We start from the raw sequence: 68,758 nt of genomic DNA on the forward strand, positions 1-68,758 counted from the left end.
CAGATTTCTCTGTTCTTTGTTTTGTATATTTGTCTTCTGCCTCTGTAGATTTCCTTTTCTTTTTTTCTTCAAGCTCTGCTATGCATTTAAAAGAATGTTTATATTTTTGGTGTTTTGTATTTGGAAGATTGTCCTATTACCTGGTTCTTATATTGCCTGAATTAGAACTCCCAGGGAGGTAAAAATGCACAAATAAACACACGATTTCTAGTGTTTGCAGCCCCACAGAAGACTTCATTCCTGCGCTCCAAAAGATGAGTTAATCAGACAATGGAATTCCTATTGCTGGTAGATGTTAGATGTATGACTTCACCATCTAATGTAGAATATTCACCCAACCAGAAAGCAGCACCCTTAAGAGGGTTTTGAAAAAGTGAAGTCAGAGTGGCTCTGTCAGTTAAGTGTCTGCCTTCAGCTTAGGTCAAGATCTCGGGGCCCTGAGATCCAGCCCCACATTGAACCTCACTCACATCGGGCTCCCTGATCAGCAGGGAGCCTGCTTCTCCCTCTCCTTCTGCCACTCCCTCTGCTTGCGCTCTCTGTCAAATAAATAAATTTTTTTTTTAAAGTGAAAATCAGGGGCGCCTGGGTGGCTCAGTGGGTTAGGGCCTCTGCCTTCGGCTCAGGTCATGATCCCAGGATTGTGGGATCGAGCCCCGCATCGGGCTCTCTGCTCGGCAGGGAGCCTGCTTCCTCCTCTCTCTCTGCCTGCTTCTCTGCCTGCTTGTGATCTCTGTCTGTCAAATAAATAAATAAAATCTTTAAAAAAAAAAAAAAATAAATAAAGTGAAAATCAGTGCTAAATCTTTTGAGTAGTCAGGAGGGGTGCTGTTAGAGACAAAGGCTGGTCTTTCTGAGACCTTGAAATCAATTCCCTTCCACCTCACTCTCCTATGTGGAGCTCTGGAGGAAGGCATGGGAAGCATAGTACCCGACATACAGTAAGTGCCTAATAAATACTTGCTGGCTAATGTTGAATGTATAACTGAGTCATTGGGTCACAAGACAACTCCTTGATTTTCTGCAGTAAATTTCTCTATTAATTGGACCAGTTCCAGGCCAGTGTTGGAGAATGAGTTTATTAAAACACTTACACAGAGAAATAAAGCACATTGGGGTGGTTTATAAGAGATAGCCATTTCCAATTAATCAAAATACAGAGTGTCCTTGGGGTTGAATGACCGGAAAAAAAAAAAAAAAAGATGGGCGTATGAATTGTGAAGTATTACTGAATAGGTATGAAACACCCATTATATACCATTATTATTCAGAGTTCTCCCCATGTATCAATTTGTTTAATCCTTCTAACCACCTCGGGAGCTGAGTGTTGATACAATCCTATTTTATAGGTGAGGAACTGAGACACAGAGAATTTAAGTAACTTGCTAGTGAAAGATGGAGCTGGAATGGCAACCCAGGCAGTTCATGTGCTAACCCATAAGGCCATAGTGCCTCAGCTGGGAGTTGCTTTAGACAGAGCTGTATATACTACTCCATAGTGCACGTCCTGTGAAGCCTCTGGGCCTTGCCTGTGCTCTTCTCAATGCTTGAAATGACATGTTCTTATTTACCCCAAAGATACAAATGTAGTGATCTGAAGGGGCACATGCTCCCCAATGTTTATAGCAGCAATGTCCACAATAGCCAAACTATGGAAAGAGCCCAGATGTTCATTGACAGATGAATGGATAAAGAAGATATGGATATATGCCATGGAATATTACTCAGCTAGCAAAAAGGAGAAATCTTGCCATTTGCAACAATGTGGGTAAAACTAGAGGGTATTATGCTAAGGGAAATAAGTCAATCAGAGAAAGACCATTATATGATTTCACTCACATGTGGAATTTAAGAAACAAAACAGGGGAGCATAGGGGAAGGGAAGGAAAAATAAAACAAGACGAAATCAGAGAGGGAGACACACCATAAGAAACTCTTAATCATAGGAAACAAACTGAGGGTTGCTGGAGGGGAGAGGGGTGACGGGGTGATGGACATTAAGGAAGGCACATGATGTAATCAGCCCTGGGTGTTATGAAAGACTGATGAATCACTGAACTCTACCTCTGAAACGAATAATACACTGTATGTTAATTAATTGAATTTAAATTGAAAAAATAAAAGGAAAATAAAAAAGAAAGAAATAACCTATTCTTTCTTTATCTGGGGAAACTTTATTCATCTTTTCAGACTCAGCTGAGATTTTTGGTGCCTCTAGGAATTGACTCTACTTTGAACAAGGGCAACAAGGACAAAGGGAAAGGGAGGGATCTATATTCCATGACTAAGAAAACAAAAACCAATAGATTTCAATTAAATGAAGCCAAGATGGAGAAGTCCACGTTGCCTCCTGGCCTGCGGCTCTGGGGGGCTGGGCTGAAACCTTGTGTGTGTGGGGGGGGGGGCAGGTAAAGATGGGAGAAGCCATTAAGTCATTTTTCTTTTTCTTTTTTCTTTCTTTTCAAGATTTTATTTATTTATTTGACACAGAGAGAGCACAAGCAGGGGGAGAGGCAGAGGGAGAGGGAGAAGCAGGCTCCCCACAAAGCAGGGGAAGCCAGATATGAAACTCCATCCCAGGATTCCAGGATCATGACCTGAGCCAAAGGCAGTGTCTTAACCAACTGAGCCACCCAGACATCCCCTATTAGGTCATGTTTTAAGAGTTTTAGGAGACGCGCTTTTTTTTTTTTTTTAAGATTTTATTTATTTATTTGACAGAAATCACAAGTAGGCAGAGAGGCAGTCAGAGAGAGAGAGAGAGAGGAAGGGAAGCAGGCTCCCCGCTGAGCAGAGAGCCCGACGCGGGGCTCGATCCCAGGACCCTGGAACCATGACCTGAGCCGAAGGCAGCGGCTTTAACCCACTGAGCCACGCAGGCGCCCCAGGAGACGCTCTTTGTATCCAACTTGCCTTTCGGTAGGGCTGCTTTATCCAGAAAGGAAACTGAAATTGTTGGTAGGAAGCTTCCTGTCCTCTGTTCTGTGTGATTTGGGTGGTGATGCCAAACCCCTCTGCCCAAATGTATTTTCCTTTTTGGATGAAATCCATACCCTTTGGGGTACAGTATTGCGCCCTGAAAGGCACATTTTACAACCAGCTATTGAGTTGGGACTATGAGCCAGCAGGAAACTAAGCAATCTTCACAACAATCCTAAGAAACAGGTACAATAATAATTATTATACATCTTACGTATGAGGAAGCTGGCTTCTGAGAAACAACCCTCACCGAGGGTAACCCAGATCGCCAGATGGGGACTCAAACCCAAGTTCGGAATCCACGTTAACTCTCCTTCGCGTGGCCTCTCATTGATGCCTCCTGTGTATATACCCCTTCCCCGGGTTTCCTGAGTGGAAGAGGCCACGGGGAACCAATTCTTTCCTCCTGGATGCGGGGTTCCTTTACTGGGAAGTTCTGAATGGGGAACGTGCCCCTCTTTTTGATGCAAGGGCCTGGATGATACTAAGTTTGGCCCAGGAGGGAAGGGAAATCTCAGCGAGGCCCTCCGACTTGTTGGGGTCAAGGAGTGCCTTCTCTGGCTGGACCGCAAGGTGGGGGGGCGATGACCCGAGGGGCCCAGGACCACTGCCTCCTCCCCACCCCCGCAGCCCAGCTCCCCTCCAGGCTGGAACTCGCTCTCCCCGCCCATCGGTCCGTCGGTCGGTCTGCCCCCCACAGCACCGCCGAGGGGAGTGCCCAGCGCGGAGGAGCGGGCAAGTCCCTGCGGGCGGCTCCCAGCCCCGAGCTGACCCCGAGCGGGGCTCCCCCGAGAGGCTGACTCAGCCGGAAGGCGCTTGTGCTCGCCTTTCCCCTGGAACAGACAGACGCACAGACGTGGCAGGGAGAGGCGGTGGACCCCAGGGCCCAGAGCCTCTGCTCCCCTCCAGCGAGGCCGGCAGGCGGATTTGGAGGTGCTTCGGGGTACCAAGGACTCCCAGTCACCTCGGATGCCACTGCTTCTTAGCGGGGGTGGGGGGGGGTGGGTTGGGGGGGGTCCGCCAGCGCTTGTCCTGGATTGTCCTAGATGGTTCCAGAACTCAGTGAGGCGGCTGCTCCGCCTTCTTGAGCATAGCCGCACAGCAACCTGAGGAGAAGCCCTAGCGAGCCCTTAGGACCTGGGCCAGAATTGTACCTCCCCTTCCCCAATGCCCCGCAGGGTGTCAGGGTCTAGCCCCCTCCCCCAACCAGAGGAGTCAGTGTCTGTGTGACAGGTGTCCGCTGGCACTCTGTGGGGATCTAGCCTCGACAGGGAAGTGAGTGGGCAGGAAGGAGGTGAAAGGTCCCTGTTCAACTAAGCCTCCACCTGAACCCATGAGGTCAGCAAACCTGGGTTAGGCAGGGAGGGTCAGAGTGAATGAGTCTTTCCCAAAAGCTGGGAAGGGCATAGGTCTCGCCCTAGTCACAAGCAGGTCAAGGGCTGAGCCTTTAGCAGGAAGCCAGTGCCTTCTGAGCAGCAGTGTTTCCTCAGGGGCATTTTCTATCCTGACTGCTTTTGCTTCTATTAATTTTTTTTTTTTTTTTTTTAATGTGGTGAGGTTGGCGTTTTAGGTATGAGGTAACTCAGAGTCCCAGGGTGAGGATGGGATGGGCATCAGGACTGGCCCGGGATGTCATGCCCAGAAGGCACTCTGTGGACATCAGATAGCAAATAAGTTGAGACTGGCTGACCTAGCACCACCCAGCCCAACCTCCTGTCTTGCCCAACCTGGAAGCTCCAATGGTTTAAATAGAATAAATGAAATCATCTCCTCAGCTCTGGTCAAAGTCCTGGTGTTCAGTCTTCAGCTAAAAAGTAAATATTATCTTTGCCACCTTTCCCAATGCTGACGTTTCTGATGGAGCAATAAGATGTCTCCAGGCCCCTCAGACTCAGGATGGGTGCTGTACCACCTTGCTGTGTCACCTCACTTCTGTCGCATGGCCTCTGGAGGTTGAAGGGTTAACATTAGCCCTGCTTAACTCTGGAACTTTCTCATTAGGGCTGCTAGGACCCAGGGCATGACCATAGCTAAGACACAGGAGAACCAAACCTCCAGTCAGGACTGCCATCTCGGTAGGACACTAGCCTGGGATCACAAGACTCTTAAGGAGTGAGTGTCTGGATGTGGCAAGAGAGTAAAGAAGAATGTGGCGCTCACACTGTAGTGTAGTGAGGGTCCCCTCAGCCACACAGACCCTGCGTCAGCAAAGAATCCTTCCACGTGGCAGGAGCTCAGTAAATAGTTGTTAAATGAAAAATTTTGGGCAAGTTTTAGACTCAAAAAGACCCCAAAGTGGTCATAACCATGTCCCAACCCTCTGCACAATTGTGAGGTGCACCTGAGTTTGTTCTCCCCATTTTTGCAGATGAGGAAACTGAGGCTCATGGACATTTTGTGTTGTGCCAAAGAGCACAGAAACAATTTGTGGTCTTGATAGTAATGTTTAGTTTAGGTCTGCTCTATCATTTCCAGGTTGACTCCTAAGTAAATGTTTGGCCTCTAGGACAGGACACAGAAGTAAAGCCCTGATGGAGCCCGGTTAAGAAGAAAGGTTAAACCATTAAGACTCTGGGGTCAGACTGACTAAATTCAAATCCTACCTCTTCACATCTACTGTGTGACCTTGGCATTTGCGTGGAGACCTCAGTGCATCGGTGCTTTTTTAAAATGCCAGAAATTTCCCTTTATTAAATAGTCAGGTCCAAACAACTTGTAAATATTTATATCCTAACAATACAGACATTTGAAAAAATAATAACATAAATTAAAAGAAAAATATTTCCTTTTTAAAGATTTTATTTATTTGTCAGAGAAAGGGAGAGCACAAGCAGGGGAAGTGGTAGGCAGAGGGAGAAGCAGGCTTGCCACTGAGCAAGAAACCAGATGCAGGACTCGATCCTAGGACCCTGAGATCATGACCTCAGCTGAAGGCAGACACTTACCTGACCCAGCCACCTAGGCGTCCCCCAAGAAAAAAATATTTTAATTGATTCTTAGATTGCCACAAGTACTAATGGAAACTGTGACTTTTGGGTGTTGCTTTGCTTCTCTAACTTTGGAATCAGATTGAACACGACTACACTCAATTTATGTTTCACACGGTCTTCAGGTAGAAATGTTTGGCTTTGCCAAAATAAGTCACTGAAAGGAATGTAGTGCCACCTACTGTAGAAAGAGTGAACTGCCTTGACCTAGTAGCTCACATGAATGTTGCCAGACGTCGAGGATTAACTGGTCCTGAAAAATTTTTTTTTCCTTTTCTTTATTTATTTGAGAGAGAGAGAGAGCACGAGGGGGTGGGAGGGGCAGAGGAAGTTGGAGAAGCAGACATTTCTCTGAGCAGGGAGCCTTGCTGAGCAGGGATCACAACCTGAGCCAAAGGCAGTCAGTCACCCAACCCATTGAGCCATCCAAGTGCCTTCCCTCTCCCATTCCTGAAAATTTTCAGATATTCTGCAGAACCTTCCTGTGGCAATTTGCAGAACATTGGTACACGGTCTGTGAATGGTGGTATTAGACAGTATCCGGGATCAACTGGGCAACTTACTTTTCTGTGCCTTGTTTTCTTCACCTGCAACCTGGGGAATAACACCTAGCTGATGGGTTTGTGATGAGGTTTGCATGAGGTGTGTGTAAAGTCCTTACGCTCTACATTTGAATCACATGGGCAAGTTAATAAAAATTAGGGATGCCTGGAACCCTACCCACAGATTCCAATGTAACTGAGTGGGGGTAGGGGGAGCGCAGGCATAAGAGTGACTTTTTTAAAGTAACCCATGAGATTTTAATGTGTGGCCTGAACTGAGATTCACTGACCTAACACATAGTGAATAGACTATTTAAAAAATAAAAGTAATATTGTTATTATGGTCAGGCAGAGAGAACACAAACCCTAGACGTTTGAAGGCCTGGGTTCTAGAACTTTTTTTCCCTTTAGGGGCTGTGTGGTCTTGGGCCAATCACTTGCTGTCTCTTGACCTCTATTATTCCATGTAAAATGGAGGATAATAAGTGTGTTCAGTCTTAAATCACAGGGTTATTGCGAGGTAACGTGTGTGAAACTGTTATTTAAACTATGTGGCACTCTGCAGAAGGAAGGCACTGCTGGGCACTAGAAAATGAGATCCCAAAGAGTAACAAAACCCCAGAACACTTGAGGGCCACTGCCCTCTGCCAATGTGTGGACCCACAGACCCACAGCTGAGAAGATGCAAATAGATGGTGGGGTTCACCAGGGCCCCCTTCTCAGCTATGGAAAGCCAACAGCCTAACCTGTTTTTAGAGGCACTGCAGTACTGGAAAGTGCCAGAAGGGGGCACCCTTGTCCCAACCCCAGACATGGGTTTGAGCCTAACCATTCAAACCAATTTGTTTTGAAAAAGTTTAAGTGAATAAAAGTTTAAACTTCTAGATGTTATTTATCTGTATTGTCCATTGTACAATAACACATCAAGTAATTACAAACTCAAGAATTAAAACAAGAACAAAATGTAAAAACTAAAAGAAATGAAAGCTGATTGTTTCTTGCTTAAGGCTTTTTGGCAGTAGATCTTAGCAAAAGGTTTCTGTAGATTTGTTTTTTTTTTTATTTTATTTTATTTTTTTTTTTAATTTTTTTTTTTTAAAGATTTTATTTATTTATTTGACAGAGAGATCACAAGCAGGCAGAGAGGCAGGCAGAGAGAGAGGAGGAAGCAGGCTCCCCTAGAGAGCAGAGAGCCCGATGCGGGGCTCGATCCCAGGACTCTGAGATCATGACCTGAGCTGAAGGCAGCGGCTTAACCCACTGAGCCACCCAGGCGCCCCTGTAGATTTGTTTTTAATCACCATTTGGACTTTTGATAATTACATCCTTTTGGAACTAGGCTTATATTTCAGCTATGCAGAAGAGGTGTTCCCATATAATGAAAACGATAACAATGAAAGAATTATTTCTATAAAAGACAAAGGACTAGTTTTAACCAATGAATAATAATACCTTCATTCTTTCATTCCGAAGCCGAAGGTCAAGGGAAAATCAAACCCCAGAACTCACTCTCTGCAGATTTGTATGAAAATGCATAGGACTTTCATTTAGCTCCAAGTATCATAATAATAGCTACTATCTATTGAGCAACTACTATGTGCCAGTTTCTTCCTTTGCAAACCGCTACTCCTCATAGCAGAACAGAAGTTATGATCACCCTCATTTTCCAGACGAAGAAACAACTCAGAGAGTTTCTGCCCACAGTCCCACAGCTGATATGGGGGAAATCGGGGGAGGCCTTCTGTCAGCCAGGCTCACGGCAATTCACTACACTACCCAGCTGTTCTAGTCCACGTGGCTTTGGCTTGAAGACTCTCCTACATCGAGTCCAAGGTCTCTGGCAGGACTGTGTAAAGGAAGTGTCTTTCCCTACATCTTCCTGGTCTATCCAGTATGTGCCGCCCTGTAGCTTTAGGACCCTGAGGCTCAGATGGGGCCTGGCACCCCCCACCAACACACACACACACACACACACACACACACCCCACCCCAGGAGAAAGGGCCTTGCCCACAGTCACGAATCAAAGGAAATTAGGACATGGCTAGGAGAACAATATGAATCTGAAGAATGAAGTAAGGGGCAGAAGGGTTGAATTTTCAGTCCATTGTTGGACCTTAATGGAAACGATGTTTGTAAGCCATGCGGGCTCTTCCTGAATCCGGAAAGAAGGGCATCTAGGGGGCCTGTCTCTGTAGTCCCGGGGGCCCAGCCAAGGCTTTCTGTGGCAACCGTGAAGAGGGTGTGGAAAATCCTGGAAGGGACTACTCTTTAGAATAATGCTATGTTTTATAAGAACTTCTTTTACTTAGTGTTATCCTACACCTTCTAAATAAGCAATAATTGTCTCTAAAACATACAGTAGATATTAAAGCCATTCACCAAATTTTTCCTCGTCTCTGCTTTCTGGCCTGTGGTAGGATTGCACTGCCTGGTCTCTGGTCCCCGCGGACTGGTGTGGCTATAGACTGGTTATGGTCAAGGAGATGGAAGGGAAGTGGTAGGTTGGCTTCTGGCCCCCAGTGCTTAAATGTCTTTGTAAGCGCTTCAGAGCTCTCCTCCTGGTAGCAAGTGGCGATGCTCCAGGTAGAGGCTCCTCTGTCAGCCTGGGTTTGGAGTGAGCAGAACGTGGAGGAGAGGCCCCATCTGACCCAGTGGACATGCAGAATAAATGAGAAAGAAAGCTTTGTTATTTGAAGTCCCCGGAAGCTGGGTTTTGTTGTTGCTGTCCTTACTGAAATATAACCTGGGTTGCTCTCGCTGGGAGAGGATGTGCGCCAGCTCCCCATCACTGTACTCTGGGTCGGGGGGCGAGGGTGGTGATGGTGGTTGTAAATGAATTGTTCAAGGGGCAGTATGTGCAGAAGAGAGGGGATGGGTTTTGGACATATGTAGATTACAGTGAAATATCAGCTCTGCCGCTCAGTATATGTGGGATTTGAAGCAAATTTATTTTATTTTTTTAATAAATGGTGCTTTTTTTTTTCTAAGATTTTATTGATTTAGTTAAGAGAGAGGGAGTGAGGAGAGAGCATGAGCGGAGGGGAAGAGCAGAGGGAGAAGTGGACTCTCCGCTGAGCAGGGAGCCGGATGTGGGACTCAATCCCAGGATCCCGGGATCGTGACCGGAACTGAGGGCAAACCCTTAACTGACTGAGACACCCAGGATCCCCTTGAAGCAAATTTAAAAATGCTTTTCCTACATACTTATTAAAATGACAAAAAGACCAGCAAAACCCCTGCCCATACCAGATGCTGGTAAGGATGCAGAGCGATTAGGACTGGGATGGGAAATGGTTTGGCTACTTTAGAAATTAATTTAACAGTTTCTTAAAAGATTACATGCAGACTCTGTGTCCCATCAATCTCACTCCTGTCCACCCAAGAGAAATGAAGCCGTATATTTACACAAAAGCCTGTGCGTGAATGTTTATAGAGGCTTTACTCATAACTGCCAAATGTGGTTCGGTCGTGAGTGGGTGAGCAGCCTGCGACCTGGCCACACGATGAAATGCTACTGAGTAAAGGAGACGAAGGAGCGACCAACACGGGACACGGGCAACAATGTGTGTGGATCTCCTGCTACGGGAAAGAAGCCAGACTCAAAGAGCTACGTCCACCTATAGGACATTCTGGAAAGGGCAAAATGACAGGAACAGAAAACAGATTAGGGGCTGCAAGGGATCAGGAGTGCTGATGGGGAGGGGGTCTGTCAGCTACGAAGGAGAACTGTTCAGTATATCGATTGTGTTGGAGGTTCCATGACTCTAATCATGGTCGAAACTCAGAACTGCATATCAAAAAGTGTGAATTTTCCCTTATGTAAATGAACATTTTAAAGTGAGTGAAGAAGAACTGGACAGAAAAGGCCAGGCATTGTCTGATTCTATGTATATGAAAAGTTTAGAACAGGCAAATTCATAGTAACAAAGTAATTTGGCGGTTGCCAGAGCTGGAGCGATGGAAAAATGGGGAGTGACTGCAAATGGGCCGGGGCGGAGGGCTTCTCGGGGTGAGAAAAATGTTCTGGAATTAGACACCACTGATAGGTGTAGAACCTTGTGGCTACACTAGAAAGACTGAATTGTACATTTTTGGGGGGAATTGTACATTTTTAACTGGTGGAGTTTTATGCTCTGTGAAAGGTATCTCAATTTGGAAAAGTGAATTAAAAAAACAAAAACAAAAACAAACCTTTCTCAACCAGGTTCCTCATCTGTGAAATATTCCTAGTTGACAGGTTGTGTCATGTCCATAAAAACACAGCCATGTTCCCCCCAGATGTTCATGACCACTGCCTTCCAGGATTCCCTTTTTTTTTTTTTTTAAGATTTTATTTATTTATTTGACAGAGAGAGAGGGAGAGATCACAAGCAGGCAGAGAGAGAGAGGGAAGCAGGCTCCCCGCTGAGCAGAGAGCCTGATGTGGGGCTTGATCCCAGGACCCTGGGATCCTGACCTGAGCTGAAGGCAGAGGCTTAACCCACTGAGCCACCCAGGAGCCCCCAGGATTCCTCTTCTTGCTTAACGACTCTGCATGGCTCTAGGGAAACCAGTTCGCTTCCCTGAGACTCCCATTTTCCATTTGCGAAAGAAAAGAGTTGGATTCCATGAACTCTCAGATTCTTGTCCCCACCCCAGACTGGCAAAGACCTGTACAGTACTCCTTGTTTGACGAAACCCCGAACGAGAATTTGTGTCCACATGGTTCACGGCATTTCTCAAAGTCCTCCCGAGGAACTTAGCTCATTTGCGACCTCACCTGGCGTCTGATGGTCAAGCTTCAGAAGAAGGAGCGATGAACCAGCAGGAGGCAGAGGCTTCATGCTTGGCTGGGAACCAACACAGACTTGGGCCCAAGGGCCCTGGTTCAGAGCTGCTGCTGAAGCTCCCACCTGCTCACGCTGTTTGGAGCACATGGCCCCAAGGTCAGGGCCGGGTGCCAGGGCTGACTCCCACCTCCTCCAAGCCAGCGCTCCAGGGACGGTGACAGAGTTGCTGGGGCTCTCAGTGGGCTGGTCATGGATGCCCCACTTTGTTGCCCCTCCCCCGGGAGCCCCAGGTTTCCAGGGGCCACAGAAACCCACTCTGGTGCAGGTCGGTGTTGATGTCAGCCTTCCAAGCTGCTTCCTAAATCTGCTCTCAGTCTTGAAAGGGTTCTTGGTTTCATTGGCTAGAAGTGAAACAGGGAGGTCTCCCAGCATTTGGGGGCCTATAGGCAAGTAAGAAGCCTTTTTTCTTATCTTCACTGGATATAGAGAGAAGGAGTCCTAGGGCAGCCTCTCTTTTCCTCTTGCTCTCTCTTTCTCTTTTTTCTCTCTGTGTCTCTGTCTCTCTTTGTAACTCTGTCTCCCTGTCTGTCTGTCTGTCTCTCACAGGTACACACACATTCATAGACCTGTCTGGAAGGTGGGTGGGATTGTGGCAAGGGTTCTGAAGCTCTGGTAGGGGAGAGTAGAAACTGTGTAGGGCCTACAATGAAGGGTGATAAGGAGAGAGAAGGGGGCATCGTATTCCAGTGAGGTCTCACTCTGGCCTGCGGTCATCAGGCCCACCTTTGTACTTTGCCTCCCTAGTCTTACCCCCAAGATTGCCCTTTCTGGTAATTGGGTGCCGACGCCCTCCCCAGTGGCTCTGGGCTGAGGCACCGAAGGGAGGGGAAAGCGGTGCTGTGGATACAGGGCCCGCCTGTAGGTAACCAGGTGGGGCTGGAGGCCCGCCTGGGGCCCTGGGGATCTGCCAAGAGGCCCGAGTCTCCAGCAGGAAACTCTGGGCAGCCCTCACATCCACCCTGAGGACTGAGCTGTGATCCAAGCTGGAGTCTTTGGGGGAGGGGTAGAAATAGGAAAACCCATCGTTCCTCTCATACCTGTCTGAATGGTGCAGGGGAATGAGTGGATGGGGCAGGAGAGAATACAGTGCGGTATCCCATAGGGTCTCAAGGCGTAAGAGCAGGGTAGAGAGGTAACACTCTCAGATGTGCCCTTGGACAGATAAGACAGCTGGGAGGCAACGGTTGTGGGGATGAGGTGGGCCGGGGACCATCACTCTGGGGACTGTCCTTCTTCCGCACTAGCAGCCAGTCCTTCGCCCCCGAGGCAGAGGCCCCCTTCACCACTCTCACCCTGCCCTCCGTCCTGCCAGCCCACTGTGACCTGGCAGGAGGCGGGAGGAGGCAGAGGCTGAGGCTGGCAGGGAGGAGACTGTGACCTGGCAGGAGGCGGGAGGAGGCAGAGGCTGAGGCAGGCAGGGAGGAGAGGAGGGTGCTTTTGGAACCTAGGGCCCAATTGCCCTGCTGACCTGGACAGGGACACTTTCCCCTTCCTGCCCTCCTGGCTTCCCAGGGATCTGAAAGCACCGCAGTAGCCACTCCCCAGGCCAGCCAGTGCTGTGACCAGGGTGGGGGCTGGCCCTGGTGCCCTGGGCCCACACTGGCACCACCATCGCCCTGCATCCCTTTGCTTTCCAGCCTCGGGCCAGAGGCAGGAGTGGGTTGGGGTGAAGGCCGGGGTTTGTTGTGGCTGTGATAATGTCAGGGCCTCCCAGGCAAGAGAAAAGTGCGCTTTGCACATTGCTTACATTTTTCTTATGAAGCTGGGCTGAGAAAAGCTGGGAAATAAAAATGAGAGAAGGTGGGCAGACTGTCCCTAGTCTGTGCCCTTGGGGGATGAAGGGAAGGGCCTCGCAGGGGGCATCCAGGCCAGAGGATGCTGAGGGGCCAAAGGCGTTGCTGTGGACTTGGCATAGATCTTTCCTGAACTGGTGACCTCCAGCCACCACCCCTCTTCGCCCTCACCTCTACACCAGCCCTGCCTGATGCCAACCTTGTCTTCACTGGTGATGCAAAAGCCTGCCTTATCTGGGTGACACGCGGCAAAGCTATCAGGTTACATAAGCCCTGGAGGCCTGGGCCGGGACTAAAAGGGGTGTGGGAGAAGAGTCGTAAGGCTAGCACGTGGGTCCTGCTTCCTCACGTCAACCCCCATGGCTTGGATTTGGCTGGCGGTTGGCAGGGGGGGAGAGTAAGACCCAGGTCTGGGGCTCCAGCTCCTACAGCACCTCCAAATGCTGATCTCCACGGGCTGCTCCCTCTCACCTGACCTTGCTTGAGTCCTCGATGTCCGGGGCACAGATGAGTGACTCCTTGCCTCTGAGGAGCTGGTGGGCAGCCCCTGGCAATGCACTTGGGACCTTTGCTCAAATCCCAGGCTCCGCCTCCTGTCCTCCAAGCTAAAGCGTCTCTCCATCCTGTTCTGACCCTGCTCCTCCATGCTTTGCGTCCAGTCCCTTCTCCTCTAAATGGAAACTGGAGAGGAGAGAGGCACCAGACAGTCAGGAGAACCTCTGCCCTCCTGGCACCTTTGCCCTATGTCTCTTTTGATGGTCCAGGTGGAAAACTCCTGGTTCTCCCTTTCCCTCCACCACGTGAGATTCCCACCCACCCACCCACCCCCGCCCCATTTCACCTGCTCTGACAACCCTGAGAACCTAGCATCCTCCTCCTTCCCCCACCGTGCTGTGCTTGTTGGCTCCTTCCTTCAGGGTGGCCTGGTGACCATGCCACAGCTGACCAGAAACGTCTACTGACCTGCTGGCTTCTCTTCCCTTGGTTAGTCTGTGGACAAACTAGTAATTGTGTGTTTGGTGCTCTGTAGAATGTGATTCTATTTCTACGAGCCTCCTTCTCTGATTTGATAAACGTGTGAGTGCATGTGCTTATGTTTCTACAGGTGTCCTTTCAAAGAAAGAGGTGGTGAATTTCCAGAAGACCAGTGGGATTCAGGACAGAAGGAAGCCTTGGTTTGGGTGATGTCCCCCAAAATTCCATTTGGCTCCCGGTAGAAGATACATCAGTACCAGGTGGGGCCCTGGCTCAGGTGAACCGCCCTGCCATGGGGAAAGCCCAGGGCCCGAGGACTGGAGGCCTGGCTGCTCCCCCCAGCTCAGGGGACATCACAGGATCCTCTCTTAAGCTTTTCTATGCTTTGGTTTCCTCAGGAGTTGCAGGGCCTTACCACCACCTGCCTGACCCAACCCTCAGAATGTGGGGTAGAAAAACGCTCCCTCCAGGCTGGCCTGCTCACTCCCTCTCAGCGCTTTCGCACATGCCATGTTCCCTTTTTGGAATGTCCCCTCCAGGGGCCCTCTTTTCCTAAATCATAGCTTCAGAAACCCAGGCTCGTCCTTTTCCTTCTGCGAAATCTCTGATGATTCCTGCTGATGGTGTTGGGTCTCTCCTTCCATCCTCTGTAACACTCAGAGTTGGCATTAAAACGAGCATGTAAATTGCCTTATATCAGGGACTCTCAACCTCACCGCTGTTGACATATTGAGCTGGATAATTATTTGCTGTGAAGGATTCTCCTGTTCATTTTAGGACATTCAGCAGCATCGCTGGCCCGTTCTCGGTAGATGCCAGCGACACTCCTCCAGATGGGACAACCAAAAATGCCTCCAGACATCACCAAGTGAACCCCAGGGGGCGGAATCACCCCCCCACCCCAGTTGAGAGCCATTACCTTATATTGTTATTTAGCTTTTAACATTTCATTTTCCCAGCGAGATTCCTTTGTATGCCCTAGTGTGCCAGGCACACTGTTACATACTCTGTGCTCCAGTTAACACGCTTTCTCAAACGCAAGAACTGTGAGTAAAAGTGATTATTACAGCTTCCTATAGACCTGGGCACACTTTTATGGGGTAGAGACATTCACATTTGCCCCTAAAAGTCAGTCCACTCTCTTCCCGCAATCAGATCTTGAGGAACAACTGTTAGCAAGAAACTTTGTGATGTCTACTATAGAAATTTACAAGTGGGACTCATAACAAAAATATTTCCAAGCTAAACTCTACTTCTTTCTTCTTTTTTTATCTTTAAGATTTTATTTTATTTTATTTTGGAGAAAGAGAGAGAGAGGGATGCCTGGGTGGCTCAGTTGGTTAAGCGGCTACCTTCGGCTCAGGTCATGATCCCAGCATCCTGGGATCGAGTCCCACATTGGGCTACTTGCTCGGCAGGGAGCCTGCTTCTCCCTCTGCCTCTGCCTGCCACTCTGTCTGCCTATCCTCACTATCTCTCTCTCTCTGACAAATAAATAAATAAAATCTTTAAAAAAAAGAGAGAGAGAGAGAGAGAGATAGAGAGAGTATGAGCAGGAGGAGGTGCAGAGGGAGAAGCAGACTCCCTGCTGAGCAGGGAGCCTGATGGCGGCTCAAGCCCAGGGCACTGGGATCATGACCTGAGTCAAAGCCAGATGCTTAACGGACTGAGCCACCCAGGCGCCCTGAACTCCACTTATTTCAAGTAAAACTTCCTTAGATCAAAATGTGGATCACAAAAGAATTGGAACCATCCTTTGAAGTTCACTGCAAGGGGCCCGTACCTTGTATTAGATTCTCTGCTAATGGTGTCCGGTTCTTTGGGAGTGGAGAGCAGATGAGAGTTACTAGGACAATATTTAAGGCCTCAAGGGTTGGAGGAAACAAACCCCGGGTCTTACGGAGCTCCACCAGTCGTCACTTTCTCTCTGCGGACAGACTGCTTCACCTTCCTGAGCCTCAAGTTTCCTTGCCTGAGAAATAGACACAAATGATGGGAAGCAGAATTGCTGAGAAAAGTATAGGCTTAACGTAGTGTCTGGTGCATATAAACTCAATGTTGGTCTTCTCTAATTCAAGGGCAAGTGCTATATCTAATTCCTCTGTGTACCCCTCTGACACCTGAGCACAATGCTTTGCCCATAGTAGCACTCCACACTTTAAAAAAAAAATTTTGATAGCGATACTCCATACCTTTTTTTTTTTTTTTTTGACATAGATCACAAGTAGTCAGAGAGGCAGGCAGAGAGAGAGAGGAGGAAGCAGGTTCCCCGCCGAACAGAGAGCCCAATGCAGGGCGGGATCCCAGGACCCCGGGATCACGATCCGAGCCGAAGGCAGAGGCTTTAACCCACTGAGCCACCCAGGCGCCCCATGATACTCACGAATTTTTGATGAATGGACTATGCACCCAAGTTCAGGAAGTCTGGGAGATGAGGGAGTACAGACCCATCAGCACCTGGGATGACCACCCCCTTCAATTGGTAGCCCCATGTTAGTTGTGTCCTAATCCTATACGTGTATTTGACTCGTATACTTTGTTTTGAGCTAGAAAAGGCTTTCCACAAGATCTGACCCAATACTCTCATTTCTCAGCCGAGGAAACAGTCCCGGCGAGGATATGGATATGTAGCTCTTTCAGGTACAAACAACTGAAACAGTCCTTTGTCCTGCTGGCTTAGGAAGATTAAGTCATTTTGCTTTCCTTACGGCTTCTTCAAATAGTTCCTCTACACCAGCGTTTCTCAACATCAGCCCTATTGACCTTGGGACTGACTGACTCTTTGTTGTGAAGGGCTGTCCTGTGCCCTTGAGAACGTTTAATGGCACTCTGGCCTCTACCCACTAGATGCCAGTAATCTACCCTCTTCTCCCTCTGTCTGAACAATCAAAAATGTCCCTACACATTGCCAAACGTCCCGGGGAGAACGAACCACTAGCCCAGACATTACTAAAGGTAAGATCCCTTCGTATGAAATGCTGCGGCCCGTGGGTTATCCCATCAAAATGTGATTGTTTTAATGAATAGTTTGCCAGCAAATTTCATTTGCAGCCGGCAAGCTCTGGAGAAAAGACAGAACCACTCTGCAGCCAGCGCCAGGTCTCAATCACTGCTCAGGGTCACTTATTCCATACATGTGTCATTTATTTATCACCCTGCCTACTTCCAGTGGACTTTGAGATGGAGCCTGACTTATGTCCTTCTCCGAACAAGTCGCTATGTTCTGTGTGCTGCCCAGGAGTCTGGCTGTGGAGAAGGGTCTCCTCTCTGTCAGAGCCCCTCTCATACTGTACTCTCCCTGCCTGTCTGTCTCTCTGCCCCAGTGGCCTGTAAGGGCCACAGCTGCAGAGACAATGACCATGTAATTGACACTTGGGAAGTGCCCAATAAACATTTGTTGAAGGAACGGTGCCATAGAAATTATATGTTGCACTTAGCTGTGAGTCAAAAGTTTAGCTACAACTTGCTTCGTTTAAAATAACCATCGCTTATGTTTATTAAGAACTCACCAGAAGGGGGCTTGGGTGGCTCAGTTGGATAAGAGTCTGACTGTGGCTCAGGGTCATGATCTCAGGGTCCTGGAATCAAACCTCAGCAGGGAGTCTGCTTCTTCCTTTCCCTCTGCTCCTCCCCCTTCCCCTCTCCCTCTGCCTCTCCCCCTACTCATGTGCCCACGTACCCATGCTCTCTCTCTCTCTGAAATAAAATCTTAAAAACAAACAAACAAAAACCTACCACAAGCCAGGAACTTTATATGTTTTTTCTCACTAATAGCAAATCAACGTTAAAGGTAGATACTATTAACCCCATTTGAAAGATGAAGAAATTGGTTCAGAGAGAGTTTATGACTTGAGGGATTATATAGTAAGAAGTCCATATGTGGACCTAGGCTCACCGAATAGCCAGTCCTAGTCCTCTTTGATATATTACTGCTCCTGTCTACAATCATAAACCTGTGTGTTGGCTCTTTCTGTGAAAAGAATGATTAGTTCATGATTAGCGACCAGAGAAATGACTGTAATCATTGTGTACAGTTAAGATCGGTCTACCTTGGGGCACCTGGGTGGTACAGTCATTAGGCGTCTGCCTTTGGCTTAGGTCATGATCCCAGGGTCCTGGGATGGAGCCCTGCTTCCGGTTCCCTGCTTGGTGGGGAACCTGCTTCTCACTCTCCCACTCCCCCGGCTTGTGTTCCCTCTTTTGCTGTGTTTCTCTCTCTGTCAAGTAAATAAATAAAATCTTTTTTTAGTTTCATAAATAAAATCTTTTTTTTTTTTTTAAAGATTTTATTTATTTATTTGTCAGAGAGAGAGAAGGAGAGAGAGCGAGCACAGGCAGACAGAATGGCAGGCAGAGGCAGAGGGAGAAGCAGGCTCCCTGACGAGCAAGGAGCCCGATGTGGGACTCGATCCCAGGACGCTGGGATCATGACCTGAGCCGAAGGCAGCTGCTTAACCAACTGAGCCACCCAGGCGTCCCCATAAATAAAATCTTTAAAAAAAAATCAGACTACCTTGCTTCTCTGAGAGATCTGCAGGACCATGGAAATAATCTTGTTATTCAAAATTGTCTTAGTCCCTTTGGGCCACTGTAACAAAAGTACCGTAGACTGCGTGGCTTAAACAATAGTTTAGGGATGCCTGGGTGGCTCAATTGGTTAGGTGTCTGCCTTTGGCTCAGGTCATGATCCCAGGGTCCTGGGATCAAGCCCCACATCTGGCTGCTTGCTCAGTGGGGAATCTGCTTCTCCTTCTGTCTGCTGCTCTCCCTGCTTGTGCTCTCTTTCTCTCTGACAAATAAATAAAATCTTAAAAAAGAAAAAACAAAACAAAACACCAACAGCAGTTTATTTCTCACAATCTGGAGGCCGAGAAGTTCAAGATCAAGACACTGGCAGATTTGATGTCTGGTGAGAAATTTTTTCCTGGTTCATAGATACTGTGTCCTTTTGTGGCAGAAGCGGTTGGGGTACTTATTGGAGTATCTTTTATAAGGGCACTAATCCCATGACCTAATCACCTCCCAAAGTTCCCACCTCCAAATACCATCACCATGAGGATTAGGTTTCAATATATGACTTTTGAGGGGACACAAACATTCACTCAATAGCAAAAATATTGTCTATAACGGCATTCATGGTAACAAGATTTTCATGTATGGCCAAGAATCAGAGAAACTGTGCTTTAATCCTAAATCTGGGGAGTGGGTGTGCACATGTATAGGAAAAGATACCAGACAGGATAAAATGCAAGATCCTACCACTGCAAAAATTCAATTTCCTTTGTGAGATGGTTGCTGAAAAGTCTGATCCACAACTCTGCCTTCTTGAAATACATCTTAACACCCCCAGTCATTCAGTGTTTACCATTTGCTCTCTTGGATTGCCAGATTTTTTTTAAACTATACAGTATAAGAATTGTCAAGTGTTTATTTTCTGTCTACTCCGTCTCCTCAAAGAAATTGCCCGAAGGCAAGGACTCTTCTCTTTGCCATCTTTGCTATGTGCGCGATCACTGTTGACAAGAATAATAACAGTGGTGAAATAGGAAGAGTTATGCCTTCTAGCCAGTAAATGAACAAGTTTGAGCACCTGCGTGCTCAGCCCCACTATCTGGTTATGGGGTACCCCCAAAAGAGGGCAGACCAGGCCTTTTTCCTTAAGGATCCTGCAGCCTTATCTGTTCCTTCCTCAGGTAGTGACAGTTAAAAGCTGAGGAGACCTATTTTCCTCTGGTCTACGGGAGTCTGTTGAATAGGTAAAGGGGGCAGTAGGCAAAGGGAGATGGATTATCTCCCCGCCCATCTTGTCCTAGTTGAAGTAGGTCTGCGGCTGGCCCGTAGGAGGCGCTCCAGAGGACCATTCCATCAGTCTTCCTAGGCGCTCGGCTCCTTTCCTTTTCTGCTTTTCCTAAGAAGGAGCCAGGACAAACTGGAAGGTCTAGACGGAGGGGAAGGTGATGGGGGGGGGGGGGGGCCGGCGTTTCTTTGCAGTTCCACCTCCATCTCCTGGTATCCCCTCACTGATCCCGGGACGCGAGAGACGGGCTGAGTCCGAACACCCGCTTACCGGGCTGGGCGGAGCGCAGTGCCAAGGCCGAGCCTTCATCCCCTGGATGCCCCGCCCCCTACCCTCAAGCCCCACCCCGGCCCTCAGGTCCCGCCCCTTCCCGGCCCCCGACTGGGCTGCGCTCACTCCCCAGCGGGGGCCCGGGGAGCCTCCAGGCGGAGAGGCTCCCGCCCGCCCTGAGCAGCGGCCTCCGCATGGAGGGGCCGCTTGCTCCACTAGCGGGGTCGGGGCCGCTGCCGCCACCGCCGCCGCTGCGGGGAGGCGGAGCCGCCGCCGTTCCGGAGCCCGGAGCCCGGCAACACCCCGGACACGAGACGGCGGCGCAGCGGTACAGCGCCCGTCTGCTGCAGGCCGGCTACGAGCCCGAGAGGTGACGCCCAGGGCAGAGCGCGCGGGGCGCATCCGGGGCGGGAGCGGTGGCTCCGGGAACCCGGCGACGCTGCGGGGGAGGGGAAGGGCAGGCCCTAGCACCCTTGCCCTCTAACTGCCTCAACCCTTAACTTCCTGAAACCGGGCTCAGACGCCAAGCACCTGGCTTTGGTTGGGGGATGCAGGCAGGCACTGGGCCAACGGTTCGGTGCTGCGCGGCGTCTGGGAGCGGGGCAGAAAAACGCTTCCTGAAATCTTAGCCCTGTGTCGGATTTCGGTTACACACCCGACGGTACCTGGTCCAAGCGGCTCCAGCTTCTGGGGTGGAGACAGTGCGTGTTGGAGTCCCTGTCCAACTTTGTTTGCTCCTCCTGTAGCCGTTTCCTCCTAGAACTATCTCCAGAATCTTCCTGGCAGGTGTCAGTGTCCGGATGGATGCTTCCTCAGAACCCCGTGAGGACACCGCCCCCTCCTCACCATTCACTGAGGTCTAATGAGGCCGCCAGTGCAGCTCACCTCAGGGTTTTTCTCCTAACCTTCAAGACGCCCTCCTGCCCGTAGCCTGCTGGGGTCTGTAAGAGTCACTGGAGGAAGAGTGGGGGTGTTGAGCTGGGCCCCAGGGGTACTGGCTGCAAAGGAGACAGTGGCTAATCTCTGGATTGTATCAGAGCTTGAAATGCAAACCCGCTGTCCTTCTGGTCCAGAGGATTTGGGCTTCTTTCTCTGCCCCATCTGTTGGTGCTCAGCAGCCTGGGGAGGTGACCTGGAAGCTGGGTTTTGTGGGGGGAAGCTTCTGGGGGAATTAGCCCCGAAGCTCTGCACAGGGGCTGGCAGCTTATGTAAGAACTTTTAAAGGCTTAAGGGGCTGCTGGGTGAAGCCTGCCCCCCCCCTCCCTTGGCAGGCTGCCTCTCTAGAATTGACTCAGGATTGGCAGCCCTACTTCCTCCCATCCTAGAAATCCAGCTCATGGGGCTCAGGGTCCAGGGTTATATAGGGAAAGGCCAGAGGAGGTGAGGGAGCAGGCTGGGGCACTTGGAGGCTTGATGGGGGTTACGCAGGTATTGCAAAAGTATCATTTCAGAGCTCAGACTGGGGCCATGAAGAAGCATTCCTTTTCCTCCTTGTACTTCTGCACAAAGGGGCATCCCCACCCCCCACCCGTCCCTGAAGAACCTGTGTCAAACCTGAGCCCCAGCCAGGTGGTGTAATGAGATTCCAAACCTGCTCGCTAGACCTCCATCTGCTCTCACTGGCTTAGAGCTGTGGGAAGATGACAGGGTTGCATAGAAAGCCTGGGTCCTGGGTTTGAGGCTGGTGTTACTGTTTTCTGGCTTGAACTTGGGCGACCATGTTCCTTGTTCCAGCTCAACAATGCCAATGTTTTTGTTACCTCTTCTCCCCATCCCCACCCTCCCCTCAAAAGTGTTTTGAAATCTTGTCCCTTCAAAGGGCCCCAGACCAAGCAGAGGGAGACCTCTGGCTCCCTGCCTGGCACTGTTACCCCGTGACCCGCGACCCTGAAGAAGGTGCTTAGGCCTGTTCCTCGGCCTTGCTGCCTTCACAGCTGCGAGGTGGGGAGCCTCAGGGGACCAACAGCCCTTCCTCTGGCTGAGGAGGCCCACTGGTTGCCTCGGTGTCTCCTCCCCATGGAGGAAGCAGCTGGGGAAGATCAGGAAGAGGGAGGAGGAAAGCCACGGGGTTGGATTAACGGTCTCTGGAAAAGGACAGCCTAACCCAGCGCTGAGCCCAGGAGCTTAGAGTAATGAGGAGCCCAGACAGGTCAGAGCTGGAGGGGGTATGGGGGAGCAGGAGAAGGGGCATAGGGCCATTCTGTCATCACTGGGAAAGTGACCCTCCCCATCACTCAGCCTAGCAGCCTCCTCTCCTGGGTCCAAGTTCTAGTCTGGGGCAGATGTCACATTCATTTCATTTGAGATACCAGAATCTAGCTGCTGTCCAGGTCTGGTGGAATCCTGACTAGTACCCTACCCATTTCTGACCCATTCCGTAGGGGATAGTGCCCCAGAGCATGTCCCTTAGAGATCTAGAGAGATCTAGCAGTCTCAGCTACTCTTTGCCTGTAGTGCCATTCCAGCCCTATCCTACAGCTACAAAGGTGCCCCCAGAGCAGCTCTGGGTGGCCAGGGTCATTTCTCTGGCAGGTCTCACTATTCTGCCTCCAGGTGGCCAGTGGCAGGTCCTAGTTCTGTGCCCCTCAGGATACCCTCACTCCCCCATATGGTGGTCTGTGATGTTCCCATCACTCACAGTAAGAGGAAAGAGGGCACTGGATGTTTGAGTCTCTTTCAGCACTCCTCACGGGTCTCATCACTTAGCTCTGTGGGAAGGTCCCCCTCCCCTCTGCACACAGATGGAACAATCTGCATTTTCCTGGCAGGGTCCTGGGGTGTCACTGGGGGAGGCTGGGCATCCCAGCAAGCCTCCCCTGGGCCTGGCTGCCACCAAACTGTGGCACAGTAAACAAACGCAGCCTCCCAGGGCTGGGGGGTGGGGAAGGAGCACCACAGCCAGCCAGCCACTTTGCCAGGAAGAGGACTGTGTCCCTGCCCTGCCTTTTTCTCCCCTTACCAAGGAGTGAGCTGTGGGAACCACAAGAGACCATGGAGTTTGGGGGTGGGGGGGATCTGCTCTCTAACTTTTGATCAGGAAGTGGCATTAGCCGTGCTGGTCACACAGAGGGAGGGTCTGCCCCCTGCCACCCCACCTGTCCTCATGTGAATCAATTTGCTACCAAATGTTAGTGCCGCCATGTAGAAATCCGGGTCTTGCCGGGCCCACAGAACCACCAAACTTCTGCTTGGGGGAATCCTCAGAACTTCCTAGCTTGTCCTAATTTGTATGCATACTTGCCTAAGCCAGAGCTGTGATCCTCTCCCACCTTCCTAGGGCACTATCCTCCCAAATAAAAACGAACTTTCCCCTCTGGGGTTAAAACCCCGATGATTATACGCCACTTTCTGAGCTGGGGACAGGGATGTTGGACAGAAGCATTGGATCAGGAAGCCAAGGCAGTACCCATCCTCCCTGGCTTCCTGAACTGAAGGTTTTGCATCCATAAAGTGGGGCTATCTAATAGTTGGCAGCTGACGGACTGTAGAGTAAATGTGATCATTTATGAAAAATGCCTTGTAAATTGCAGAGGGCTTCAAGGCCGCCCAAAGTCAGGGAACGTCATTGTTGAGATTGCCTGCCCCCTAGGCATGATGTTGGGGGAGATGGGGAGCCTACAATCACAAACTTCAGTATGTTGGGGAGCGGTGAGCCCAAACCAGTTCCTCAGGGCTCCAAGTACCCATCAGAGAGCCCTTCCCTTGGTCTTGGGTAAAGGCAAACCATGTTAGAGGCATCCCTGGGCTGGGGAGTTAGGACAAGGGGAGACGGGGACCGGATGGCTGGGGGAGCCCAGATTGGGGCCACCCAGGTTGGGAGTGAACCTAGGGGCGCGTTGCGGGGCGGGGGAAGGGGGTGCTAGGAGGCGGGACCACAACTGGTGGAGGGGGCGTGTCCCGGCCAGGTTTAGTCCCCTCCCCCCACTGGATCCACACTCCCTCCCCCGCTCGGTACGCGGGGCTGCTGTGCCACTGCAGGCGGCGGCTGGGCCGGGCTCGGCGGGGCCTTTGTGCGGCGCAGGGCGGAGGCGGCGGCCTCCCCGGGGAGGAGCGGGAGGAGAGGGCGGCGCCCCGGGCCCGCCTCGCCGCTGCCGCAGCCCCCGCCCCCGGCCAGCCTGGCCCGCGGCGGCAGCGTGGCCGCGGCGCGGCGTCAGCACAGCAGCGGCGACAGCAGCGACAACAGCAACAGCAGCGGGGCGGCCCGCGCGGGTGTTTATGTCGGGTCGCGGTGTCTCCCAGCAGCATGGCGGACTACCTGATCAGCGGCGGCACCGGCTACGTGCCAGAGGATGGGCTCACCGCGCAGCAGCTCTTCGCCAACGCCGATGGCCTCACTTACAAGTAAGAGCGGGGCGGGGGGGCGGTCGGCGCACCCACCCGTGCGCCGCGATTCCCCCAGCCCGGGGCCCTGCACGTGCACCGTTCCCCCCTCTGCGACGCCCGCGTTCTCCGGCCCCGATTCGAGTGACTTGGGGTGGGGGTGGGGGGACCCGGCAAAGGCAGGAAGGAGGCCCGCGCTGAGAGCAGACGGACGTGGCACAGCGACATAGCGGGCCCTCCGTGCTGTGCCCCGTTTATGGCCGGATCCGGGGTCGGCCTGCCCCCTTTCTCCTCTCGTGGGCGTTTTGACCCCATGGAGGGGCCTTGGGACGGGTGGGAAGTGGAGATGTGGGAGTTATGGAGAGACTTTTGCAAGACCTTGGTCCAGGACACCCTCTCGCTCCCAGCTCACAAGAGGATAGAAGGGACCCTGGAGTCCAGCTAAGGCAGCTGCTTGGGTGTTGCCTCCAGGAGAGGCCCAGCTGGGCAGTTGGGATGGCTCCTTTCCCCCACAGACCTGTCCAGCCTTACTTCCACCTGTGCCCTGCCCGCCCACTGGTTAGCACTCGTGCCCCCTGGGCGCGGGTATTTTGTGACTACCACCCCAGGCCCACCCCACATGGGATTTTGGAGGAGGATGAGACCTCTCCGTTTGCCTCTGGCTTAGTTTGCTTTTCCATGGGCCCTGGGCCAGTTGTCCTGCGGGCTGCAGGCCTGGCACTAGCTCCTCTATGGGCTGCAGGATTGTGTCCATGCCAGGAAAGAGCATCAAAACCTGGGGCTGGGAGGAGTGGGGATGCTGGCAAGTCAGAAGAACCCCAGTCCTGTCTCCTGCCAGTCCCTGCCTTCACCTGGAAGCATTCTTGCTTGGCAGGCAGTTTCCCTAGACACCAGGATTCCCAGTCATTCCTGTGTGGCCCCCTTGCCTGGCCACAGCTGGGGTGTGGGTCAGGTGAGGGATGTAGATAATGCCGAGACAATGTCCGGGGGCCCAGACTCCAGCATTTCTCCTCCCACCTCTCCATGAACCACAGAGGCCTCTTCACTGCACAGAAGGGCTGCCAAGGGGGCAGGGACAGTTAAGGTTCTTGATTTGTCTGGGGGTCTTTGATGAAGGGGGAGAAAGTATCTCTTTGATATATTGTTCGCTGGAGTCTTCTAGGAAAACTCACTAGGGAAATTGCTAGGAGTTTCTCTAGGTCTGGGGCAGGTTAAAGACCCCACCTCTCCGAGCCACCCTTGAGCTTTTCCTTCCTGCACTGGGGTGCCTGCTGCTTTGCGTCGTCCTGTTGGGAGTGTTCCTGAAGTATGGAGCATTTGCTTTTGGGTGTGTCCACCAAGGTCCTGTGATTTCAGGCAGTCTAGCCCGTGGTGGGGGTGGAGTGGTGGCTATAGCACTTTTCTGTGCCATACCCCTGCAGGTGTACACTCTCCTTCTCGGGTTTGCTGTGACCGGGGCCTACCCTAGTGTGGGCAGCTGCCACACTCTGACCAGCTGTCCTGGTCCTAAACTGCTGGGAAACCCCCTTCCTCCCCTTTTCCATCCCAGGCCGTGTCTGTGGTGTACCCCACTCCAACCGGAGTGGAGTCCCTGCTCTGTCTGAACATGCCCCACGTTCAGGGCCCTGGGGTCCCTCCATGCTGCTCTGAACCCGCGTGACTCAGCAGCCCCGGCCCTGGACTGAGCCACTAGTCCTGTGCTTTGAGGTGTTTATGCCATGCTGTGCTACTAAATGGTTTTCAGGTTCATTCCATGTTTGCTGACTGTCTCCCCCTATCAAGATGGAGAAGTGTTCGAGGGCAGGCACTGTATGTACTCTGTGTGTCATTACAGGGACTTCTGTGTCCCTTGATGAACTCTGAGCCCTGAAGGCAGTGGGCATCTGGGGCCACCCGCCTTGGTGGCGCCCCAGTCCACAGACCTTCCGCTGGCTTTGGCTTGAGGTCTCTGGGCTGGAGTCCAGCAGATGCTGGTTGGAGGGCAGGGGGTTGCTTCAGCCCTGACCAGGGAATAACGTGGATCAGAGGGCTCCAATCTTTGCCCCTCCTCCCACCCACAGGCTGCCTCCCCTAGGCATTGTAGGCCCTGCCCCTTTTGGGGACCCCTCCCTACCCCATAACACTCACTTTTCTGTCTCCACAGCGACTTCCTGATTCTCCCAGGATTCATAGACTTCATAGCTGATGAGGTGGTGAGTACCTCTTCTGCTGACCTGGGGGGAGAGGGACCATGTATGTGGTAGAAGAGGCTGGCTTCTTATTCAAGGGCAGGGTGTGGGAGAGACTTATCTTGGGCATGTAGCCTTTATTGCTGTCAGAGAAACTGGCACAGAGTAGTGGGTCATGTCTAATGGGGCAGAGGCAGCTGCGGGGACTCAGGGGTATGCTGAGCAGTGGGCCTAGCACAGGGCGGGAGGGCTGTTGCCAACAGAGCCCGCTGTGAGGTTCAAAAAGACCATGGGGGCATGGGCATGGGTGCGGCAGCCCTCTTACTGTTGCAGGGAAGGATTGGATTTTGTCTGAAATGCTGAGCAAGGACATGACAGAAGCCAGTAAAATTCTGGAGACTTTGGATGAGGTGGACAGACTTGTTTGTGGATCCGTAATGCAGGAATTGGCAAGAGGATTTGAAAGAATTAGATTTTGGACAGATACAAGGAAACATGGTGCCTCGCTTTATTGGAGGGGCTCAGCAATGAGCCAAGAGAATGGACAGTGTTCTTTACACAATTAAGATATGACAAGCTCATAGAAGCCAAGGGGTAGGTGCGGATGAGTGTAAGTCATTTCATGGAAAAGTTAGACTATTCTTTTTTTTTTTTTTAATATTTTATTTATTTATTTGTCAGAGAGACAGCAAGAGAGAGCACAAGCAGGGGGAGTGGCAGGCAGAGGGAGAAGCAGGCTCCCCGCTAAGCAAGGAGCCTGATGGGGGACTTGATCCCAGGACCCTGGGATCATAACCCAAGCGAAAGGCAGACGCTTTTAACCCACTGAGCCACTCATGTGCCCCAAGTTAGATTATTCCATAATGAATTCATGCACGTTAAAAAATCGTTTCCTTTGTTGCTGTTACCGATGTTTATTCAGGTCTGATCCTCAAGAAAGAGCAAAGACCAGAGTGTGCCTGAATCAGTCTTACATCTGGGAGACTCCTGTCTAGCCTGTGTAGCCAGTGCTGATGTGGACAGATTTGGGGGGGAAATTTGAGCTGTTCTGAACATGCACCTGGTGATGGCGACCAGGATGTCTGGGTTCAGCTGTTCAGTTTAACAAAGTTTACCAAGCCCTCTGGCTTTATGCCGGACCCTGGGCAGGTGCCAAGAAGAAAGGGATGAAAATGTCCCTTCCCAGCCATCAAGGGTCTCCTTGTCCTGTGGCCTAGGTCAGGAAGGCTGTGTGTGACTCTTCTTCTGTGGCTTGATGGGAGAGAAGAAGGTGGGGTTTTCTAGACCACAGGGCCATGGTTCTGAACCAGAGTCTGTGAGATGGATTTCAGGGGCCTACGAATCTCCAAAAATTCTATACCAAAGTCTGTGAGAGCTTGGGAGGCTAGGATCCATGAGCCATTGGCCTGAATCTCAGAGGCAGATTCCTCCCCAGTGGGTATGTGCCTCCCTGACCTTTCCCCTGAGTGGCAGACCCTTGGTTCCCTACTTCCATGGATGTCTGATAGACTCCTTCCTGTGCCTTCTCCTCCCGGTCACAGCCTCTCCTGCCTGGCCCTGCTCAGCCGCCTGCTCGGTGGCCTCCCTGCCTCAGGCCTTGTCACGTAGAGTCCATTCTCCACATCAGAGCCTGAGCGACCTCTTTAAAACATGAAGCAGAGCAGGTCTCTCCTCTGCCTGAGACCTTCCTGTGGCTTCTCATCTTAGAGGCAAATCTAAGTTCCTCTCCTCTCCGTGGCCTTCAAGACTACACACCCTCACTGCCCCCCCCCCCCCCCTGTCTGCCTCTTACCCCTTATCCCCTGCTCTCCCCCTTTCTACTGTGCTAGCCTTTTCCTATCTTAAATACACCTCAGGAAGACTGGGAACAGAGGCCAGGTTCACACTCACAGCTCCCTCGGCCTGACACGACGGTCCCTCAGACTCTGACTCGACTGGTTCCCACTTGTCACATCCCAAGGAAGGGTCTTTTCCTGACCACCACATCCTTCTTGCCATGGTGACTTGGCTTTGTCATCTCTCTTTGGAGCCTTTATCTTGACTGAAAAAATCTCATACATGTTGTTTTCATGTTTGTCATCTTTCCAAGTAGATTGTAACCTCCAGGAGGGACAGCAGGGACCTTACCTGCCTTGTCCACTGCTGTGTCTGCAGGCCCATCCTGGTGTCGGGGACCCATGGGAGCTCAGTAAAGGTTCGTTGAGTGAATAGTAAAACTCTTCACCTAGACCGTGCCTCTATTCTCAGGACCTGACTTCAGCCCTAACTCGGAAGATCACCCTGAAGACGCCACTGATCTCCTCCCCGATGGACACTGTGACAGAAGCCGACATGGCTATTGCCATGGCTGTGAGTCAGGCACCAGGGTGGCGTCCCTGGGGTGGGTGGGCTGAATGGGAGGCTGGATTCAGAAGTGGGGTTTGCAGAGCAAGAGGGTTGAGCCCTCACTCTGATCGTGCTTCCCTTCCACCCCAGCTGATGGGCGGTATTGGTTTCATTCACCACAACTGCACCCCGGAGTTCCAGGCCAACGAGGTGCGGAAGGTGAAGGCAAGTACCAGGCTTGTCCCCAGAAAGAAGATGTGACCCAGCCGCCCCCTCCTTTGCCATTCCTGCAGGCTGGTGCATCCCCTGGCTGACTGCCGTGGGGTCTTGTCTGCCCTTCCCCACACTGGGGACACGGGGCCTAGTCCTCGTTTGTCCATTGCCCCCTCTCCCCATTGAGAGCCCTGGCTCCCCTGGGGCTTGGCTGTATGCCACCTCCATCCTTCTTCCAGCCTTTTCCTTCCCCATCTCTACCCACAGAAATTTGAACAGGGCTTCATCACAGACCCCGTGGTGCTAAGCCCCTCACATACTGTGGGCGACGTGTTGGAGGCCAAGATCCGGCATGGCTTCTCTGGCATCCCCATCACAGAGACAGGCACCATGGGCAGTAAGCTGGTGGGCATTGTCACCTCCCGAGACATTGACTTCCTTGCCGAGAAGGACCACACCACCCTCCTTAGCGAGGTACCTGTAGGGGGAAGGGAGGACCTCACATCCTGGGGCCTCAGGCTGGTGCCTGTGACCAGGGACCAGAGGGAGGCCTGGCTCCCTTCTCTCTCACCTGCCAACCTGCAGGCAAATGTTCCTGGCTCCACAGGTGATGACGCCACGGAACGAGCTGGTGGTGGCTCCAGCAGGTGTAACCTTGAAAGAGGCAAATGAGATCCTGCAGCGCAGCAAGAAAGGTACTCGGGCATGGGCAGAAAGCTCCAGACCCCCCCAGTCTGGCTCCTGGTACCCCAGGCCTGCTGTTGCTGCAGACCATTGTCTTGACCCAGCAACCAGACTGGCCAGGCCTTAGGGAAGGTTTGAGCAATCCCAGGTTAGAGCATGAATCCTGAGGTCCTTTTCTTGGCATAGGAAAACCTGTTCCTTATTCAACATCTTCACACTATGTCTCCCCATAAAGCTCGTCCTGTGAAATGCTCATCACACACACAAAAAAAAGTCTGAAACATGCTGCTTTCTATCTCCCACATTCCATTAAAAAAATTGTATGTCCACTTATTAAAGGCCCTGAGAAATCCTGCAGTTAAGTTTATTTGACATTGTAGCTGCTGACATGACATTCATTAGGTCCTTATGGGAACATTAGCAATGCCTCCCTGGCTCCTACTGGGTTGTTTTCTGGGGGCGATGTTGTAGAGGGTATGTGTTCCTTCCTGCAAGACAGCCTTACGTTTGTACCCTGGCTAGGGGTTTTCGACCACTGTGGCCTGTGGCCTAGCAGGTGAAAGACTGCCAGTGCTCGGGGGCCACCTACCCAGCCTGGGTAGGCCACTGGTTAGGGCAGGAAGAGCTCCGGAACCCACTTGGCTAGGAGGTTTCTTTGCTTCCTGTTCCTGGGAAGAGGGCCAGGTCCCTAGGAGCATTTCCTGGGTGGGTGCTGTCACCTAGTGGTTGTTTTGGGTACCTCCGTGGAATCTCTGACGTGGCTTGTTTCCTCCTCACGGTCCCCTAGTCCCCCAGTCCCACTCCCGCCCCAAGAGGCCTGCTCCTTTACCAAACCTTTGCATTCCTCATCAGGGAAGCTGCCCATTGTCAACGATCGTGATGAGCTGGTGGCCATCATTGCCCGCACTGACCTGAAGAAGAACAGGGATTACCCTCTGGCCTCCAAGGATTCCCACAAGCAGCTGCTGTGTGGGGCGGCCGTGGGCACCCGGGAGGATGACAAATACCGCCTGGACTTGCTCACTCAGGCAGGCGCCGACGTCATAGTGCTGGTATGGGCACCGCCAGGGGCGCGGTGGTTCAGGAGAGGAGAGGCTCACAGAGACCCGGGTTTGCCTCCAATGAAGCCTGAAGCCGGGATTAGGAGGGTCACTGGTCCTCTGACAGCTCAGGCCCTCTGCACCCTAACACTCAGAGCTCACATTCTTTGAGAACCTCCCGCTCGCTAGGTCCTGCACTGAGACCTTTATGTGGATGAACTCATTTGGTCCTCACCACAACTCCCTGAGGGTCAAGACCACGCCCACCTGTCAGAGAAGAACCCGGGGTGGAAGGAATGCAATGGTTTCATCTGGTAGTGAGTTGGTGGGAACAGGCTATGGCCCCAGGCAACACGTTCTTGCTGTGAGGACCGGTCCATACAGTGGCTATGCTGGGGCCCTCTCTGCTCTGAGACCGTAAATCGGTGGTGTTCAACCTTTGGGGGAAAGCAGGCCTCTTCGAGACTCAGTCTGCTGAGAGCTGTCAAGCTGCTTTCCCAGGGGGAAGAAGAGTGAGCTTTCTCCTAACACTTTTCATACAATTTCAGGAGTTTGTCCGCTCATGATCCCCTTCCTCCTCTGAGGACTCGGCCACTGAAGCCTGAGCTTTTCTGTCCCCCTTCTCGCAGGACTCCTCCCAAGGGAACTCCGTGTATCAGATCGCCATGGTGCACTACATCAAGCAGAAATACCCCCACCTCCAGGTGATTGGGGGGAATGGTGAGTGCAGGGTCCCCGTCAGCCCCCAGCCCTCGTTCCCTCGCTGTGTAACTTTCCCTCTGTCCTTCAGCCTCTCTAGGTGATGGCATTGCTCCTGCGTGGGGGCAGAAGGCTGAATGAATGGGCTTGGTCCCTGGGGGTCGGTGGGGGGTGGTGAGGGGGGATAGACTGGGGTCCTAGGCAGCCCCAGAGCAAGGCAAGGGCATCCCATCCTCACAGTGTTTCTCTTTCCCTGCTTCTCCAAACCCTCGTCCCCACCCCTTCAGTGGTGACAGCAGCTCAGGCCAAGAACCTGATTGATGCCGGCGTGGACGGGCTGCGCGTGGGCATGGGCTGTGGCTCCATCTGCATCACCCAGGAAGGTAGGTGTCAGGAGAGCGATGCCAACAAGAATGCCCCCAGGCCTTCCGCAGGCTCTGGGGCCCCACTCGTGTCCCACAGATGCGTGCTGAATGCTCGCTGTACCAGGCCTCTTCCCAGGATGAGGGGTGCTTCAGGGGTGACTTGGGCTCCAACTCTGTCTCTCTGGCCCACTGACTTGGGGGAGGCTGGTGCGAGATCAGGTTACTGTGAATTTTGGGGTATGTGCCAGCCTGCTTCTCAGATTCTGGTCCAGAAGGCCCAGTCTGGAGGGCCAAGGCTGGTGTGAATCCTTCTCTGAGGGGCTCGTTGGAACCCAGCTCAGAGTTGGGATCAGCTTTGTGACAAGGCAGGAACTTGGGGACATGGAGATAGCATGTCCCTGAGTGTGTAAGGACATAGGAGCTTATCACCATGTGGCAATAATGGCGGACGGGGATCCAGCTCAGTCACAAAGCCCTTTTTCGGGGTGTGCTCCTACCCATGAAGTGGGGGAGACCCTGCTGTGTATCCCTGTGTGGTTGAGGTGTGCTCCCTGGAGGCTGGGGTCTGACTTGTAGGTCTTGGCTTGGCCTGAGGGGATGTATCTGGCCCCTCGAGGGAAGGTCATTTCTCCACAACACCAAGTGACCCATTTGGTCTTGGTCTTTTCTGCCCAAAACGTCTCCTCCTTTTGGTCTTCAGAGCCTCTGCTTTTAAGTTTTGACCCTTTGTCTTAGCTGACCACCCTGGTAAAATGGGGGTCTTCCCTCGGTGACTCGACAAACTGAGCACCTGCTGTGTGTCAGGCACTGTTCTGACTCTTGGGAGGCAATAGGGACCAAATAAACCACAGGTACTTCCTGACAAGGCCTCTTCTCCACTGTACCCCACTTCACCTCTATCCCCAGGTATGTGCTAGTTCCTTAGACTTCCCACTTAAAACCTCATACTTAGAGACCCTGGACCATTAAATCAGAGAAACATACACCTGTATCCCAAAGGAGGCTGTGAGTACCTTACCCTGGGAACAGGCTTCACAAATCACAGAGGTTGAGAGAGAGACCTTGAGCCTGGGGACCCCCTCCCCCAGACCCACATGCCCCGGTCTGGGGGTGGGTGCGCTCTACTCTGAAGGCCACCAGAATCCTGCAAGACTTGAATGTTCCGGGTGGAGTGGGCCAGGTCCCTGGAGTGCCCTTGCCCTCAGTGTTCTTTGCTGCCACCTATCTTGTGCCTCAGAAATACCGTCTAGCCTGGTCCCTTTCCCCACGCGGAGGTGGGGCACACGGAGAAGGGGGCTTCTCCCTGTGTTGCTGCTGGAGCTCTGATGGGTATCCCCCCCTACACACAGTGATGGCGTGTGGTCGGCCCCAGGGCACTGCCGTCTACAAGGTGGCTGAGTATGCCCGGCGCTTTGGGGTGCCGGTCATAGCGGATGGTGGCATCCAGACCGTGGGGCACGTGGTCAAGGCCTTGGCCCTGGGAGCCTCCACAGGTGAGGGGGCTCTGCTGGGGTCGGGGCAGGGTGGGGTGGGGGGTGGGGGGCCGGGAGGTGGGCAAGGGCAGTAGGAGGTCTGTGGGGCTAGAGACACTGACCCCTCAACCATCGCAGTGATGATGGGCTCCCTGCTTGCCGCCACCACGGAGGCCCCTGGCGAGTACTTCTTCTCCGACGGGGTGAGGCTCAAGAAGTACCGGGGCATGGGCTCCTTGGACGCCATGGAGAAGAGCAGCAGCAGCCAGAAACGATACTTCAGGTGCCCCGCTGTGGAACCCCAGCCCCGGGCAGACCAGCCACAACCCTCCTGCGTCCCCACCACCTGTGACTTCCCCACGTGGTGCCCAGTCCCCACATGATAGTTCTGGAAACAAGGCACAGGGTACAAGTAGTGGACCTGGGATGGTCCCTGGGCCGTCTGACTCAGAACCCAGGGAGGGGCTGCTCTGGGGGGGCCTTCTGCGTGGTGTCCCCTCTGCTGGTTCCCTCAAGAGGTAGGGTGGGCTCCCCCGAGCTGGGGGGCCGCTTGCCTTAGTCTCTTTGACCTCCACGCAGTGAGGGGGATAAGGTGAAGATCGCACAGGGTGTCTCGGGCTCCATCCAGGACAAAGGCTCCATTCAGAAGTTCGTGCCCTACCTCATAGCGGGGATCCAACATGGCTGCCAGGATATCGGCGCCCGGAGCCTGTCTGTCCTGCGGTGAGTCCTGCAACTGGGGCTGGGGCTGTTGGGGGGGGCACAGGTGGGGGTCCCTGGGAGGCTCCCGGCTCCTCCCTGCTTCCTCCCTCTCTCTCTGTCCTCGGTGTCCCTGACACTCTCCACCTACCTGCCCACAGGTCCATGATGTACTCAGGAGAGCTCAAGTTTGAGAAGCGGACCATGTCGGCTCAGATCGAGGGCGGCGTCCACGGCCTGCACTCGTAAGTGTGGCAGCCTCCTTGCCACAGCTGGCGGGCACCGGGTCGGGCAGGTGGGGCCATGGTTCTGAGGCCAGGCTGAGGTCTCAGGGAACCCATGGACCATCTGCTCCAGTGATGGGTGCTGCCGCAGGAGGAGCCCATCTCCTTCCAGGGCCGGGCCCACTCTGGGACCCTGTCCTTTAGCCCCCAGTCAGGCAGGCCCCTCCGCTCCCCTCGGGCACCTCCCCGAGCAGGACATGGGAGGCTGTGGCCGCTGACCCCTTCTGGGCTCCAGTCCCTCGCTTGCTCAGCGGCTTGGTGGCTGGTGGCAGGGGCTGGTGGCAGCGTCAGCAGGCAGGCAGAGGCTGGGGGCACGCGCCCTCTGGCGGTGACAAGGGCAGAGCGACAGATGCCAGGGCCAGAGCTGGGGCGGCCGCGGGCGGGGGCAGTGCTAGTTGGCAGCGGTAGTTGCAGAGGCATGCGTCCCCGCCCTGGTCGAGAGGGCTGGCCCCCCCCAGACCCCGGCGGGCGTCTAACCTGTGTCTCTTTCTGCCCCACCCTCCCGTAGCTATACCTTTCTGCCGTGTAAGTAACCGCGCTGCCCGGGCCAAGCGTAGAGTAGAGCAGGGGCAGTCTGGGCGGGTCCTGGGTTGGGGGCAGGGGCTGCTGGGTCGGGGGTGGCCCTGGGGTGTCGGCAGGGGACATGGACCCTAGGACCAGCACCGAGCTGGGGGCAGCCGACCGTGGCCTCTCCTCCAGCAGAAACCACCCCTTCTGGGGTGCAGACCCATGTCCCTGACCACAGGCCTCGGCTACCCTGTCTTGGACTGGACCCAGTGACCACCTAGGCCTAGGCCGCTGTGTGTTCAGGGGTGGGGTGGAGGTGTGGGCGGCGGAGGTGCAGCTCGGTCTGAGCTTGCTCGTGAGGATGGACTGTGTCTTCATAGCTCCATAGCTGCATCTCCGCCCCCAGCGCTGAGGACAGTCCGCTCGGCCATGGCTGTGGCCAGAAGGAGCATGGCTGTCTCTGGACCTGGCATGGTTCTTTCAGGAGCCTTGGCCTGGGGAACACAGAGGCACAGGGCCTGCTCTTTCCTCCCCCACGCCCCCCATGTGGGGGTGCCCTGGCAGCCCAAGGCCTAATGGCAAGGGGATCTGGGAAGGGAGCAGGGTCCAGAAACCCACTCTTGGCTTCCCTCTTGCCTTGTCCCCACAGTTACGAGAAGCGGCTGTACTGAGGATGGTGGTGGAAGCCGGGGCAGTGGAGGGGGTGCGCCCCAGGGTGCCCCTTTGAGCACCGCCTCCCTCCATAACTGAGTGGTCCATAGATTTGCACTACGGATTCCGCAGCTCCTTTCCAGCTAGAGAGGAGGGGAGCCCCTGAGGACCTATGGCCCCCTCCTGGCCAACCCCTGCAGAGTTCGGACTGCTCCCAGGGCTCAGCTGCCCTGGGGGTCACCCCAGGTTCCCCCTCCTTCAGTCCCCCTGAGCCTAGCCAGCCTGGGCTCTCAGGCCGTGTGCCTGCCTCAGGTCTTTCTCGCTGCAGCCTGCTCCGGCCTGGCGCCCACCCCTGGGGCAGGTGGCCCCTCCTGGCTTCCGTAGGGCACCTCCCTCCCCACCCCCCACCCCAGAAATGGTGCTCTCCTGGCCCTGCCTCTGGCCCTTCCTGGGCTGCTGCCCCCTCAGCCATGTGGCACTTCTGGGCTCCTGACCTAGGCCAGAGGGAGGTCTCTGCCCCCTTCCCCTGGCCCTAGGCTACCCGGGCCCGGCTCCTCAGGCCGCTGCCCCCACCCCCACCCCTGTCCCTGGCCCTGGGGAGGAGGCTGCCCTTCATTCCTGACTCACCGTCATCCCCAGGTGTTCCATTCCTGCCCTCTCCTCTCAGCTGCAGTCGAAGGCTTTAACTTTGCACACTTTGGGGTCACAGTTACGTCATTGTATATTAAATAATCGGAATAAATCAAGAGGTCTTAATACCTCTCCATCCTGTCTCTGCCTCTTGTCCACTGGGCAGTTGGCCCCCATCCTGGTAGCTCCGAGCCCCCATCAGAGCCGGGCTGGGGTGGGGTTGGGGGGCACTAGGCCCAGCCTCCCCAGGAAGGGGAGGAGGGCGTTGTGGGACTCTAGGGGCTGTTGGCACAGTTGGGCCGCATGGCCAGGCAGAGGGGTCTCCCAGGCCTGGGCCTACGCCCCTGCTGCCTGGGGCCACCGAGGCCGCAGAAGACGAATGTCAGGAGCCTCCCTGGTGGCCGACCACAAGTCCCCACCACGGCCTCACGACACCAAACGGTGCAGCCCGGACACAGGCGGCGCAGAGTGGGGCTGCAGCCCTGACCGGCACCTTCATCTGCGGAGACCCGTGTGTGGGTACCGGGTGGAGGGGTCCAGCTCCCACAGTTCGTCTGCTCTCAGACCCCGAGTCCCAGCCTCAAACCCCGCCCTGTGGGGATGGCACCTATGCGTGGGCTGCTGCATCTCCTGGGGACGGGGGGGCGGTGGGGTCCTGGGGCGTTCCCCTTGCCTTCCTCTGCCTCTGTTGCAACTGGGCATTGGTCTCACAGCCAAGCCACCCAGGTACAGACACCACTCAGGCACGTAAGCCAAGAAGATGGCCCGAGTGCTCCACGGGCAGGAATGAGCAGAGGCTGTAGAAACAAAACCCAGTTTGTGGCTCGTGAACAGCTGGAAACATTCCCCTGACTGTCGGGGAGGGGCTGCCTCAGGCTCCTCTCCACCTGCCTGCCAGGACCTGCCGGCCCTCAGACCTTTCCGGAAAGAGCCCCTTGGTCTGGGGCCAGCCTTTCATGGTGGCGTCTTCAGGGATGAGAAGGAAAGAGCTGCTGAGCAGGACTGTCGGGCGGGTTCAGAGCCGGTTGAGTTGCTGCGAAGTGACTGGGTCACTGAGAGTCCGCAGAGGCCTCGAACCCTGGAGTCTGTGGCCTCAGTGAGCACCTAAGAGTCCAAGGTGGCCCAGCTATGTGGGAGAAGGATCCATGGATACCAGAGGATGGTAGAAGCTGCGAGGGGATGGACCAAAACGAGGCTGTGCCTCATAGTTTGTCCTGCATGTCGGTTTACAAAAACCGTACAGGAATCGGCTTGGCCAGATCTAAGGGTTTTTAGAGAACTCCGGAGTCACCCGGCATCAAGGGTGTGAGTGATTCAAAGGGAGAATTTTCCTTCCATGATAGACCCCGGCGGTCCATCGGAACTGACCAGGAGAATACCTCGGATCGATGACTTTCCTGTTACTTGAGGTGTGTTAGCCTTACTCTGGTGCTCCTAGAGGGAATTCAGGCACAGCGGTCCTTAAATTTTGGTGCGTATCCAACCCCACCGGAAAGCTAAGAACAAACCCAGAAGCCCGGGCTCCCTGAGGTTGGATAGGGTCTGGGCCTCTGACTTATTCTGATGCATACCTAAGCTTGAGAATCACTGTTGTAAGAAGAAATTGGAGAATCCAGTTTCTGTGATTTCTGAGACTTGCCAAAGCATGTGCCATGAGACTTTCAGATGACACAGCACCCACTTCGTGACCTCATTGCAGCGATGTGAGAGAATGTGTGGAAGGTTCTGGGCGCTCTGTAAATTAGTCTTAGCACACCCTATTTGCCCTCCCCTTCTGCAAAGGAACAGAGGCTAGAGATGAACGCATGCCAGGCTGGCCCGGACAGTACACTCAGGCCCAGGTGGGACAAGGGGACAGTTGCTCTAGGGAGGAAGGCCACATCATATGGACACTGATGTGGTCCAGAGCCACATTTGGGACAGATGCAGATCACAGACCCCACAGTCAGCAGGATGTGTCCACCCACAGGCCAGCCTGGTTCATGAGGTGCAGGCGCCCCCTCGCCCAGACCCGGCACCCTCGCCTAGCTCTGTGCGGCCCAGGGTGCCTGCCACCAGGCCGTGGAAGATGTGGCTGCCCAGGCCCCAGGACTCGCTGCTACGGCACCCCAGGTCTTGCCTCATGAGTGGTTGCATCTGTGCAGGGAGCCAGCCAGGGTCCCAGTGGCCCGCAGCGACACCAGCACCCAGGCGGCCCACCTTGGGCTCCGGTGCTGGCACAGGAAGTGGCTTGGCACACTCTCCGTGGCCTGCACCTCAAAGCCACGGGCCAGGGAGAGCGGCAGTTACTTGTTCTTGCCGGGGCAGGAGCAGAAGCAGCAGCAGCTGGCGGGGGCCCAGGGGACCCTGGGAGGTGCGGCTTGCAGTGCAGGTGAACAGAGCCCGAGAGCTGGGGGGTAGCCGTGGGGCTGTGGCTGGCCCACCCTGGAGGACGGATGGAAGAGTGGTGGGTGGCCCTCGACTCTACCTTCTCCCCCGCATCTGCCTGTGGAGGGCAGGGCTCTCAGATGGCTTCACCCGTGGCTCGGGAGGGGCTGCACTAGTCCTCTGAGGGCTCTTTCAGCTTCTGTGCTTCTAGTGCTGATCAGGAAGTGGGCGGGCGGGCAGCCAGGAGAGGGGTCAGCACCCCAGCTGTGTACGACTCCGCCACCCTCAGTTCTCCCTCCACCCCATCTCCTCACATCCAGGAGTGGGGTCTAGAGAGGACCCCTCTCTAGGCCCTGGGGAGAGGGGGAGATGCAGCTCCTCCCTCCACCCTCGAACTAAGCTTTTTGTTCCTTCAGGATTCCTTCTGGCGTCTGGGAGCCGCACTCCGACCCCAGCCTCTCTGGGTCGGTGCCTCTCCCCCCAACTTTATACATGGACCCCTCCTTACTCAGGGGCTGGGGGCAATTCTGTCCACCACTCCACAACCCCAACAGCACTGACCAGGCTCCAGCTCCCAAACCCTGCTCCCCATACCTGTTGTCCCCGGGATGGGGCCCCTCACCTGCAGAGTGTGGGAGTCACTTTCACCAGCCTCCCGCACCTTCCTCCCAGGGCAGTTCCGGACAGAAGACAGTCAGGGTCAGGCACCATAGAGACCTTGGTCCCAACCTCCTGCCCCACCCCTCTCAAGGCCATTGACAACAGCAGTCTCTGGGCTGAGAGCTTGGTGTCTGGCTCCCAAGTGAGCCGTGCTCCCCAGCCCAGCTAGTCGGAAGGAGGCAGGTGGGTGAGAGGTTGCTGTATTAGCCTGGGACAGGTAGAGACCAGCCTTTCCCTCTCTGGGTGCCTCAGTTTCTCTACTTAGGAAGAGGGAAAAGGTGCCTCAGTTTCTTTTCTCTTAGGGAAGGAAGAGACCCCCACCCCCACCTGCACCTCAACAGCATCCTGTCTCTTGACCCTGCACATCAGGTCCGCTTCACCCTTCATCTCTCAGGCCAGGGTCGTCTCAGAGTGGCCAGGGGCAGGTAGGGGCTGCCTCAGGTGGCAGATCAACTCAGGAGACCTGGTCTCTCAGAGTAGTTTTCTGCTTCTCTCTCTTTTCTGCCCCCTGGGGTTAGTCTGAGGCAGGATCATCTGAGGCAACCAGAGCTTTCTCTGACAAGCTGTCAGGGTGGGTGGGAGGATTCTCAGGGAAAGCCAAGAGAAGGGAGGCCAGGATGAGGCTCACCAGGGGTGGAGAGGCGGGGAAGGAAGAAGGGAGCCAGAGGTGGCAGTGATGTGAGGTCCTTGTCAAGAGCCAGCCTGTCACTCTCCCACTCCCAACTCTGATGTCTTCCTCCCTACGGCTCCTTCCCTACGAAACGGGCTAGGGGGGAACAAAACGTGTTCTGGGCTTCAGGGAATCAAGAGGAGGAACTTCATTTGGACTTGACGCCACCAGGAACCCTGCTCCCCTCCCCTCCGTCCTTCTATGTGGGGAAGGATGGTCTCTCCCATGGTCCACGGTGCCTCTAACTCCTTTCCATGGCTCTTGCCTCTGGGAATATCTAGGGACATAAAGGAGAAAAGGACTTTTTACGGTGGAGATGTTGGGGGTAGAAGAGCGGGGGCCGTCGCATTCCCTGCTTGGGAAAGGAAGCAGGAATCCCGGTTCCGCAGGCTTTAGGAGCAGTGTGGCACTGCGTCCCGCAGGTGGCGCCAGGACCCGCCGACCTGTGAGACCTCGGGGACCCTGGAGTGGGGCAGTTTCCTAGGCAACAGGCAGCCTTTCTGAAAGCCCTGCCCTTGGCAACCATTCCCTGGTTGCCAGCATCCCCAGTAAAATTTGGTTTCTGAAGGACAGGAGGAGCACGGGAGTAAAGTAATCTCTCAGAAAGGAGAGAAGCTGGGGGGGCAGAGTGGGGGGGCGGAGAGGAGTCTAAAAGGCCTGCTTTCCGCAGCCATTTATGACCAAGCAGCAGCTCTGTGGTGGGTTCGTCTTATCCTCAGCAATCCCATGAGGTGGGAGCAGCACATATTCCTTGATTACCGATGGGGAAAATGAGGCCTGGGGAGACAGTGACTTCCCAAGTCGCCAGACGACAAGAGGTGAGCTCAGTTAGGAAGCAGGGCCCAGATGTCCTCCCTTCCATTCCACCCTACCTCCTGGGGAGCATGGTGTCCCAAGTCCCTCAAGGAAGCTGGCAGGAGGGGGCTGGGGACCGGGAGCAGTAGGCGTGGGTGAAGAGAGCTGAAGACGAATCTGCCCTTTGCGACAGGGCTACTACCTTGGCCCAGCCTGCGTGGGGCACCCCTCTGCTCAGGGTTCCCCTGACCTCGCACTGAGGCTCCCCTCGGTCTGAAGCCCACAGAGGTGGAAGGGAGGGGATTTAGGAATTCTGGAGCTTCTGTGAACTTTCTAGGGAAACCGAGGACAGGCGAGTGGTCTAAGAAGGATGAAGCTGGCATCCAGGACTGTGCAGGAACGGACTCCATGTCAGCAGTTGTGCAGAGAAGGCCGGCTTCAACTGGGTCAAGGGACAGATCTGGAAGATTCAAATTCAGTTCAAAGATCTGATCTGCTCTCGCGGTGTTGTGCTGGCATTTGCTTGCTTGCTGCTCATGTCCGTCAGGATATCAAATAGGATCTCGCCTTGAACATAATCATGAACGAGCACCGATACCTGCGAACCAGGAGAACGATCCAGTCGGAGTCTACGTCCAACAGCAGGGGAAGGCCAGTGTCCCAGCTCGAAGACAGGCAGGGAGAGCAAATTCTCTCTTACTCAGCCTTTCTGTTCTATTCAGACCTTCAATAGATTGGATGAGGCCCTCTCCCGTTGGGGAGGGAAATCTGCTTTACTCAGTCTACAGATTCAAATGTTAGTCTCACCCAGAAACACCCTCACAGACACACTCAGAATAACGTTTGACTAACCATCTGGGCACCTTGTGGCCCAGTCGAGTGGGCACATAAAATAAATCACCACACGTCCTCACCATCGTCCCAGACCTGATCCTCCTTAAATCGACCCCATCTCAGAAAATAGCAATTCTCTTCTTCTGGTTGCCGAGATAAAAAACAAAAATCATGGAGTCACCCTGCACTCCTCTTTCTCTCATGTTTGTGTTTAAATCCATCAGCAAATCTTGTTGGCGAGCTTCCATAATATGTCCTCGGTCTGGTCTCTTCTTCCAGTCTGTCCCCCAGCAATGGCAGTCCGGGCCACTGTCACCTCTTGCATCGGTGCCTGCCTAGGCCCCGGTGTTGCCTCCCTACAGAGACGTCCCAACATAATGGCCCAGGTGGTTCTTCTCATGCTTCTACTCAACACCGTCCAGGGGCTTCCCTGGGGGTGAAAGTAAAATCCAGTGTACAAGGCCCTTCACCATTTAGTCCCCTCTAGCAGACCTTGCTTTCCATCTGTTTCCCCTTGCTAGTTCTAACTACGCCGGCCTCCTTGCTGACCTCAAATGCTTCCACCAGGCCTGTTCCTTCTGGGTCCCCCAGATATCCACACGACTCACTCCTTCACTGCCTTTGGGCGTCCGCTCCAGCAGCAACTGGTTGGACAGACCTTCCCTGACCCTATACACAGAACAGCAAACCACTCCCCTACCTCCGTCCCTAGCACTTCCTTTTCCTTTTCTGTTGTTTTCCATAACACATCACAAACATACTCTGTGTTAGTATATATGTGATCTGTTTTCCTTTGTAATGTTTTCATCATGGAAAACAGCCTTGCTCTGAAATACCTGTTGAATAGAATGAATGAAATCATAGAACTCATATTCGTCACCTAACGTGAGTACAGCAAGCAGAGGAGGCAAAGACAGGGTTGATGCTATGCTGGGCACTGTGTTTCATGCATTAGATCATTTAATACTGTCCCATGTCCTAGAGGCTTATTACCATCCTCTTTTCTGGAGGAGAAAGCAGGCTCAGAGAGGGGAAGTGACTTGTCCAAGGCGGCCCAGCTACTCCACCACTGAGCCAATTGTGACCCAGCCATTTGCTCTCTGACCCCAAACTCTGTATCCCTCCCTCTCTCCCAGGGGAGCCCAGGAGAGCCCAGGGGCAAAGAAGGAAAAAGAAGAGGAAAGGAATGCTCCTGCCCCCTCTGGAGAGAAATAGAGTAGGACTGAGCTGGTGGGGCCCTGGGTGACAGGAACCTTGCCAGCCCCTACCGGCCTCCTCCCTCCACTCGTGTGGCTTCTATAGCCCGGGGGCTGATTGGGCTCCCTCCCCTGGCACCAGCCTTCTTTGCCACACCCCCACCCTTGCCTGGGGCCTGGCTACACAGGGATCCCTTTCTGGCCCAGTGAGGCATGTAAGCCCAGGCTGACAGGCGTCCGGATGCCAGGGCAGCTGTGGCTGGCCAAGGGTGAGGTCACGGGCTGAGCACTCCATGCCCGGCCCTCTTCTCTCATCACAGGCCCACTCCTTACCCTGCCCAGCTGCAAAAACTCCTCTCCAAACTCCCTCCTGCATCAAAGCTTTGCCCCCATGGGCTCTGGTCCCTCCAGGCAAGACGTCTTGTATGAGTTTACTGTTGCTGCTGTAACGTCACTGCAAACAGAATGGCTTAAAACAGCACACATTTATTAACTTACATTTCCGGAGGCTGGAAATCTGAAGCAGATCCTCCAGTCTGTGTTCCTTCTGGAGGCTGGAGAGGACAATCCTTTATCTAGTCCAGCTTCTAGAGGCCACCTGAATTCTTTGGCTGGTGGAGACTTCCTCCCTCTTCAAAGCCGACAGCTCAGCGTCTTCTAATCCCCTTGTCTTTCTGACCTCTGCTTCCGTTTGCACGTCTGCTCTGACCCCGACCCTCCTGTCTCCCTCTTATAAGGACACTTATGATGACACTGGGCCCACGGGGATTATCTCCCCATCTCAAACCCTTGACGGATCCACACCTGCAAAGTCCCCTTTGCCATGCAAGGTAATATATCTACAGATTCTAGAGATTAGGATGTGGGCATGTTTGGAGGGCCATTATCCAACTTTCTAGGACCCAGTGAGGATGCTCACTGCCTCCACAGCTGAGGGGGTATTTATAGCACATTTGCCATGGCCTCACTCTACTCCATGCTGAACCCTGTCAGTATTATCTCACACCGTTCCTCGGAGGTGGGCATGGATCCCCACAGTATAGGTGAAGAGCCTGGCCAACTCCAGAGCCTGTGGGCTTGCCTCCATCCCAAGGCTGCCTCCTCAGACTGGAAATGAGCTGCTTCCTCCAGGAAGCCCTTTGCTTTGGCTCCAAGACCTGGGGGTTGCATCCTGGTCTGGCCTGGAAGAGCCCTGAGACCCTCAGGGCCCTGGTGTGGGACACAGAGGAGGGGCGTGGGCAATGTTGAGATAGAAGGAAAGATGGGATTTGTGGACTGGGCTTCAGGGACGGGCTCTGCAGGATCTATGACCCCCATCATGGGTGTGTAAGGTTCTGTGTCTATCCATTTTTCTAGGCAGAGGGAGCAGAATTCCCACCAGATCCTGAGAAAGGGCTCACTCTCCAAGGATTAAGAAGGCCTGCTCGAGGGTCTGCTCCTGCCTCCCTTTCCTGGGCTTCCTTCTCTGAACCAGCTCGATGCCAGGGTTCACTCAGCCCCAGTGGCCAGGGCCAGGGGAAGCTATGAGGAGGTGCTGGGATGTGGGGCTGGTCTGCGGGAAACACAGAACAGCATGGTTCTCAAGGACTCACCTTCACTCTCTTCTCCTCTGCACCCATTCAATGATTCCATATTCTTTCGATCTTGTAATATACTATTGTCTGCCCTCCCTCCCATGTTACTGACTCCTCAACCTTGCCCCGGTCCCCTACATGCACACTGGCTGGGAGGACATGTTCCTACTCTGCACTGTTCTTGGCAGAGTCTGGCACTTCAGGAAGGAGCACAGTCCTCCCCAGGAGACCAGGATGAAGCAGGCTTCCCTCACCCCTGGTTTCCCTTATCACCTTCCAAGTCCCTGCCTGCCCTGAGTCTCCCAGCAGCCCCATCCTCCAAGCTTTTCCTGTCACTGCCCTTGCAGACATGACTTCACCCTCCTATCAGCCCTGGCCCAGCCCTGAGAGAAGGGGTGGAGCACTCTTCACAGCACTGCCCACGGGACTGGAACACAGGTCTCCTGGTTCCCCCATAAGACAGCTTCAGATGCATTGTTAGGATCTCAAAACTGGGGATGGAGTTCGATGAATGCCTCATTTCACCTTGTAAAACAACCAGTGTGTTTTAAGCAATCTGCTCTACTAACTGGAAGCAATGGAATTTGCTGGTTTGCCCTCTTCACCTGCACCCTTCTTCCTGGAGGTTTCCCAAAGGAGTTCCTCCAGTTTCCCTCCTCCAGGCAGCTGACCAGGGAACAAGCCTGTGTCGGGAGCAGGGCACAGGGCGCAGAAACAGAACACCAGTCGGTGCACCCACAGCCTGCACTCCTATGCTCACTGCCTCCATAGCTAAGGGGGTATGTACGCAACATTTACCACGAGCCTCGCTCTACTCCATGCAGAACCCCTCAGTATTATCTCACACCGTTCCTCGGAGGGGGGCGTGGATCCCCACAGTATGGATGTGAAGTATATAGTGGGTCCCCGCTGTACAGTGAACTCCCCACTCACTGCCCAAGAGAGAGGACAGGAGGGGCGGGTGAGGGAAAGAGAAAGGACCCAAGGGCATCCAGAAGATTTCGTCTCTTTTCTCTCTGCAGCTCAGCCACAGAGAAGGTCCCCTCCCTCACTCCCTGCCCAGCCCAGGCCCTCTGGGAGGTGAGATTTGAGTGTCCCCAGCATCAACTTCGCCATTTAGCCATCCTGCCATTTACATAACCAAGGCATTGAGTCTCAGGAAGCAGGGGAGGAGGGCTGAGATGAGGAGCAAAGATTGGTCTAAGGTTCCTCCCCAGTCCTTGGAGGTGGAAGCAGGGATGAGGACAGCCTGCCAAGGAGAGCTAGGGGAATGGGACCTGTGCTGGGGCTGCTGGCTCCTCTTCTGGCCTAAAGGGGGGGGTGCTCCCTCCACGGACACCCTGATCAGGCCTCACAGGGGTGTCAACCTAGTAGCGCCATTGTCCCCCCTCAGTGCTGCACGCCCCTCGGCTGCTCCCACCTGTCCCACCTGTCCTCCAAGCCTGGGAGGAGTGGGGATGGGAGGGTCATGGGCAGAAGTGGCTCAGGGTTATGGGTCTCTGCGCCCCTGCTGGGGGGAACAGCTGAGTTCTCTGGGGCACTTGTGGGAAGCCTTCAGGCTGTCAAAAGCCAAAGCCCCGCTGAGTTTGCTCCAGTGCATTTGTGTGGGAAGAGGGGCTTGTGGCCCAGCCCGGGACCTGTCCCCTCACGGCCACCCCCATCTTGTGCCTGGGTGGTCCAGAGGAGGGGACCGCGGCTCCTAAGCAGCGCGTCTGCTTTTTCACAGGGATGTGAGAACCAGGACACTTTTCCCTGGGGCCTCCTCTGCCCTATAAAACTTAAACAGATCAACCTTGCAGATGGCATCCCAGCTCCTACCGGCCCCAACCTCTTTACCTCTCCCTGCTGGCCAGCGGGGATCTTGCAGCCCAGCCCCTGGGAGGAAGCCTCCTCCCCCTGCCACTCTCATCTCCCACTTGTCCCCACCACACTCCTGTTCCCCTAGCCCTCACCAATCTCTTCTGTCCACTGCCCCCCAACTTCCCCATGTCCTCATTCCCAGCAGCAGCTTCATTTGTCCCTCCTGGAGCCCTAACACCGTAGTAACACGGTAGTCAGCCCTGGTGTGGTATTTCAGTGTTCAAAGCACGTCAGACACACTAACTGATTCAGCGGTCTCAGTAAGTTTACGAAGGAAGGACCATTATTATCCCTATTTTACAAATGAGGAATCTGATAGGCTGGCAAACAATAGGGTTGTGTTAAGTCTAAGGGCTGAAGAAACGGAGATACAGACCCACCAAGAGGACACTAGAGAACAGCTGTCATTGTCAAAAGATTAAAGCACTGTTTTGTTTTGTTCTTTTTAATTACAAAATAATGTGTGCAACAGACCTCCCTGACCCCAGCCCTATCCACCCTAATCCCCAAGAGCTAAAGACGCAAAGAGAGGAAATGCAGGGACTCACTGGAGGGACCCTCCACCAGCTTGCCCTAGCTCCCTGACCCTAGGAGCCAGCAGTAGGAGGGAAGAAGGATGGGGAGCAGAGCAAGGTAGGGCTCCTTGGTCCCCATCTCCATTCCCCAGCTCTTCTTGCCCTCCCTGCTCTGCTTCCCGTTCCTTTCCATTTTTCTTCATTTCTCTTATAGACAACAGGCAGTCACCTGCAGGCACCAGCCTTCTGGACACTGGGAGGATGCTCTGACCTCCTGGGGGAGGACTGCCCCACAGAGCTTTTACGTACAGTTTCACCACATTTGTGTGTATTCATAAACAAGGGCAAGGAGCAAGAATAACCTAACTGGGAAAGGAAAGGATGGTCTTGTACTAGGCAGAGGCTTCCTGGAGAAGGGATGCTGAGCAGAGCCCCTGGTTCTTGGTATAGCTTTGGCTCCTCTGAGAATTACAAGAACTTTTTCTGGAAAAGCCCGTGGGCAGGGCCACAAGGGGGTCCTGGGAAACCCAGAGCAGTGGGTTGGAGGCCACTTGGAGCTCTGTGCTCTCTGCTTCTGAGCTCACTCCTCTCTCCTTTCAGGAGCAGGGCAAAGTGGAACACTTCCTGAGCGGGCAGAGGGGCATGGAGGGGAGAAAAGTAGCTTCATTGTGCATGGCCAAGACAAGGCAAGGACACAGAGGAACTGGGGTAGGCTCACCTAGAGAGTTCTGACCCAAGGTTCCAAAGATGGCACACCAGCATCGAAGATCTTGGTGATGACAGCTGTCAGCATGTCTTCTGTGTTGGTCACAAGGCTCCAACCGGAACTCTCTTGTGGGGCACAGCTGACCTCCTGGGTCTCCCTTCATTGTCTTCCAAGTGAGCCCCTTTGCCTCTCTCCTGTGGTGGATATCCTGTGTGCACCCCACGTTTTCTGCTTTCTTGGTTTACTTTCTGGTTTTGCTAGAACACTCTCGCTAGTAGCTTTTCCAGAAACTGTACAAGGGAGGTAAACATTTTGAAATTTTCTATGTCTGAAAATTGATATATCCTGTCTTTCTACCTCACTGAGAGCTTGAACGGATATAATTTCTAGTTTGAAAGTAAATTTTCTTCAGTATTTTGAAAGCATTGCTTTGAACTTCTGTCCTTGCCAGTTGAGAAATCCAAAACCTTTCTGGATGTTATTTTGTATACAACCCTTTTGTGTGTTACTTTGTTTTGGAAGTTTCTAGACACTTCTCTTTAATTTGCCTTGGTGTGACTTTATTTTCATCTACAGGGCTGGACACACCTTTAATGAGCTGGCAACTCATGTCCTTTGGTTCTGGAAAATGTCCTCAAATTAGTTTAGTGAGGATTTCCTCCCTTGCATTTTCCTCTGGTGTGTGTGTGTGTGTGTGTGTGTGTTCCTTATTGGAGCTTCTGTTAACTTAGTGTCGAACTCTTGCAGCTGTCCTCGAACGTTCTTATCTTTTGTCTTTATATATGTATTTATATAATCTTATATTTTCTTAGTATGCTTGCTTTACTTCCTAAGGGGACTTAATCAGTTTTATCTTCCCATCTTTCTACTGATGTTTTGTTGCCGCTGTCATGATTTTATTTTTCAAGACATAATTCTCACTGTTGCTATGTTCTGGTTGCTCCTTTGTATACAATCTTGTTCTTGTTTTATGGATGTACTAGCTTGTCTTACTTCTCTAACATTAGCAATGGGCTTTTGACACTCCTCGATCTCTGTATAACCTGTTTCCTGCAAGTTACTTTTTGCTGTTTGTTTTGTCTCTCTTTGCATTAGAAAATTTCCCAGATGGGGATGCCTGGGTGGTTCAGTCGGTTAAACGTCTGCCTTCAGCTCAGGTCATGATTCCCGAGTCCTGGGATCAAGCCTTGCATTGGGCTCCTTGCTCAGTGGGGAGCCTCGTTCTCCCTCTGCCTGCTGCTCCCCCTGCTTGTGCATGCGCTTTCTCTCTCTCTCTCTGACAAATAAATAAATAAAATATTAAAAAAAAAAAAAGGGAAAGAAAAGAAATTTTCCGGATGTCTGGTAACTTTTGGCCATGATTAAGGTTGTGGAAGGTGAGACGGCTAGTCAAAAACCCTGATTCAACTCACAGGTTGGATTCGCCACTGTAGGGTGATCTAGTTGGGTTGTTTTGAGGAAAACCTGTATGTCAGTTTCCTCTTGGGCTTGTGAAATACCTTAGGGTAGAGTCTTCCAGTTTCCTGCCCAAAGGGCAAAGGTCCTACTCCCAGCTCTTTGGGAGCCCAATAGTAGGAGAAGGCTAGGGGCCTCCGCATTCAGCGTCCCATGTGACATGGTCACTTAATCCCCCTGTTTCCAGCATTTTCAGTAGAGTATCTCTGTTCACAACTGCGTTTGGAGCTTCTTCAATCTAGATACCCTCTACCTTACCTTCCTCAGGGGAAAATCTTCCAGACTCTGGTTGGGATGGGCGAGGAACTTGTAGCCCACTGGCTTGGAGTTAGGGTAGAAATCTAAGGATCTAACTGCTTTTTATCCTGGCCCTAATCTTAACAACCTCTTTCACAGTTCCAGAGGGCCCTTGGCTTGCCAGTTCCTGTGTCTTCTGAGAACCCTCAGCGTAAATCAAATCGGCTCTCCATTTTCCCCACTGCTAGCTGAGATGTCTTTTTTTTCCTCAGGGCTGATAAGTCAGTAACCGCATGGCCGTTTGCCATCCTGCTTCAAAAATTCTGTGGCTGTTGTCTGTTTTCCTGTTCTCTCCATCCTTGAGGATTTATCTCTTGATTTTAAAATCTCTTTATTGAAGTTTTTTTAGTGGGGTTTTAGGAGGAAGTGAAATTAGATATACGTATTTAATCATCATCTGAACTCAGAACCCTAACTTCCCTTTCCAATATATTTAAAAAATATATAATCCCTGGGAATAACTCTACGTGGTCATGGAAGATTGCTGTTTTAATGTACTGGGGTATGTTTATTTCTGGTTTCCCATTTAAAGTCTTTAAGTGAACACGATTAGCAGGAAATGAGCCTTTCTATGAGGAGGATTCAAGGGAAATGTCTCTAGCAGGATAACGTTTATTAAGTATATGAGAGAAAACCAGAGGCTGGGTCCCAGTAAGCAGGCTTCAGGCAGCCCCTAGAGGATTTGGAGGAGTTCCCTACTAGGAGAGAGATCCTATAGTGATCCCAGAGGGTGCATCCCAGGAATGCCCTCTGCAATGTTTTGTTTAGGGACCCAGAATACAAACCAGAGTTCATCGTTGACATTCCCGGGAGAGAGGATCAGTTGTTGCCTGATTTTATCTTACATCAGTTGAGGGAATTCTGTGATTTAAAAAAAAAAAAAAAAAAAAAGATGAATCCTCGATGCCTTTCTGAAACACATCTCACTGCCCACTTGGAGCCCAGAATTCATCTTTTTTTGTTGGTGTCATTATTCACTTATCTGATATTCACTGAGCCCCTACCCAGGGTATCTCTCTACGTGAAATTTCTATAACTCTGTGAGACCCTTTTGCAAACTCTCTGTGACTGAGACAGAATCTGCCCTCAGTAACTCTTTCAACACAGCCACCCCCAACCTCACAGAGCAGCAAGAGAAGTGGAGATGGACCCGGGGTCAGAGGCACATCCAAGGCCATCGCTCAGTGACAATAATTTTTCTCTCTGTGGCTTGTGATGAGGAATAAGTGAGGATATTCCTAAAGCATCTAGCACGAAGCTTGGCACACAGCAGGGTGTCTAGATTTTGAGGGACAGTTTTATGTGGGGGAGCTTCCTGTCTTATGTTCTCCCCATACGTTTAAATATCAGCATTTTTGCAGGAACGCTTGAAGGGATTTAGAGAGTCGAGATAACACAGATGAGCTGGAACTGCTTAAGCCAGTCACTGGGACAGCCCAATAGGGTCCATAGAGTATCCACAGTGACCTCCCTGCTCCTTTGTCATCTTTAACCCAGGGTTAGCCTTGGTCTGGGCTCTCCTATACTCCTGAAGCTGCACATTCTTTGATTCCTCTGTTCCTGGAGACTGGTTATAATCCATCTCTCACATGCAGCTGAAGATTACCATTCATTCTTCCTGGCAGACATTTCTGAAACTCTGAGTATTTTTGAAAGATCGGTTTTAGTAAAAAAAAAAAAAAAAGTTACACACTGATGGGTAATCTGCAGTTCAACTGTGAAGTGTTGCAGGCCCTCCCGCGTAGCGGTACAACTGTTGGAAGCCACCAGGTTGTGGAGCGGGCAGCACATAGACTGGGTACAAGTCCCTGCCGAGCTGTGTAATCTTGGGCAAATTTGGGACTTTTCCGAGCCTCAATTAACCTACCTGTGAAACGTGGACACCCAGAGGACTGTGGTGAGGACTAATGAGCCATTACACTTCTGCTCACGGCGGCTCTTCTTGCCTGGGGTGCCGTCCCGGGGCCAGCTAGCGGGGTCGCGCGCGCGCGCGGGTGTGTGCAGGCGTGTGCGCGCGGGGGACTCCGGCCCACGGCTGTGTTTCCCAGGGAAGGAGGGCGCGTGGATGCGCATGACCGGCCGCCAGGGGAGTGCGTGGCTGCCGGCGCCGGGCTGCGAGCGAGACGCCCGCACCCGTGGCGGATGGGCAGCGCGGGGTGAATGAGCGCGCGTCGGGGCGACGGGCACAGAGGCGGCGGCGCGGGGCGCTGCGGTGCGCGCCCGCCTGCCTGCCCGGGTGGGGGGCGGGCCGCGGGTGGGAGGGGGAGGGGAGAGGGAGGGAGGGGCGGGCGGGAGGGAGGCAGGCGGGGAGGGAGGGCGGGCGGTCAGAGAGCTGCTGCCGCGGAGCCCGGCGCTGGCGGCTCTGCCGGGGAGCGGGGCGCGCAGCCAGGAGGCGGCGCCGCGGGGAGGGAGTGCGGGGCTGCGAGCCGGACCCGGCCGGCCGCGGGGGACAGCGCTGTGGGCCAGACCGGAGGTGGCCTGGCGGCGTAGCCGCGGTCGCCGGGACGTGCCGAGGGGGTAGTCGGGCGCGACCGAGAGAACCGGCGACACTCGCCGGAGCGTTGTCCAGCTGGGCGCCTGGGCCGCCGCGACCTCCGGTTCTCGGGGGACTTGGCAGAGGAGACCCGTCTGCGGGAGGGAGCCGGAGGAGCAGGTCGGCGGGGCCGGGCAGGGGGAGAGAGGGAGAGAGTGAGAGCCAGCGGGAGCCAGAGAGCCAGCGAGCCTTCGAGGGGTGGGTGGGTGTGTAGGGCGACGAAGGTGTGTGATGTGTCTGTACGGAGTGTGTGAATGTGTGTGTAGGTGTGTGTGCGCCTCCGTGTGACTGTCTATACTGTGCGTGTCTGTGAGGGGCGTGCGTGCGTGTGTGTGTGTGTGTGTGTGTGTGTGAGAGAGAGAGAGAGAGAGAGAGAGAGAGAGAGAAGGCTGGGAGCTCACAGAGCTTGGATCTGAACCCCTGTAAGAGGGAGGGGGCTCGGCAGAATCGGATGTGTGTGTGTGTACACGTGTGTGTGCAGGGTGTGTGAAGGGTGAGTGGGTGAGTGTGTCTCGGGTGCTAGGTGTGGCTGTGTGTGTGATGTAAGGGTGACGGGTGCACGTGTGCCCCTGGCTTACCCTCCCCTTCCCCCACCAGATGTGTGTGCGTGGAGGGGGTGTTCGGGGGGGCGGGGAGGTCGGACTCCACTGCAGCAGCCCCGCGCCTAGCTTGCCTGCCTGGCCATCATCCTCAGGAAGCCCGCGATGGCCAAGCGGCCCCTCCCCCCAATACTTCTAGGGTTAAGGGGAAGGGAGCAGGGCCAAGCCCCAGGAAAAAGGGGGCAGGCTGAATGGGCCAGCTTCTGCCAGACCAGCGCACCCTGCTTCTCTGGCTGGAGCCTGGCTGCCTTTTCCCGCTGGGCCAGATCACGCAGCCCTGTGCTTTGCCCCTCCCAGGGCCTGCGTTCCAGGGGTCTGAGTGGGAGAGAGTGCCAGCACCTTAGGTTGGAGCCCGAGTCGGGGGTGGAAGCAGGCCCAAGCTCCTCTGTGAGGGTTTGCTTGTTCACAGTTGTATCAGCAGAAGGGTGCTTGGCACATAGTAGGCCTCAGCAAATATCTGAAGGTGGGCGGGTGGAGAGAAGAGAGGGAAGGAAGGGATCTGAGTCTGGGAACCCGAGTCCACCCCCTCAGCTATTGGGAGAGGATAGGGGCAGCTGGTCGCCTTCAGACCCCAGTCCCCAGAGTGAGCAGGTAGGGGAGGCAGGGGTTTAGGGAAAGGGGCTTTAGCTGGAAGAGAAGGAGAGATCCCGGTGAGAGATGTGGTCTGGGGCCTGAATGGAGGAAGGAGCTGGCAACTCTCCCTGGGCAGAGCCCTTTGTGTCCCGCCCCCACCACCTGCTTCTTGGTGATCAGCAGTCTCTCTGGGAGGGGGGGGGGCAGGCATCCAACCCCAGGCAGCCAGGGCTCATAGCGCCTCTCCTCTCTCCAGGACCTTCAGGCTCAAAAAGTGCCGAAGAACTGAGCGCCCTGCCCACTGTGGCCACCTGAGGCCAGGTGGGGCCATGGCAGGGCAGGGCTGTCTGGGGCTGGGGCTGTTCTGCTGGGTCCTGGTTGCTGTTCCAGTGGGCCCCCAGCCTGCCTCCTCCGTCCCAGGTGTCCCTCTCACCACTCTGACCCCACCACCTCAGAGTGAGGCTTCTATGCTGTCTCTCAACCTGGGACTGAACTTCAAATTCCATCTTCGGGGACCTGCTGCCGCCTGGGGGATCTCAGTCACAGAGACCCAGCCGCTCTCTGCTGGGCCAAGCCGGGAGCCCGAGGAAGAGGTGGCCAGTGGGTTGAGGACTGATCCCCTTTGGGAACTGCTGGTGGGCTCCCTTGGGAACTCCCCCCCAGAGTGGGGCTCTGCTGAAGGCAGCTCTACTCCCTGGGCCTCCTCCCTGTCTCCAGAGTCCACCTCCCCCCTCTCTGGGCCCACTGACCGGCCCACTGCTCCCTATCAGCCCAGGATGGGCACTGTGACCTGGGACACTGCTCTGACAGCCACAGCACCTCTGTCCAGTGCTCCCAGGCTCCATCAGAGTGAGCTGGAGCTGAAGTTTGACATGGCGCTAAGGGCAGGCGCAGCCCCCACGCTCGGGCATCGGACCCTGCCCCTGCTGCCCAGCCTGCGGGCCAGTCTGGCAGAGATTGCAGGGCGCCTGGGACCCTTTGGTGAGTACCCACCCCGTCTGGAGGAGAGTCCCTGCTGGGCAGCCTAGCAGGTAGGAGGAAGCTTCAGCCTGGGCTCCTTTTGCAGGTTTCTTTGGCACTACTTTGTCCCCACTGCGGAACTTCTCAGGCCCAAGCCCTCCAGGACCAACTCCATCCCCAAGCTCTGCGTCTAGAGTTTCAGATTCTCCAGGTGAGTGTTGATTTCACTGCAACGAAAACTTAGGGAACAATCCTATGTGCCAGGCACTGTGCTGTGGGCCTAATCAGCACCTCCCTTTCTCTTTTGACTCTGTGTTGCTGCTCCCAGGGCCTGGGACACGGGCCACTGCTCCCATGGGGAAATGCCCTCTTTGCCATACTGAGTTCTAGTAGCTTAGCTCCCAGCATTCATGTGGCTACAATTCCTGTTTGGTGTACATTGGCTCTCTTAGCGTAAGCCCTGGGGGAAGGACAGGATTTTCTCCAAAGCCCCAGAGGCCAAGGCTGGCTGGTAGTATGGCCCTTGAACCCCACGTGCTCCCTTTGCAGGGTTCTTTGGCACCACTCTGTCCCCGCCCCCGTCCCCCCTGGAGAGAAAGCTCCCAAGCACAGGCCCGTGGGACCCAGCCGCCTCCCTAAACTCTGCCACGATGGCAACAGCATCAGTAGGTAAGTGTCTTATTCATTTGAACTTGACGTTTATTTAGCACTTACTATGTACTAGCCACTCATCTGCATTCTGGGACTCTTTTATTTCCTTGTCCTCATCATCATAATCACCGTTTTCTTCATCACCACCATGGAGATATATATTAACGGTCTGAGAACAAGTGTCACTGGGGGCAGTCCCACACAGAGTTAAGTAACAGTCCTCCGAGAGTTTTGTAATCCCAGGCAAAGCAAGATGTAGACAGATGTATGAGAGGCAGACAGATACAGGAACTCCCTCCTGGTTCCCACAGCCTCAGTACCAACTTCACCCTTCACACCAGTCTGCCTGGCCTGCCTCTCCACCCCGCACCATCCACCTTGGGGGCTCTCTCCTTTGCCGTCTGATTTGACACGACATGTTGTCAGTTATGAGCAGAGCTGGGCCCCTCATTGGAAGACATTGAAGAGAAGACTTTGAGTAGACAGATGCCATCCTTATTCAAGGAAACCTTTCCGAATATGTGCATAGACAGCTGGTGATGCAGAGGAAAGAGCAGGGCCTCTGGAATCTTGAGACTTGGTTTGGAATCCCAGTTCGCTTACTAACTGGCTGGGTGAACTTGGGCAAGTTATTTAACCTCCCCAAGGCTGAATTTTCTCATCTATCGAGGGTTTAATAATAGTACCTATCTTGTTATCATGAAGCTTCCAGATAATGCAAGCTCCTGGCAGGAGGCTGGGCATGAAGCAGAAGTTTATTAAGGGTGAGCTGTTAACCTTGGTTTTTCCCTTACGGCATCCCAAGTTCACTTCCAGACCCTACCTAACACTGTACCCTTGGTCCCAAGGCCAACCAGCTCAACCCACAGGGCAGGGGGCACACTCAGGGAGAGTCTCTAGTAGGTGAGGCCAAGGGAGCCATGGAGAGGTACCTCTAGGCCCAGCTTTATTCCGCAAAGCCTTTATACTGTTGCAAAGCCTCTCAGCCACTTCACAGGAGGAACCAGCTCAGCTGTGGAAACCGCTGATCTCCTAGTTTCTTCCAGTTCCAGACTTAACACAGAACCTGACTCTAGCTCCCTCCCAAGCAGTCGCTGTACTCCTGAGCTTGTGTGTGTGTGGGGGGAAGCTGCTGACCCTTCTCCCCTCAGCCCAGTGTGTAGCAGTGGCAGGATCTGCTCTGGGGTGGGGGGGGGCAGGCTCTGTGGCCCCTGGGGAAGGATGCTGGCTGGCAGTCTGTCAGCCTTGGTGACAGTGTTGGCCAGGCAGGTTTAATGAGTCTGGACAGTATCAGAGGAAGCCCAGCTCACTGCCCCACCCCTCCCCCCTCCTTACTGATGGCTGCAGGAACTCAGCCACTTCCTGGCTCTTTCTCTCAGATAAACCCAGGAGGGCTAGAGGCCCCTTGGCCAGAAGGTCAAGGGCCTTGCTCTAGCCAGCAGTATGTGTAGGGAGTAGTGTGAGGCAGTTAGGGGACAAAAAGAGCCTCTGTGTGTCTTTTCTAGGATCTTTCTAACCTAGGTGTGTTTAAGCTTTGAATCTAGGTCTCTTCTCTTGCATTAGGCTCCCATCACCTGGGGGACAGCTAGTATCCAGCCAGTACACCATGGGAGGAGAAGTTGGGCTGGTCATTTACATATTGAAAGACTTTCAACCCAGTTGATAAGTACCCACTGGCCTTAGCCCCCTGAGCCCTCCCCTCTACTCCTAGACCACCCTTGGTGACATCTGTTCTTATTGGCTGCTATCTGTGCCATTTATAGTTGTTAAATATTTCGAATGTCAGTTACCATTACAGAGAGGATCAATCTTCCATGATCCTAGAGGAGGGGGTGGGGAAGAGGAATGGGGCCAGGCAGCTGCATGGGCTACCACTTCTACTGGGAGAGTGATTTCCCAGCCCTTTGATCTGGGCAGCTGGTACATAATCAGGCCTGACTTTTCCATAAATCTAGCAGGCCCCGCTCCCTGACTCCTCGCTGGCCAGCTATGACCTCACCAATCCCTCACATTGACATCCTACCTCCTTTCTGGCCCATGAGGTCAAGAGGGGCCACAGGGCCAGAGGGGGACCACCTTGTAAGAGAGGGCTGCTCAGGAGAGGGATCGGAGGAACTTACTATCTTCTGGGGGGATACTGAGGGCTCCTTCTGGGGAAGCCTCAAGTGGGGAGACAGGGGACTGAGGTCAAACGGATTCTTCCAAGGCTGAAGAAGCTGGGTCTTCTCTGCCTGTCTCCATCCACGACATGGCCCAGACCTGAGTCCATAGGGCAGGCCCACCTCCCCCCAAGAAAGCAATGCTCCTACTTCAAAACTACCTCCTTTGAGACCTTAGCTCTGCCTGTGCTTTGTCTGTTTTCTGGGTTTCCTTTTTTATTCCTGGCTTCTTAGTCACATTAAAAATTTGTTCTAGTTGCCCTAGTTGCTTGGGGGACAGAGGTGAGAGATGGGGTTTCTTGTGGCTCTGGGGTAAGAAGTGGAGCTGGAAGAAGGCGAGGCAGAGCAGATCTCTGAGAGCTGTGCTTGTCTGCTCAGTGAGCAAAGAGGAGGCCGTGAGGGGTGGCAGTCTGGCTCCAGCCATAGCCCTCCTGGGCACAGTCCCATCGCCTTTCTGCAGAGCCCGCCAACACTGAGGAAAAGCCAAGCAAAGTCATCCACTTTGCTGAAGTGGGTTGGGCCAGAGTGTCAGAGGGGACAAAGGAATGAAGCTGATAGAGGGGTTGCAAGTTTTTGATGCTGCTAACATCAAACTGCTGCTAACATCCCAGCTGAATGAACCTCATTTAACTCATGGCTGCGTCTTCCTTAAGTGTTCAGGGGTAGTCAGTCCAACTAAAGGGTGTTCTTTAAATAGGGTTCACAAGATGAAACAATGTGTTGCCTTTCTAAGCAAGATTAGTATGGGCTAAGAGACAACAGTCTTTTTTTTTTTTAAGATTTTATTTATTTAAAAGATTTCATTTATTTATTTCACACACACACACACACACACACACACAGCGCACAAGCAGGGGGAGCAGCAGGCAGAGGGAGAAGGAGACTCCTCGCTGAGCAGAGAGCCCCACAAAGGGCTTGATCCCAGGACGCTGGGATCATGACCTGAGCTGAAAACAGACGCTTAACTGGCTGAGCCACCCAGGCGCCCCAAGAGACAACAATCTTTTGTTGATTAGATCAAGAACTAGTTTGAGGCCAGAACTAGTCACTGTGACATGAACACAAGCTGATGACTGATCAGTGATAAACATTACCCGATAATGATGATACCAACACCAAACACATACCAAATGCTTATTACGCACCAGGCACTCCGAAGAGCTCTGGCCACATCGAACGTTTATCCTCTTAACAGCCTTAGGCAGAAGGGACTCTTCCCATCTCAGACTTGGGGAAGGCGATGGAAGGGGAAGCAGGGCCCCTGCTGCCATTTGTAAGAGGCAGCGAGCTGTGTAGACTTAATTTTATGGCTGCTCCCTCTCTGCCCTCTCCAGATGTCTGATGCTGTCTTCCCCTCTTTCTCTCCAGAGCCGCTTTCTGCACACACCCCCCTCCCCACCCCTTTAAAGCCTGGTACTCAGGATTGCTGTTTTGCATGCTCCTAGCAGGAACTGGCATGGCCTGGGGTGGGAGTGCATCTGGGGTCTTCCTGTAGTGTGTGCTTGACACCAGGCGGGAGCACGGCCAGGTGGTTGGGGTAGGAGTCTCGTTGTCAGCAGACCCTCCCTTCCTCATCCTATGTCTGCCTTCTGTGCCCCTCCCCACCCTCACCAGGGTGTTTCCATTCTTCCCCACCATCTTTCTCCCTTCATACTCATTTGCAGCTGCAGATCTGCTGAGCTTGCTAGGTGGAGGAGGGAGAGGTTGAGCCAGAAGCATCTTCCTTTGCTGCCTGGCCATGGGAAGAATCCTTGGATCTCTTTTTAGCTCTTCTCTTGCTCCAGGAAAGTAAATTAGGGATCTTACTCCTCATCCTCTTTTACTTGACTCCCCCCTCCCCCACCTTTAAAGATATATTTATTTATTTTAGAGAGAGAGGGGCAGAGAGAGAGAGACGGAGTGAGCGTGTGTGGGGGAGGGGCAGAGAGAGAGAGAATCTCAAGCAGACTCAATCCCATGACTCCAAGATCATGACCCAAGCAGAAATCAAGACTCAGACACCCAACTGACTGAGCCACCTCTGGTGCCCTGTGACTTCCCTTTTCCGAAGGGATGTAGGCAAGGTGTTGGAGACCAGACTGGGGCTGGGAGCTTAAGTTAGCAAATCCTAGAGCACCTGAGAAGCTTATTCACTAAGAAGGCATCTTATCCCGCTGTGCTCGCCCCAGTCATTCCTTCTGGAGAGTTCAAGGGTAGCCTCGAGACCCAGGGGAGTCCATTTCAATGTCAACTTCTATAAAGTGGAGTGAGAACTCAAGGGGCATGTACCTTAAGAGCCTTGGACGAATGACTTTGTGACTGAGTTGGGATGGGGACCATGGCCATGGGTAAACTAAGGGTTGGGGGTGTGGCAGACAGCAAGGCCAGTGATCGGGAAAGGTTGTGTTCTCTTCAGATGCTGGGAACAGGAGTGTCTCACCTCCCCCTCCCCCCACCCCCACTGCTGCATGTGTCCACATGTGGGTGTAGGAGCTTTTCCTGAAGAGATGGGGGAAGGGGGAAGCAGATGAAAAAGGGCAGGGGATGTTTCTCCTAGCACCAAGGTGGGAATTGGGAGTTAGGGGTACAGTATAAGAGATAAGCAAACTAGTCTTATGAAAAAACTCTGGAATTGTGAGAAGGGGCTCAGACCAGTACTCAGATCTGGATTCTGAGATCTGCCAGTTTGTGACCTTGGATAAGTCGCTTTGCCTCTCTGTAGAGCCTCAGTGTCTTCATTGGAGAAATAAGAGGATTCATTTATCCAACAAATAGCTGCTCAGTGCCTGCTCTGAGCCAGGCCCCATTTTGGGCATGGAGATTCAGATGTAAGCAGAACAGACAGAAATCTTTGTTCTTATGAAGCTTACTTTGTGGTGGGAGGATTGAATAGAGGGGCCTTCTCCAGTTCCTTCAGTAAAATTCTGTAGCTTCTTAAGAAAAACCCTTTTCAGGGCGCCTAGGTGGCTCAGTCGTTTAAGCATCTGCCTTCAGCTCGGGTCACGATCCCAGAGTCCTGGGATAGACTCCCACATGGGGCTGCCTGTTCAGCGGGGAGTCTGCTTCTTCCTCTCTCTCTACCCCTCCCCCAGCTTGTATGTGCACTCTCTCTCTCAAATAAATAAATAAATAAAATACATATAAAAAGAAAACCCCTTTTCAGTAGAATCGCAGAGTGATGAGCGGAAATAAACAGCAGAGAGCAAAGGGTGGGTTAGGGATGCCGGAGGGATGAGAGTTGAAGAGTTTGATGGGGAGGGGAAGACAAGAGGATGAGAGACCGGTGAATCTCTACTAAAGACAAGTATGGGGCACCTGGTGGCTCAGTTGGTTAAGCCTCTGGCCTTTAGCTCAGGTCATGATCCCCCTGGGATCGAATCCCGCATCAGGTTCCCTGAGCGGGGGATAAAAAGACACGTGTGTCCTAGATGTTATGAAGACTCTCTGGTACACAAGCTACTGGCTGTGGGGAAGGCAGGGGAAGGCTGTACAATTGCCTCAGACGAATGTTCTTTGCCCACAGACCGCACTACCCCTACCTCTGGCCCAGATGACTCCTCTCCTGCCAGCCTTGGGAAGTCTTCGGTGGAGCCAGAGTGTGGGTCAGGGTCCTGCCGCATGGGAGAACTGCCTGAACCCGAAGGGCCTCCTCCTGTGGCTCCGCTGCCCCTCTTCTTCCTGACCCTGGAAGCCAATTGGGCAGAGGCCAGAGCTCGCTGGGGCCTGGCCTGGGAGGCCCACGTATATGGGGTAGGAGCGCTCTTCGGCCTGGTGGCCGTGCTCGCGCTGCTGGCCCTAGCCCTCTTGCCCTGGCGCTGCCCGCCGGGCGCCCCCTGCCTGGCGCTGCTGGACCTGCTCCTGCTCTCTGCCGGGACCACGCGGGCCTTCCCGCTTTTCTACGACGCCTACGGGCACCGCGATCGGCTGCCCCCGCTCGCCTGGCTGCTGCTGCAGGACCTTCCGCTGCCCTGCCTGGCTGCCGGCCTGGGCCTGGCCTGCCTGCTGCTGGCCCGGCCGCGCCCGCCGCGGTGTCCCGCCGGGCTGGCCGCGCTGCTGCTCCTGGGGCTGGGGCTGGCGGCCGCCGCCGCCGTCGGGAGCGCAGCCCACCGCCCGCTGCGGCCTCTGCGTCTCGCCTCCCGCGGGCTGCACGCCTTCCTCGCCGCCCTCCTCTCCGGGCTCCTACTGGCGCTCTCCTGCTGGGGGGGACGGCGGCGGCGGGCCGGAGCTCCCCTGGGAGGGTCGGGCTTCAAGGGCCCCACCCCGCTCCCGCAGGCGCGCAGCCCCTTCGCCCCGCGGGAATCCTGGCGGCGCGCGGCCCGCACAGCCCCAGTGGCGGGGACCTTCGGGCTGCTGAGCGGAGCCCTGCAGGGCTACGAGGTGCTGCACGCCTTGGGCTATGGCGGCCAGCCTGGCCTGGAGGGACCCTGGCCCTGGTGGGCCTTCCAGCTAGGCCTGCGCTTGGGCGAGGTGGGCGTCGCGATCCCGTTGGCGCTGCTGGGCCTCTACCCGGCGCTCAGCAGCCACCGTGTGCCGCCGCGCTGCTGGGCCAAGCTCTTCCGCTTGTCCCCGGGCCACGCAGCCCCACTGCTGCCCGGGGGCTGGGTCACCGGGCCCCCGGACAAGGAGCCCCTTGGTGGCGCCATCGCGCGTGGCGACGCGGAGCTGCTGCAGCTGTGCGCTCTGGCAGGGCCTGGCCCCGACCTCCTGCTCCAGGGAGGCGGCTGCCGGGGCTTCGAAGGCGCGGCGGCCAACCCGGCCCCTTCTCCGGCCTCCTCCCCCTGCAGCGACTACACCGTGGACTTCCGCCCTCCCTCCCCAATCAACCTGAGGCGCAGCATTGAGGAGGCCCTCTGCAGCGAGGCGCTGCTCACGCCCGGCCTCTTCCAGGGCCCTGCCTTCGGGGAAACCGCGCCTGGGCTCGGCCTTTACCGCACCACCTCGCTGGTGACGAAGATGGGGGTCGGGCCCAAGGGGAAGTCTGAGGAGGCCCCTGGCTCCCCTGTGCCCTTGGAGCTCCCTTCTCCCCGGGCCTGGCCCATGGGCAGCAGCGCCTCTTCGGGCTCACTGTGCGGACTTTCGCGGGACAGCTCGTCCATGCTACTGTGCTCCAGCCCCGACAGGCCCCCACGCTGTCCACTGGTCTGCGTCCTCAGTCCCCCGCGACCCTCGGGGAGCAGCCCTAGCCTCCCCGGCTCAGGCTCCTACCAGGCCCTGTCCCCACCCTCCCGCGACTCCCCAGAGCCTACTCCCGAGCTGCAGGCCGCAGAGGCTTTGCTGCAGGAGCAATTCCTGGACGCCTGTCGACAGATCGACGAGCTGAGTGTGGGCAGCGACACCATAGACCTGTGAAGAGGCGGCCCCCTGGCCGCCCCAGCCTACGACCCCTCCTGGCGCCTGCTCTGCCTGAGACCTGCACACTGTAGCCCTTTCCCCATCCTGCCTGGCTCAGATACCACTCCCCGCTTCTTCCCCATCCAGGGGTCGCTGGGTGGGTGGGTCAGCAGCCAGGCTCTGTTGATTGGGGTTAGTGCCACCTCCCCTGGAGCCCTGGGCACGGATGCCCTCTGCTGCAATTCTAGGCTGGCAGGGGTCCCACTTGCCTTGGCATTCACCAGCAATAAAGCTCCAAGGTGCTCCACTCCTGACCACCAACTCCCCACTCTGGTGCTGAGTGAGAGGGGCTGTCCTCCAAGGACCTCGAGACTGGCTTCAGTCCCCACACCCACCTGTGCCATACCCAGGAATCCCATTCCTGTGTGAGTGAGACTCCCTGTCCTCCACACGATCCTTCCCTGTTGAAGGGTCCATGGCCCATCCAGGAGACTCCACAGCAGTTGGGTGGGAGGTGAGCGCTTCCAGAGTTAATTTATCAATAAAATATTTTCAGAGAAAGGTCTAATCTTCTTGGAAAAGCTTAGATCAGCCCACAGCAGCAGCCATTCCATCAGAACTGGAAGACAAGCCGTGTTTGGGTGGGGAGGCTTCATCTCACACCTGGGTGACCTTTACTCCCAATTGCAAGGAGCCTTGTTGTCCTACAGCTGGGTTGAGTGAGGGCCCTGGGAGTGACCCTGTAAAAATCCTCTGACTCTCTGGGAAGTGCCTTGTCAGAGATGAAGCAGGCCCTGGGAAGTGAGGTGGGACCTCTATACCCATTGGTAGAAACCTCTGCATTCCTAGGAGCCCGGCTGCAGGTTGTGGGGGACAGCTGGCTAGGGATGAGCGAGTCCATGGTGAAGTCCTCTGTGGAAATGTTGATACACACATCAAGGGCTTGATCACTTTGAGCTGGGATCCCCAGCAACTCCCCCTGCCATGTTCCCAGAGGAACTCACAGAGGACACTACCTGCTCTGCCTACCAACAAGGCCTCTTCAAGGTTGGACTTACAAGCCCTCCTTCCCTGCACTCATCTCCCATGGTGCAGATCCTCCCTAAAGGGATCTTCCTCCAAACCCCGACCCCAATTTACCCACCAAAGCAGAGTTCACAATGCAGAGACCCAGGCCTCCGGGGACTCTGGAACCTCTCCCTTGTCCGGAACAGTTGGCTCTGAGCTCTGGGGTGTGCATTCGTCATTTGGCTAAAATGCAATTAAGTTCAGAGTGGCACTAAAACAGGGTTGTAGATTAGGTTTGGAAATAAAAATTTGGCAGTGTTTTGGCAGATGTCTTGCATGTCACAGGAAAACCGACAGGGGCACAACATCCCAGGCTTAAAATGAAAAAATAGGAATAGAAGTGGTTTTTCTCCCAAGTCTTCCCATCAGCTCATGGGGATTGGAGAAGGGAGGTGGGGGAGTCAAGAGGAAAGCCGGCAGGGAGGCCCCGAGGGGTGGGGCCTCACCAGACTAGGTCCGTGCACTAGTGGAAGAATTAGAGCACTGTTCTCCTTGCACGTGAAGATCTGTCTTGCCTGAGAAGATGGTCCAGGGTCTTGGACCTCGGAAGGAGGAAGAATCAGTGGTGTTTGGAGAGAGTGAGGGTCATGGTAGGGAGCTCAGTGAGACAGGAGCCACTGAGGAATGGAACTGGAGTGGTTTTTGACTGTGTCTCCTCCATCACCTGGCTCAGCGTGGCTCAGAAATTCTTGCTGCATCGTCACTCTGGGCTGAGGCCCAGGGAACTGCCAGCCTCCTAATTATAGGCATTTCTCACTGGTGTCATAGTGGCTGTAGCAGACCCAGCACTGGAGCTGCTTTGTATCATGGAAGGGATTCTTGCTGCTTGAAAAAAATGGCTCTTTTTCTTCCCCACCAAACCTTCCATCTGCCTCTGCTCACACCCAACTCCTCTTGGCCCCCTCTTCCTTGCCCTAATGCTTATCAGCTGGCTCATTCGTTTTCCTCACCAGGGGACCTGGCTTCATGCACAACAGGGCAGTCCAAGCCCCACATGCCCTGAGTCAGTCTGTCGGGGTGTGTGTCTGTCTCTCTCTCCCTGACACACACACTCATACACAAACTCCTTTTCTGTCTAGAAGCTGTGAATGGGGCTGATGAGATGGGGAAGTGTGGGGGGAGGAAGACAGCTCAGTGCTCACTAACTCCAACACTTCTTTGGTTTTCCTCTGCAAGGATTACTTCAGCACTTTGACTATAAAGAGGCCAAGACTTTGGTGAAACAACCCTTCCCTTTTGTCCCATGCCTTGGCCCTTACCCAAAGCAGGTTTCCCAGAGGAGCCCACGTAGATCCTAATGCACACACCCTTCAATCCCAGTTCTTAGTACTTTAGGGGATGGAGTGACAAACTCATTCATCCATTCAGTCATTCAATCGCTTTAAAACATTTTATGGAATGCTTACAATATGCTAGGTGCTGAGCAGTGAGAGGTGAACGAAGCAGACACCAGCCCTGAATGTATGAATTTGAAGGTCTTTGGGGGAAGGCAGACACTGAAGCACTAATCAAATAGGGGCACCTGGCTAGCTCAGTCGTAGAGCATATGACTCTTGATTTTGAGGTTGTAAGTTCGAGCCCCATGTTGGGTCTAGAAATGACTTAAAAATAAAATCTTGGGGCACCTGGGTGGCTCAGTGGGTTAAGCCTCTGCCTTCGGCTCTGGCCATGATCTCAGGGTCCTGAGATCAAGCCCCACATGGGACTCTCTGCTCAGCGGGGAGCCTGCTTTCCCCTCTCTCTCTGCCTGCCTCTCTGCCTACTTGTGATCTCTCACTTTCTGCCAAATAAAAAAATAAAAAATATTTAAAAAATAAAATAAAATCTTAACCCACTGAGCCACCCAGGCGCCCCAACTTAAAAATAAAATCTTAAAAAAAAAGAACAAATCATATAAATAATTACAATAGCACTAACTACAGCTGTGAGAAGTGCTAAGCACAAGAAGTAAGTGGTATAATAAGAAGGTTTGACTTGCAAGGGGGAGTGGGACTAGAGGGATGGGGCCTGGGAGAGGCTGGCTGGGAGACAGCACAGCCCAGGCCTCTCTTCCTTCCTTCCAGGGCTCCTGAACAGTGATGGATGAGGGAGAAGCCAACAATTTATTTCCCCTGGAAGCCACGTTGCTGATGTGGTACAGGGGACCACAACTCCCGCTATTTAATAAAGAACCCTGCGTGTGTCCTGGGGAGCTGGATGAGCAAATATTCCTGACTGAAGCACCATGTGGTCTCCCTGATGTGCAGGGATAGGAGGGGACAGGGCTGAGGTTGAGGTTGGGAGTCTGAGATGCACACGCCCCACCCCCACCCCCGCCCAGGTCTGAAACTCCGGAAGTGTAGAAAGGGTCAGCAGCATTATTATCTACTCCTAGGGGCACAGAATTTCTCTGCATTGTGGGTGGCTGCTGCCCCCTGATGGGCACAGGCACACAGTTTTGTTTTGTTCTTTAAGAAAGGTCTGAGTGAGAAGTATTTTAAACAGCAGTGTAGGGGCATCCCAAAGGGGTGTTGGAACAGCCTTCTTAGGGTTCTTTTCCTGGATACGCTGCAGCCAGCACTGGGAAGTTCTCCTTATACCTAGGGCCCCAAAGCTTGCAGTTAAGTCTTTGGGGATAGAATTTTGATTTCTAAAGTGGTGAGGGGGCAGGAGAGGAGGAGAAAAAAAGAGGAGGAATGTGGAATCCCAAACAGACTTTATTCAAATGACCCATCCCACTTCCTTTGTCTACTTGTCTCTGTTTATCCTGGATAGGATTAACCCCATAGCCTTAAAAATCTGTTTTGTATTTCAGTACTTGCTCTCTTGAGTTATGTGTGTAAAAATAACTAGTGTTTTCTTTTGAGCATACATTATATACTTGGACTAGGGTTTCATAAATCTGATGTTGTGTTCCCCCACCACCCCCCCGTTACTGTCAACCAGTCATCCCATCCATCCAAAATGTATCAAAAGCAAATGGTTTTTTTTTTTAAAGATTTTATTTATTTATTTGACAGACTGAGATCACAAGTAGGCAGAGAGGCAGGCAGAGAGAGGGGGAAAGCAGGCTCCCCGCTGAGCAGAGAGCCCAATGTGGGGGATGTGGGACTCGATCCCAGGACCCTGGGATCATGACCTGAGCCTAAAGCAGAGGCTTTAACCCACTGAGCCACCCATTGCCCCAGCAAATGGGTTTTGAAGAGGAGCCGAAACTTACTCTTCATTGTACCTTTTGTACTTTCTGAATTTTCAGGTTATAGTATTGAGAAGTTATTTAAAAAGTGCATTGATGGGGCGCCTGGGTTGCTCAGTGGGTTAAGCCTCTGCCTTCAGCTAAGGTCATGATCTCGTCCTCCTGGGATTGAACCCCCAATTAGGCTCTCTGCTCAGCAGGGAGCCTACTTCCTCCTCCCCCTCTGCCTGCCTCTCTGCCTACTTGTGATCTCTCTCTCGCTCTCTGTCAAATAAATAAATCTCTTAAAATAAAAAAGTGCATTGGAACTTTTCTCAGCTGGAACCCTTCCAGGGTGCTTTAGTCTTGCACCGGGTCAGTTCCTGAACCCAGTGGAATGGCTAATAGTCTCTGCCTTCCAGGTTCCAGGAGCACCCAGATCTCCTGCTGGTGGGTGAGATCCCTCAGCCTTGGGTCTGTCTGATAAGCTGACCCGAGGGAAGGTTTTCTCCTGTTTCTGGGAGGACCTGCATTCAGTGTCTGTATGTTATGTTTGCTTTGGGTGTGTTCTGTGATCCTGTAGGGTGCCTGCTATGATTTATTTGTAAGTTTTTAAAATGAATGTCTGTCTACCCCCACTAGACTTCATTCTCCATGAGAGTAGGGACTCTTGTCTTGTTTTAGCTCACCAGTTTTATCCCTAAGGCCTGGCACATAGTAGGCGCTCAGTAGATATTTATTGGAAGAATGTGTGTGATCTGTGTCTGCGTGTGCTTTAGTAGCTGTAATTTGTCTGCACACTGTTACAGGCACAGTTATAGTTATCTGCTATAGTGTGACAGATGTCTCATTCTCTGAGAATATGTGTGATGTATGCATCTACGTGCGTTCTGTTTCCACTTTATACACGTAAACTGCGTGTCTTTGGTGGCACAGAAAAAAGTATTTATTAAATATCCAGTATGTGTCAGATCCTGGGTGAGACCCCGAGCAAAAAACGACTTCCTCTGCCTGCCGTCGCACTCTGGGATCATCTCCTGGAAATGAGATCTTAAACTAGGTAGGAGCTGGGATGCCAGTCTCCTACGGTGGCCCCGGGGGCAGAAAGGGACGGGAGGGGCCGTGCTAGGATTAGGGGTGGAGCCCCGCTCAAGAAGCTCCGCCCCCGGGCAGAACGGCCCCTCCCCCATTCCGGAACGCTTTTTTCCCCTCCCCACCCTGTTTTCCTCCGGACTCTTTTGAGCAACGAGCACTTCCGGAATCTCCGGGCCGATTGGCGTGGTTGGCCTGCCAAAGCCTGATTCTCGTCTCGCGTGCGAGGGCCGGATTCGCTCGTGATCTCGCGCGCCTCGGTCCCCCGGCCTCATGGCCGGGCTGACCCTGTTTGTGGGCCGCCTGCCGCCCTCCGCCCGCAGTGAGCAGCTGGAGGAGCTGTTCAGTCAGGTGGGGCCGGTGAAGCAGTGCTTCGTGGTGACTGAGAAAGGTAGGGGGCGGGGCTGTCGAGGACAGGGCTGGGGTTCCTGGGAGCAGGGTCCGCGCGAGAACACCCTCCCGGACTTCAGCAAGCCATGGAGTTCTTGACCCGCTCCTGGGAGAAGGGGCTGGGAATTGAGTTTCTTTTCTAGAAGGACTCGGTTCTGGATGAGTCCATAGGGGTCCATTTCTGACAGTCAAGGCATCGCTTCAGGGTTCCATAGCGCTTTCCGTTTTCTAGGGGCGCTCACATACGGTGTCTTATTTGGTAACAATGTTCACATTTAGTATTTGATACAGTTAACATTTAATAACATCGGTAAGGCGTATTGAGAGTCAGCTGATTGCCAGGCACGGTGCTGAATTCCGCACATGTTAATCTCATTCAATTTTCCCAACAGTCTTGGGGTGGAGAGTCTGAACCCCATTTTACAGACAGGAATCTGGGGCTTGGGGAAAATTTGATAAATTCAGTTGAAGTTCGTACAGCTTGTACGTAGTTGATCCAGAATTTGGTCACCCGACCCGGAGCTCCTAACCAGTATGTTACTCATTTACTCATTCATTCATTGAGATATTTTTTGAAGGCCTGCTGTGTAGTAGGCACTGTTGTAGGTCCTGAGGAGGCAGCAGCGCACCCAAACCAAGCCAAAAGACTTGCTCTTAAGTCTGCAAGATGGGGAAGACATCCAGTTAAACAAGCAAAATATAGAGTGGTAATGGGGGTAAATACTAAGGAGGAAAATAAGTCAGGAAGAAGGATAAGGAGTCTCTGTAAGTGAGTGTGGGGGAGGGGGTTGTAGAGGAGTGAGGAATGGCAGTTACCTATGGATGGAGAAGCCGGGGAAGGCCTCCTGTAGGTGAGGGAGGGAACATGTGTCTCCTCAGGAGGAGGAGGAGGCTAAGCAGAGGAAACAGCAAGCTCAGGAATACTGAAGAGGACTACTGGTGTATGGAAGGAATGGCAGGGAGAGCAGAGTGACCAGAGTAAGTGAGTGAAGGTAAGAGACTTAGGAGATGAGATTCTAGGGGACCAGATCGTGGAGGACCTACGGGCCATTGCAAGGACTTTGGCTTTTACTGTGAGATGAGAAACTGAATAGGGAGCAGTAAGTATGA

General features: G+C 53.7%; 3 protein-coding genes across 7 annotated transcripts in view; all 3 read left to right on the top strand.

Moving 5' to 3' along the window:
• The first annotated feature begins 20,388 nt into the window (after nucleotides 1-20,388).
• On the top strand, nucleotides 20,389-36,366 carry LOC111152011 (inosine monophosphate dehydrogenase 1). 4 transcript variants are annotated; one of them, XM_022510276.1, is made up of 16 exons: nucleotides 20,389-20,543; nucleotides 24,416-24,514; nucleotides 26,637-26,685; nucleotides 28,909-29,010; nucleotides 29,137-29,211; nucleotides 29,467-29,673; nucleotides 29,807-29,894; nucleotides 30,736-30,935; nucleotides 31,553-31,643; nucleotides 31,910-32,005; nucleotides 33,337-33,480; nucleotides 33,598-33,742; nucleotides 34,039-34,182; nucleotides 34,320-34,403; nucleotides 34,951-34,967; nucleotides 35,599-36,366. In XM_022510276.1, exons 2-16 carry the CDS (start codon nucleotides 24,417-24,419, stop codon nucleotides 35,697-35,699), a joined length of 1,641 nt encoding a protein of 546 aa, XP_022365984.1. In that variant the 5' UTR covers nucleotides 20,389-20,543; nucleotide 24,416; the 3' UTR covers nucleotides 35,700-36,366. The 4 variants fall into 4 exon arrangements, with proteins under 4 accessions (XP_022365984.1, XP_022365986.1, XP_022365983.1 ...); XM_022510278.1 differs by lacking the exon at nucleotides 34,951-34,967; XM_022510275.1 differs by lacking the exon at nucleotides 34,951-34,967 and having other exon boundaries at nucleotides 20,426-20,543; nucleotides 24,413-24,514.
• A 16,827-nt stretch (nucleotides 36,367-53,193) lies between these two features.
• Nucleotides 53,194-61,962, top strand: LOC111152128 (proline rich transmembrane protein 4). Its single transcript, XM_022510434.1, has 4 exons — nucleotides 53,194-53,845; nucleotides 53,931-54,035; nucleotides 54,374-54,493; nucleotides 60,137-61,962. The coding sequence occupies exons 1-4, from the start codon at nucleotides 53,194-53,196 to the stop codon at nucleotides 61,960-61,962; spliced, it is 2,703 nt and encodes a 900-aa protein (XP_022366142.1).
• A 5,441-nt stretch (nucleotides 61,963-67,403) lies between these two features.
• LOC111152028 (RNA binding motif protein 28) overlaps nucleotides 67,404-68,758 on the top strand; it is a 30,793-nt gene continuing 29,438 nt past the window's right edge. Inside the window, exon 1 of one of the 2 annotated variants that reach the window (XM_022510300.1) lies at nucleotides 67,404-67,649. In XM_022510300.1, coding sequence (XP_022366008.1) covers nucleotides 67,532-67,649 — 118 coding nt within the window. In that variant the 5' untranslated portion in view covers nucleotides 67,404-67,531. The remainder of the gene's footprint in view (nucleotides 67,650-68,758) is intronic. The other variant, XM_022510301.1, reaches the window with a different exon arrangement.

Source organism: Enhydra lutris, unplaced genomic scaffold (assembly GCF_002288905.1).
Source record: "Enhydra lutris kenyoni isolate GAN:26980312 unplaced genomic scaffold, ASM228890v2 scaffoldscaffold27, whole genome shotgun sequence".
Taxonomy (NCBI): Eukaryota; Metazoa; Chordata; class Mammalia; order Carnivora; family Mustelidae; genus Enhydra; species Enhydra lutris.

What these genes read in the sequence shown, in the direction of transcription:
- LOC111152011 (XM_022510276.1), top strand. Translation starts at nt 24,417, where the DNA reads ATGGCGGACTACCTGATCAGCGGCGGCACCGGCTACGTGCCAGAGGAT. An exon ending in ACATGGCTATTGCCATGGCT is followed by an intron (nt 29,011 to 29,136) that starts GTGAGTCAGGCA and finishes CTTCCACCCCAG; the next exon opens with CTGATGGGCGGTATTGGTTT. An exon ending in AGCCAGAAACGATACTTCAG is followed by an intron (nt 33,743 to 34,038) that starts GTGCCCCGCTGT and finishes ACCTCCACGCAG; the next exon opens with TGAGGGGGATAAGGTGAAGA.
- LOC111152128 (XM_022510434.1), top strand. Translation starts at nt 53,194, where the DNA reads ATGGCAGGGCAGGGCTGTCTGGGGCTGGGGCTGTTCTGCTGGGTCCTG. An exon ending in AGGGCGCCTGGGACCCTTTG is followed by an intron (nt 53,846 to 53,930) that starts GTGAGTACCCAC and finishes CTCCTTTTGCAG; the next exon opens with GTTTCTTTGGCACTACTTTG. An exon ending in GATGGCAACAGCATCAGTAG is followed by an intron (nt 54,494 to 60,136) that starts GTAAGTGTCTTA and finishes CTTTGCCCACAG; the next exon opens with ACCGCACTACCCCTACCTCT.